The sequence below is a fragment of the Schistocerca americana genome, chromosome 2, assembly GCF_021461395.2.
Source record: "Schistocerca americana isolate TAMUIC-IGC-003095 chromosome 2, iqSchAmer2.1, whole genome shotgun sequence".
In the NCBI taxonomy this organism is placed as follows: Eukaryota; Metazoa; Arthropoda; class Insecta; order Orthoptera; family Acrididae; genus Schistocerca; species Schistocerca americana.
Genome location: NC_060120.1, coordinates 1,126,736,336 through 1,126,808,424, shown reverse-complemented (window position 1 = coordinate 1,126,808,424; position 72,089 = coordinate 1,126,736,336).

Below are 72,089 nucleotides of genomic sequence, written 5' to 3'. Positions count from 1 at the left end.
ACTGTCTATGTTTTGAACCATTGCTGTGACACTAGTTATAGATTCCGATGCTTCACTTCAGGTTTGCTGTATCACTCTGACCGTCTTATTGACGATGAAACACAGACATTGCATCGGAATTAAATACAAAAGGCACAATGCCGACTTCATTATAATAAAACTGACTCTTCTTACTGTCTATGCTTTGAACCATTCCTGTGGCACTAGTTAAAGACTCCGATGCTTCACTTCAGGTTTACTGTATCCTTCTGACCTTCTTATTGACGATGAAACACCGAAATTGCATCGGAATTAAATACAAAAGGCACAATGCCGACTTAAGTACAAGTAAACTGACTTTTCTTACTGTCTATGATTTGAACCATTTGTGTGACACTAGTTATAGATTCCGATGCTCCACTTCAGGTTTACTGTAACCCTCTGACCTTCGTATTGACGATGAAACAGAGAAATTGCATCGGAATTGAATACAAAAGGCACAATGCCGACTTAAGTACAAGAATACTGACTCTTCTTAGTGTCGATGTTTTGAACCATTCCTGTGACACTAGTTATTGATTCCGATGCTTCACTTCAGGTTCACTGTATCCCTCTGAACTTCTTATTGTGGATGAAACATAGAAATTCCATCGGCATTTTATACAAAAGGCACAATGCCGACTCAAGTACAAGAAAATTGATTCTTCTTATTGCCTATGTTTTGAACAATTCCTGTGACACTAGTTATAGATTCCGATGCCTCACTTCAGGAATACTGTATCCCTCTGACCTTCTTATTGACGATGAAACACAGAAATTGCATCGGAATTAAATACGAAAGGCACAATGCCGACTTCAGTAAAAGAAAACTGACTCTTCTTACTGTCTATGTTTTGGACCATTCCTGTGACACTAGTTATAGATTCCGATGCTCCACTTCAGGTATACTGTATCCCTCTGACCTTCTTATTGACGATGACACACAGAAATTGCATCGGAAATAAATACAAAAGGCACAATGCCAACTTAAGTACAAGAAAACTGACTCTTCTTACTGTCTATGTTTTGAAACATTCCTGTGACACTAGTTATAGATGCCGATACTTCACTTCAGGTTTACTGTATCCCTCTGACCTTCTTATTGACGATGAAACACAGAAATTGCGTCGAAATTAAATATAAAAGGCACAATGCCGACTCAAGTACAAGAAAACTGACTCTTCTTACTGTCTATACTTTGAACCATTCCTGTGACACTTGTCATAGTTTCCGATGCTTCATCTCAGGTTTACTGTATCCCTCTGACCTTATTGACGATGAAACACAGAAATTGCATCGGAATTAAATACAAAAGGCACAATGCCGACTTAAGTACAAGGAAACTGACTCTTCTTACTGTCTGTGTTTTGAACCATTCCTGTGACACTAGTTATAGATTCCGATGCTTCAATTTAGGTTTACTGTATCCCTCTGACCTTCTTATTGACGATGAAACACAGAAATTGCCTCGGAATTAAATCCAAAGGCACAATGCCGACTTAAGTACGAGAAAACTGACGCTTCTTACTGTTTGTGTTTTGAACCACTCCTGTGACACTAGTTGTAGATTCCGATGCATCACTTCAGGTTTACTGTATCCCTCTGACCTTCTTATTGACGATGAAACACAGAAATTTAATCGGCATTAAATACAAAAGGCACAATGCCGACTTAAGTACAAGAAGACTGACTCTTCTTACTGTCTATGATTTGAACTATTCCTGTGACACTAGTTATAGATTCCGATGCTTCACTTCAGGTTTACTGTATCCCTCTGACCCTCTTATTGACGATGAAACACAGAAATTTAATCGGCATTAAATACAAAAGGCACAATGCCGACTTAAGTACAAGAAATCTGACTCTTCTTACTGTCTCTGTTTTGAACATCTCCTTTGACACTAGTTATAGATTCCGATGCTTCACTACAGATTTAATGTATCCCTCTGACCTTCTTATTGACGATGAAACACAGAAATTGCATGGGAATTAAATACAAAAGGCACTATGCCGACTTAAGTAAAAGTAAACTGACTTTTCTTACTGTCTATGTTTTGAACCATTCCTGTGACACTAGATATAGATTCCGATGCTTCACTTCAGGTTTACTGTATCCCTCTGACCTTCTTATTGACGTTGAAACACAGAAATTTAATCGGCATTAAATACAAAAGGCACAATGCCGTCTAAAGTACAAGAAAACTGACTCTTCTTACTGTCTATGTTTTGAACATCTCCTTTGACACTAGTTATAGATTCCGATGCTTCACTTCAGGTTTACTGTATCCCTCTGACCTTATTGACGATGAAACACAGAAATTACATGGGAATTAAATACAAAAGGCACTATGCCGAGTTAAGTTCAAGTAAACTGACTTTTCTTACTGTCTATGGTTTTAACCATTCCTGTGACACTAGTTATAGATTCCGATGCTCCACTTCAGGTATACTGTATCCCTCTGACCTTCTTACTGACGATGACACACAGAAATTGCAGCGGAATTAAATACAAAAGGCACAATGCCAACTTAAGTACAAGAAAACTGACTCTTCTTACTGTCTATGTTTTGAATCATTCCTGTGACACTAGTTATAGATGCCGATACTTCACTTCAGGTTTACTGTATCCCTCTGACCTTCTTATTGACGATGAAACACAGAAATTGCATCGAAATTAAATATAAAAGGCACAATGCCGACTTAAGTACAAGAAAACTGACTCTTCTTACTGTCTATACTTTGAACCATTCCTGTGACGCTTGTCATAGTTTCCGATGCTTCATCTCAGGTTTACTGTATCCCTCTGACCTTATTGACGATGAAACACAGAAATTGCATTGGAATTAAATACAAAATGCACAAAGCCGACTTAAGTACAAGGAAACTGACTCTTCTTACTGTCTGTGTTTTGAACCATTTCTGTGTCACTAGTTATAGATTCCGATGCTTCATTTCAGGTTTACTGTATCCCTCTGGCCTTCTTATTGACGATGAAACACAGAAATTGCCTCGGAATTAAATACAAAAGGCACAATGCCGACTTAAGTACGAGAAAACTGACGCTTCTTACTGTTTGTGTTTTGAACCACTCCTGTGACACTAGTTAGAGATTCCGATGCTTCACTTCAGGTTTACTGTATCCCTCTGACCTTCTTATTGACGATGAAACACAGAAATTGCATCGGAATACAAGCAAAAGGCAAAATGCCGACTTAAGTAGAAGAAGACTGACTCCTCTTACTGTCTATGATTTGAACTATTCCTGTGACACTAGTTATAGATTCCGAAGTTTCACTTCAGGTTTACTGTATCCCTCTTACCTTCTTATTGACGATGAAACACCGAAATTGCATCGGAATTAAATACAAAAGGCACAATGCCGACTCAGGTACAAGAAGACTGGCTCTTCTTACTGTCTATGTTTTAACCTTTCCTGTGAGACAGGTTTTAGATTCCGATGCTTCACTTCAGGTTTACTGTATCCCTTGGCCCTCCTTATTGACGACGAAACACAGAAATTGCATCGGAATTAAATACGAAAGGCACAATGCCGACATAAGTAAAAGAAAACTGACTCTTCTTACTGTCTATGCTTTGAACCATTCCTGTGACACTAGTTATAGTTTCCGATGCTTCACTTCAGGTTTACTGTATCCCTCTGACCTTCTTATTGACGATGAAACACAGAAATTTAATCGGCATTAAATACAAAAGGCACAATGCCGTCTTAAGTACAAGAAAACTGACTCTTCTTACTGTCTATGTTTTGAACATCTCCTTTGACACTAGTTATAGATTCCGATGCTTCACTTCAGGTTTACTGTATCCCTCTGACCTTCTTATTGACGATGAAACACAGAAATTACATGGGAATTAAATACAAAAGGCACTATGCCGAGTTAAGTTCAAGTAAACTGACTTTTCTTACTGTCTATGGTTTTAACCATTCCTGTGACACTAGTTATAGATTCCGATGCTCCACTTCAGGTATACTGTATCCCTCTGACCTTCTTATTGACGATGACACACAGAAATTGCATCGGAATTAAATACAAAAGGCACAATGCCAACTTAAGTACAAGAAAACTGACTCTTCTTACTGTCTATGTTTTGAAACATTCCTGTGACACTAGTTATAGATGCCGATACTTCACTTCAGGTTTACTGTATCCCTCTGACCTTCTTATTGACGATGAAACACAGAAATTGCATCGAAATTAAATATAAAAGGCACAATGCCGACTTAAGTACAAGAAAACTGACTCTTCTTACTGTCTATACTTTGAACCATTCCTGTGACACTTGTCATAGTTTCCGATGCTTCATCTCAGGTTTACTGTATCCCTCTGACCTTATTGACGATGAAACACAGAAATTGCATCGGAATTAAATACAAAAGGCACAATGCCGACTTAAGTACAAGGAAACTGACTCTTCTTACTGTCTGTGTTTTGAACCATTCCTGTGACACTAGTTATAGATTCCGATGCTTCAATTTAGGTTTACTGTATCCCTCTGACCTTCTTATTGACGATGAAACACAGAAATTGCCTCGGAATTAAATCCAAAGGCACAATGCCGACTTAAGTACGAGAAAACTGACGCTTCTTACTGTTTGTGTTTTGAACCACTCCTGTGACACTAGTTGTAGATTCCGATGCATCACTTCAGGTTTACTGTATCCCTCTGACCTTCTTATTGACGATGAAACACAGAAATTGCATCGGAATACAAGCAAAAGGCAAAATGCCGACTTAAGTACAAGAAGACTGACTCTTCTTACTGTCTATGATTTGAACTATTCCTGTGACACTAGTTATAGATTCCGATGCTTCACTTCAGGTTTACTGTATCCCTCTGACCCTCTTATTGACGATGAAACACAGAAATTTAATCGGCATTAAATACAAAAGGCACAATGCCGACTTAAGTACAAGAAATCTGACTCGTCTTACTGTCTCTGTTTTGAACATCTCCTTTGACACTAGTTATAGATTCCGATGCTTCACTACAGATTTAATGTATCCCTCTGACCTTCTTATTGACGATGAAACACAGAAATTGCATGGGAATTAAATACAAAAGGCACTATGCCGACTTAAGTAAAAGTAAACTGACTTTTCTTACTGTCTATGTTTTGAACCATTCCTGTGACACTAGATATAGATTCCGATGCTTCACTTCAGGTTTACTGTATCCCTCTGACCTTCTTATTGACGATGAAACACAGAAATTTAATCGGCATTAAATACAAAAGGCACAATGCCGTCTAAAGTACAAGAAAACTGACTCTTCTTACTGTCTATGTTTTGAACATCTCCTTTGACACTAGTTATAGATTCCGATGCTTCACTTCAGGTTTACTGTATCCCTCTGACCTTATTGACGATGAAACACAGAAATTACATGGGAATTAAATACAAAAGGCACTATGCCGAGTTAAGTTCAAGTAAACTGACTTTTCTTACTGTCTATGGTTTTAACCATTCCTGTGACACTAGTTATAGATTCCGATGCTCCACTTCAGGTATACTGTATCCCTCTGACCTTCTTATTGACGATGACACACAGAAATTGCAGCGGAATTAAATACAAAAGGCACAATGCCAACTTAAGTACAAGAAAACTGACTCTTCTTACTGTCTATGTTTTGAATCATTCCTGTGACACTAGTTATAGATGCCGATACTTCACTTCAGGTTTACTGTATCCCTCTGACCTTCTTATTGACGATGAAACACAGAAATTGCATCGAAATTAAATATAAAAGGCACAATGCCGACTTAAGTACAAGAAAACTGACTCTTCTTACTGTCTATACTTTGAACCATTCCTGTGACGCTTGTCATAGTTTCCGATGCTTCATCTCAGGTTTACTGTATCCCTCTGACCTTATTGACGATGAAACACAGAAATTGCATTGGAATTAAATACAAAAGGCACAAAGCCGACTTAAGTACAAGGAAACTGACTCTTCTTACTGTCTGTGTTTTGAACCATTCCTGTGTCACTAGTTATAGATTCCGATGCTTCACTTCAGGTTTACTGTATCCCTCTGGCCTTCTTATTGACGATGAAACACAGAAATTGCCTCGGACTTAAATACAAAAGGCACAATGCCGACTTAAGTACGAGAAAACTGACGCTTCTTACTGTTTGTGTTTTGAACCACTCCTGTGACACTAGTTAGAGATTCCGATGCTTCACTTCAGGTTTACTGTATCCCTCTGACCTTCTTATTGACGATGAAACACAGAAATTGCATCGGAATACAAGCAAAAGGCAAAATGCCGACTTAAGTAGAAGAAGACTGACTCCTCTTACTGTCTATGATTTGAACTATTCCTGTGACACTAGTTATAGATTCCGAAGTTTCACTTCAGGTTTACTGTATCCCTCTTACCTTCTTATTGACGATGAAACACCGAAATTGCATCGGAATTAAATACAAAAGGCACTATGCCGACTTAAGTACAAGTAAACTGACTTTTCTTACTGTCTATGGTTTTAACCATTCCTGTGACACTAGTTATAGATTCCGATGCTTCACTTTACGTTTACTGTATCCCTCTGACCTTCTTATTGACGATGAAACACAGAAATTTAATCGGCATTAAATACAAAAGGCACAATGCCGACTTAAGTTCAAGAAAACTGATTCTTCTTAATGTCCATGTTTTGAACCATTCCTGCGACACTAGTTATAGATTCCGATGCTTCACTTCAAGTTTACTGTATCCCTCTGACCTTCTTATTGACGATGAAACACAGAAATTGCATCGGAATTAAATACAAAAGGCACAATGACGACTCAAGTACAAGAAGACTGGCTCTTCTTACTGTCTATATTTTGAACCTTTCCTGAGAGTCCGGTTTTAGATTCAGATGCTTCACATCAGGTTTACTGTATCCCTTGGCCCTTCTTATTGACGACGTAACACAGATATTGCATCGGAATTAAATAAGAAAGGCACAATGCCGACTTAAGTAAAAGAAAACTGACTCTTCATACTGTCTATGTTTTGAACCATTCCTGTGACACTAGTTATGGATTCCGATGCTTCACTTCACGATTACTGTATCCCTCTGACCTTCTTATTGACGATGAAACACAGAAATTTAATCGGCATTAAATACAAAAGGCACAATGCCGACTTAAGTTCAAGAAAACTGATTCTTCTTAATGTCCATGTTTTGAACCATTCCTGTGACACTAGTTATAGATTCCGATGCTTCACTTCAGGTTTACTGTATCCCTCTGACCTTATTGACGATGAAACACAGAAATTGCATCGGAATTAAATACAAAAGGCACAATGACGACTCAAGTACAAGAAGACTGGCTCTTCTTACTGTCTATATTTTGAACCTTTCCTGTGAGTCCGGTTTTAGATTCAGATGCTTCACATCAGGTTTACTGTATCCCTTGGCCCTTCTTATTGACGACGTAACACAGATATTGCATGGGAATTAAATAAGAAAGGCACAATGCCGACTTAAGTAAAAGAAAACTGACTCTTCTTACTGTCTATGTTTTGAACCATTCCTGTGACACTAGTTATAGATTCCGATGCTTCACTTCACGATTACTGTATCCCTCTGACCTTCTTATTGACGATGAAACACAGAAATTTAATCGGCATTAAATACAAAAGGCACAATGCCGACTTAAGTTCAAGAAAACTGATTCTTCTTAATGTCCATGTTTTGAACCATTCCTGTGACACTAGTTATAGATTCCGATGCTTCACTTCAGGTTTACTGTATCCCTCTGACCTTCTTATTGACGATGAAACACAGAAATTGCATCGGAATTAAATACAAAAGGCACAATGACGACTCAAGTACAAGAAGACTGGCTCTTCTTACTGTCTATATTTTGAACCTTTCCTGTGTGTCCGGTTTTAGATTCAGATGCTTCACATCAGGTTTACTGTATCCCTTGCCCCTTCTTATTGACGACGTAAGACAGATATTGCATCGGAATTATATAGAAAAGGCACAATGCCGACTTAAATACAAAAAAACTGACTCCTCTTACTGTCTATGTTTTGAACCATTGCTGTGACACTAGTTATAGATTCCGATGCTTCACTTCAGGTTTGCTGTATCACTCTGACCGTCTTATTGACGATGAAACACAGACATTGCATCGGAATTAAATACAAAAGGCACAATGCCGACTTCATTATAATAAAACTGACTCTTCTTACTGTCTATGCTTTGAACCATTCCTGTGGCACTAGTTATAGACTCCGATGCTTTACTTCAGGTTTACTGTATCCTTCTGACCTTCTTATTGACGATGAAACACCATAATTGCATCGGAATTAAATACAAAAGGCACAATGCCGACTTAAGTACAAGTAAACTGACTTTTCTTACTGTCTGTGATTTGAACCATTTGTGTGACACTAGTTATAGATTCCGATGCTTCACTTCAGGTTTACTGTAACCCTCTGACCTTCGTATTGACGATGAAACAGAGAAATTGCATCGGAATTGAATACAAAAGGCACAATGCCGACTTAAGTACAAGAATACTGACTCTTCTTAGTGTCTATGTTTTGAACCATTCCTGTGACACTAGTTATAGATTCCGATGCTTCACTTCAGGTTCACTGTATCCCTCTGAACTTCTTATTGTCGATGAAACATAGAAATCTCATTGGCATTTTATACAAAAGGCACAATGCCGACTCAAGTACAAGAAAATTGATACTTCTTTTTGCCTATGTTTTGAACAATTCCTGTGACACTAGTTATAGATTCCGATGCCTCACTTCAGGAATAGTGTATCCCTCTGACCTTCTTATTGACGATGAAACACAGAAATTGTGTCGGAATTAAATACGAAAGGCACAATGCCGACTTAAGTAAATGAAAACTGACTCTTCTTACTGTCTATGTTTTGGACCATTCCTGTGACACTAGTTATAGATTCCGATGCTTCACATCAGGTTTACTGTATCCCTCTGACCCTCTTATTGACGATGAAACACAGAAATTGCATCGAAATACAAGCAAAAGGCAAAATGCCGACTTAAGTAGAAGAAGACTGACTCCTCTTACTGTCTATGATTTGAACTATTCCTGTGACACTAGTTATAGATTCCGAAGTTTCACTTCAGGTTTACTGTATCCCTCTTACCTTCTTATTGACGATGAAACACCGAAATTGCATCGGAATTAAATACAAAAGGCACAATGCCGACTCAGGTACAAGAAGACTGGCTCTTCTTACTGTCTATGTTTTAACCTTTCCTGTGAGACAGGTTTTAGATTCCGATGCTTCACTTCAGGTTTACTGTATCCCTTGGCCCTCCTTATTGACGACGAAACACAGAAAGTGGATCGGCATTAAATACAAAAGGCACAATGCCGACTGAAGTACAAGAAATCTGACTCTTCTTACTGTCCATGTTTTGAACATCGCCTTTGACACTAATTATAGATTCCGATGCTTCACTTCAGGTTTACTGTATCCCTCTGACCTTCTCATTGACGATGAAACACAGAAATTGCATCGGAATTAAATAAGAAAGGCACAATGCCGACTTAAGTAAAAGAAAACTGACTCTTCTTACTGTCTATGTTTTGAACCATTCCTGTGACACTAGTTATAGATTCCGATGCTTCACTTCACGTTTACTGTATCCGCCTGACCTTCTTATTGACGATGAAACACAGAAATTTAATCGGCATTAAATACTTAAGGCACAATGCCGACTTAAGTACAAGAAATCTGACTCTTCTTATTGTCTCTGTTTTGAACATTTCCTTTGACACTAGTTATAGATTCCGATGCTTCACTACAGATTTAATGTATCCCTCTGACCTTCTTATTGACGATGAAACACAGAAATTGCATGGGAATTAAATACAAAAGGCACTATGCCGACTTAAGTACAAGTAAACTGACTTTTCTTACTGTCTATGGTTTTAACCATTCCTGTGACACTAGTTATAGATTCCGATGCTTCACTTTACGTTTACTGTATCCCTCTGACCTTCTTATTGACGATGAAACACAGAAATTTAATCGGCATTAAATACAAAAGGCACAATGCCGACTTAAGTTCAAGAAATCTGATTCTTCTTAATGTCCATGTTTTGAACCATTCCTGCGACACTAGTTATAGATTCCGATGCTTCACTTCAGGTTTACTGTATCCCTCTGACCTTCTTATTGACGATGAAACACAGAAATTGCATCGGAATTAAATACAAAAGGCACAATGACGACTCAAGTACAAGAAGACTAGCTCTTCTTACTGTCTATATTTTGAACCTTTCCTGTGAGTCCGGTTTTAGATTCAGATGCTTCACATCAGGTTTACTGTATCCCTTGGCCCTTCTTATTGACGACGTAACACAGATATTGCATCGGAATTAAATAAGAAAGGCACAATGCCGACTTAAGTAAAAGAAAACTGACTCTTCTTACTGTCTATGTTTTGAACCATTCCTGTGACACTAGTTATAGATTCCGATGCTTCACTTCACGATTACTGTATCCCTCTGACCTTCTTATTGACGATGAAACACAGAAATTTAATCGGCATTAAATACAAAAGGCACAATGCCGACTTAAGTTCAAGAAAACTGATTCTTCTTAATGTCCATGTTTTGAACCATTCCTGTGACACTAGTTATAGATTCCGATGCTTCACTTCAGGTTTACTGTATCCCTCTGACCTTCTTATTGACGATGAAACACAGAAATTGCATCGGAATTAAATACAAAAGGCACAATGACGACTCAAGTACAAGAAGACTGGCTCTTCTTACTGTCTATATTTTGAACCTTTCCTGTGTGTCCGGTTTTAGATTCAGATGCTTCACATCAGGTTTACTGTATCCCTTGGCCCTTCTTATTGACGACGTAAGACAGATATTGCATCGGAATTATATAGAAAAGGCACAATGCCGACTTAAATACAAAAAAACTGACTCCTCTTACTGTCTATGTTTTGAACCATTGCTGTGACACTAGTTATAGATTCCGATGCTTCACTTCAGGTTTGCTGTATCACTCTGACCGTCTTATTGACGATGAAACACAGACATTGCATCGGAATTAAATACAAAAGGCACAATGCCGACTTCATTATAATAAAACTGACTCTTCTTACTGCCTATGCTTTGAACCATTCCTGTGGCACTAGTTGTAGACTCCGATGCTTTACTTCAGGTTTACTGTATCCTTCTGACCTTCTTATTGACGATGAAACACCATAATTGCATCGGAATTAAATACAAAAGGCACAATGCCGACTTAAGTACAAGTAAACTGACTTTTCTTACTGTCTGTGATTTGAACCATTTGTGTGACACTAGTTATAGATTCGGATGCTTCACTTCAGGTTTACTGTAACCCTCTGACCTTCGTATTGACGATGAAACAGAGAAATTGCATCGGAATTGAATACAAAAGGCACAATGCCGACTTAAGTACAAGAATACTGACTCTTCTTAGTGTCTATGTTTTGAACCATTCCTGTGACACTAGTTATAGATTCCGATGCTTCACTTCAGGTTCACTGTATCCCTCTGAACTTCTTATTGACGATGAAACACAGAAATTTAATCGGCATTAAATACAAAAGGCACAATGCCGACTTAAGTACAACAAATCTGACTCTTCTTACTGTCTATGTTTTGAACATCTCCTTTGACACTAGTTATAGGTTCCGATGCTTCACTTTAGGTTTACTGTATCCCTCTGACCTTCTTATTGACGATGAAACACAGAAATTGCATCGGAATTAAATACGAAAGGCACAATGCCGACTTAAGTAAAAGAAAACTGACTCTTCTTACTGTCTATGTTTTGAACCATTCCTGTGACACTAGTTATAGATTCCGATGCTTCACTTTAGGTTTACTGTATCCCTCTGACCTTCTTATTGACGATGAAACACAGAAATTTAATCGGCATTAAATACAAAAGGCACAATGCCGTCTTAAGTACAAGAAAACTGACTCTTCTTACTGTCTATGTTTTGAACATCTCCTTTGACACTAGTTATAGATTCCGATGCTTCACTTCAGGTTTACTGTATCCCTCTGACCTTCGTATTGACGATGAAACACAGAAATTACATGGGAATTAAATACAAAAGGCACTACGCCGAGTTAAGTTCAAGTAAAGTGACTTTTCTTACTGTCTATGGTTTTAACCATTCCTGGGACACTAGTTATAGATTCTGATGCTCCACTTCAGGTATACTGTATCCCTCTGTCCTTATTGACGATGAAACACAGAAATTGCACCGGAATTAAATACAAAAGGCACAATGCCGACTTATGTACAAGGAAGCTGACTCTTCTTACTGTCTGTGTTTTGAACCATTCCTGTGACACTAGTTATAGATTCCGATGCTTCACTTCAGGTTTACTGTATCCCTCTGACCTTGTTATTGACCATGAAACACAGAAATTGCCTCGGAATTAAATACAAAAGGCACAATGCCGACTTAAGTACGAGAAAACTGACGCTTCTTACTGTTTGTGTTTTGAACCACTCCTGTGACACTAGTTGTAGATTCTGATGCTTCACTTCAGGTTTACTGTATCTCTCTGACCTTCTTATTGACGATGAAACACAGAAATTGCATCGGAATACAAGCAAAAGGCAAAATGCCGACTTAAGTACAAGAAGACTGACTCTTCTTACTGTCTATGATTTGAACTATTCCTGTGACACTAGTTATAGATTCCGAAGTTTCACTTCAGGTTTAGTGTATCCCTCTTACCATCTTATTGATGATGAAACACCGAAATTGCATCGGAATTAAATACAAAAGGCACAATGCCGACTCAAGTACAAGAAGACTGGCTCTTCTTACTGTCTATGTTTTAACCTTTCCTGTGAGACAGGTTTTAGATTCCGATGCTTCACTTCAGGTTTACTGTATCCCTTGGCCCTCCTTATTGACGACGAAACACAGAAAGTGGATCGGCATTAAATACAAAAGGCACAATGCCGACTTAAGTACAAGAAATCTGACTCTTCTTACTGTCCATGTTTTGAACATCGCCTTTGACACTAGTTATAGATTCCGATGCTTCACTTCAGGTTTACTGTATCCCTCTGACCTTCTCAATGACGATGAAACACAGAAATTGCATCGGAATTAAATAAGAAAGGCACAATGCCGACTTAAGTAAAAGAAAACTGACTCTTCTTACTGTCTATGTTTTGAACCATTCCTGTGACACTAGGTACAGATTCCGATGCTTCACTTCACGTTTACTGTATCCCTCTGACCTTCTTATTGACGATGAAACACAGAAATTTAATCGTCATTAAATACAAAACGCACAATGCCGACTTAAGTACAAGAAATCTGACTCTTCTTACTGTCTCTGTTTTGAACATCTCCTTTGACACTAGTTATAGATTCCGATGCTTCACTACAGATTTAATGTATCCCTCTGACCTTCTTATTGACGATGAAACACAGAAATTGCATGGGAATTAAATACAAAAGGCACTATGCCGACTTAAGTACAAGTAAAATGACTTTTCTTACTGTCTATGGTTTTAACCATTCCTGTGATACTAGTTATAGATTCCGATGCTTCACTTCACGTTTACTGTATCCCTCTGACCTTCTTATTGACGATGAAACACAGAAATTTAATCGGCATTAAATACAAAAGGCACAATGCCGACTTAAGTTCAAGAAAACTGATTCTTCTTAATCTCCATGTTTTGAACCATTCCTGTGACACTAGTTATAGATTCCGATGCTTCACTTCAGGTTTACTGTATCCCTCTGACCTTCTTATTGACGATGAAACACAGAAATTGCATGGGAATTAAATACAAAAGGCACTATGCCGACTTAAGTACAAGTAAACTGACTTTTCTTACTGTCTATGGTTTTAACCATTCCTGTGACACTAGTTATAGATTCCGATGCTTCACTTTACGTTTACTGTATCCCTCTGACCTTCTTATTGACGATGAAACACAGAAATTTAATCGGCATTAAATACAAAAGGCACAATGCCGACTTAAGTTCAAGAAAACTGATTCTTCTTAATGTCCATGTTTTGAACCATTCCTGCGACACTAGTTATAGATTCCGATGCTTCACTTCAGGTTTACTGTATCCCTCTGACCTTCTTATTGACGATGAAACACAGAAATTGCATCGGAATTAAATACAAAAGGCACAATGACGACTCAAGTACAAGAAGACTAGCTCTTCTTACTGTCTATATTTTGAACCTTTCCTGTGAGTCCGGTTTTAGATTCAGATGCTTCACATCAGGTTTACTGTATCCCTTGGCCCTTCTTATTGACGACGTAACACAGATATTGCATCGGAATTAAATAAGAAAGGCACAATGCCGACTTAAGTAAAAGAAAACTGACTCTTCTTACTGTCTATGTTTTGAACCATTCCTGTGACACTAGTTATAGATTCCGATGCTTCACTTCACGATTACTGTATCCCTCTGACCTTCTTATTGACGATGAAACACAGAAATTTAATCGGCATTAAATACAAAAGGCACAATGCCGACTTAAGTTCAAGAAAACTGATTCTTCTTAATGTCCATGTTTTGAACCATTCCTGTGACACTAGTTATAGATTCCGATGCTTCACTTCAGGTTTACTGTATCCCTCTGACCTTCTTATTGACGATGAAACACAGAAATTGCATCGGAATTAAATACAAAAGGCACAATGACGACTCAAGTACAAGAAGACTGGCTCTTCTTACTGTCTATATTTTGAACCTTTCCTGTGTGTCCGGTTTTAGATTCAGATGCTTCACATCAGGTTTACTGTATCCCTTGGCCCTTCTTATTGACGACGTAAGACAGATATTGCATCGGAATTATATAGAAAAGGCACAATGCCGACTTAAATACAAAAAAACTGACTCCTCTTACTGTCTATGTTTTGAACCATTGCTGTGACACTAGTTATAGATTCCGATGCTTCACTTCAGGTTTGCTGTATCACTCTGACCGTCTTATTGACGATGAAACACAGACATTGCATCGGAATTAAATACAAAAGGCACAATGCCGACTTCATTATAATAAAACTGACTCTTCTTACTGCCTATGCTTTGAACCATTCCTGTGGCACTAGTTGTAGACTCCGATGCTTTACTTCAGGTTTACTGTATCCTTCTGACCTTCTTATTGACGATGAAACACCATAATTGCATCGGAATTAAATACAAAAGGCACAATGCCGACTTAAGTACAAGTAAACTGACTTTTCTTACTGTCTGTGATTTGAACCATTTGTGTGACACTAGTTATAGATTCGGATGCTTCACTTCAGGTTTACTGTAACCCTCTGACCTTCGTATTGACGATGAAACAGAGAAATTGCATCGGAATTGAATACAAAAGGCACAATGCCGACTTAAGTACAAGAATACTGACTCTTCTTAGTGTCTATGTTTTGAACCATTCCTGTGACACTAGTTATAGATTCCGATGCTTCACTTCAGGTTCACTGTATCCCTCTGAACTTCTTATTGACGATGAAACACAGAAATTTAATCGGCATTAAATACAAAAGGCACAATGCCGACTTAAGTACAACAAATCTGACTCTTCTTACTGTCTATGTTTTGAACATCTCCTTTGACACTAGTTATAGATTCCGATGCTTCACTTTAGGTTTACTGTATCCCTCTGACCTTCTTATTGACGATGAAACACAGAAATTGCATCGGAATTAAATACGAAAGGCACAATGCCGACTTAAGTAAAAGAAAACTGACTCTTCTTACTGTCTATGTTTTGAACCATTCCTGTGACACTAGTTATAGATTCCGATGCTTCACTTTAGGTTTACTGTATCCCTCTGACCTTCTTATTGACGATGAAACACAGAAATTTAATCGGCATTAAATACAAAAGGCACAATGCCGTCTTAAGTACAAGAAAACTGACTCTTCTTACTGTCTATGTTTTGAACATCTCCTTTGACACTAGTTATAGATTCCGATGCTTCACTTCAGGTTTACTGTATCCCTCTGACCTTCGTATTGACGATGAAACACAGAAATTACATGGGAATTAAATACAAAAGGCACTACGCCGAGTTAAGTTCAAGTAAAGTGACTTTTCTTACTGTCTATGGTTTTAACCATTCCTGGGACACTAGTTATAGATTCTGATGCTCCACTTCAGGTATACTGTATCCCTCTGTCCTTATTGACGATGAAACACAGAAATTGCACCGGAATTAAATACAAAAGGCACAATGCCGACTTATGTACAAGGAAGCTGACTCTTCTTACTGTCTGTGTTTTGAACCATTCCTGTGACACTAGTTATAGATTCCGATGCTTCACTTCAGGTTTACTGTATCCCTCTGACCTTGTTATTGACGATGAAACACAGAAATTGCCTCGGAATTAAATACAAAAGGCACAATGCCGACTTAAGTACGAGAAAACTGACGCTTCTTACTGTTTGTGTTTTGAACCACTCCTGTGACACTAGTTGTAGATTCTGATGCTTCACTTTAGGTTTACTGTATCTCTCTGACCTTCTTATTGACGATGAAACACAGAAATTGCATCGGAATACAAGCAAAAGGCAAAATGCCGACTTAAGTACAAGAAGACTGACTCTTCTTACTGTCTATGATTTGAACTATTCCTGTGACACTAGTTATGGATTCCGAAGTTTCACTTCAGGTTTAGTGTATCCCTCTTACCATCTTATTGATGATGAAACACCGAAATTGCATCGGAATTAAATACAAAAGGCACAATGCCGACTCAAGTACAAGAAGACTGGCTCTTCTTACTGTCTATGTTTTAACCTTTCCTGTGAGACAGGTTTTAGATTCCGATGCTTCACTTCAGGTTTACTGTATCCCTTGGCCCTCCTTATTGACGACGAAACACAGAAAGTGGATCGGCATTAAATACAAAAGGCACAATGCCGACTTAAGTACAAGAAATCTGACTCTTCTTACTGTCCATGTTTTGAACATCGCCTTTGACACTAGTTATAGATTCCGATGCTTCACTTCAGGTTTACTGTATCCCTCTGACCTTCTCAATGACGATGAAACACAGAAATTGCATCGGAATTAAATAAGAAAGGCACAATGCCGACTTAAGTAAAAGAAAACTGACTCTTCTTACTGTCTATGTTTTGAACCATTCCTGTGACACTAGGTACAGATTCCGATGCTTCACTTCACGTTTACTGTATCCCTCTGACCTTCTTATTGACGATGAAACACAGAAATTTAATCGTCATTAAATACAAAACGCACAATGCCGACTTAAGTACAAGAAATCTGACTCTTCTTACTGTCTCTGTTTTGAACATCTCCTTTGACACTAGTTATAGATTCCGATGCTTCACTACAGATTTAATGTATCCCTCTGACCTTCTTATTGACGATGAAACACAGAAATTGCATGGGAATTAAATACAAAAGGCACTATGCCGACTTAAGTACAAGTAAAATGACTTTTCTTACTGTCTATGGTTTTAACCATTCCTGTGATACTAGTTATAGATTCCGATGCTTCACTTCACGTTTACTGTATCCCTCTGACCTTCTTATTGACGATGAAACACAGAAATTTAATCGGCATTAAATACAAAAGGCACAATGCCGACTTAAGTTCAAGAAAACTGATTCTTCTTAATCTCCATGTTTTGAACCATTCCTGTGACACTAGTTATAGATTCCGATGCTTCACTTCAGGTTTACTGTATCCCTCTGACCTTCTTATTGACGATGAAACACAGAAATTGCATCGGAATTAAATACAAAAGGCACAATGACGACTCAAGTACAAGAAGACTGGCTCTTCTTACTGTCTATATTTTGAACCTTTCCTGTGCGTCCGGTTTTAGATTCCGATGCTTCACATCAGGTTTACTGTATCCCTTGGCCCTTCTTATTGACGACGTAACACAGATATTGCATCGGAATTAAATAAGAAATGCACAATGCCGACATAAGTAAAAGAAAACTGACTCTTCTTACTGTCTATGTTTTGAACCATTCCTGTGACACTAGTTATAGATTCCGATGCTTCACTTCACGTTTACTGTATCCCTCTGACCTTCCTATTGACGATGAAACACAGAAAATTAATCCGCATTAAATACAAAAGGCACAATGCCGACTTAAGTTCAAGAAAACTGATTCTTCTTAATGTCCATGCTTTGAACCATTCCTGTGACACTAGTTATAGATTCCGATGCTTCACTTCAGGTTTACTGTATCCCTCTGACCTTCTTATTGACGATGAAACACAGAAATTGCATCGGAATTAAATACAAAAGGCACAATGACGACTCAAGTACAAGAAGACTGGCTCTTCTTACTGTCTATATTTTGAACCTTTCCTGTGAGTCCGGTTTTAAATTCAGATGCTTCACATCAGGTTTACTGTATCCCATGGCCCTTCTTATTGACGACGTAACACAGATATTGCATCGGAATTATATAGAAAAGGCACAATGCCGACTTAAATACAAAAAAACTGACTCCTCTTACTGTCTATGTTTTGAACCATTGCTGTGACACTAGTTATAGATTCCGATGCTTCACTTCAGGTTTGCTGTATCACTCTGACCGTCTTATTGACGATGAAACACAGACATTGCATCGGAATTAAATACAAAAGGCACAATGCCGACTTCATTATAATAAAACTGACTCTTCTTACTGTCTATGCTTTGAACCATTCCTGTGGCACTAGTTAAAGACTCCGATGCTTCACTTCAGGTTTACTGTATCCTTCTGACCTTCTTATTGACGATGAAACACCGAAATTGCATCGGAATTAAATACAAAAGGCACAATGCCGACTTAAGTACAAGTAAACTGACTTTTCTTACTGTCTATGATTTGAACCATTTGTGTGACACTAGTTATAGATTCCGATGCTTCACTTCAGGTTTACTGTAACCCTCTGACCTTCGTATTGACGATGAAACAGAGAAATTGCATCGGAATTGAATACAAAAGGCACAATGCCGACTTAAGTACAAGAATACTGACTCTTCTTAGTGTCTATGCTTTGAACCATTCCTGTGACACTAGTTATAGATTCCGATGCTTCACTTCAGGTTCACTGTATCCCTCTGAACTTCTTATTGTCGATGAAACATAGAAATTCCATCGGCATTTTATACAAAAGGCACAATGACGACTCAAGTACAAGAAAATTGATTCTTCTTATTGCCTATGTTTTGAACAATTCCTGTGACACTAGTTATAGATTCCGATGCCTCACTTCAGGAATACTGTATCCCTCTGACCTTCTTATTGACGATGAAACACAGAAATTGCATCGGAATTAAATACGAAAGGCACATTGCCGACTTAAGTAAATGAAAACTGACTCTTCTTACTGTCTATGTTTTGGACCATTCCTGTGACACTAGTTATAGATTCCGATGCTTCACTTCAGGTTTACTGTATCCCTCTGACCCTCTTATTGACGATGAAACACAGAAATTTAATCGGCATTAAATACAAAAGGCACAATGCCGACTTAAGTACAACAAATCTGACTCTTCTTACTGTCCATGTTTTGAACATCTCCTTTGACACTAGTTATAGATTCCGATGCTTCACTTCAGGTTTACTGTATCCCTCTGACCTTCTTATTGACGATGAAACACAGAAATTACATGGGAATTAAATACAAAAGGCACTATGCCGAGTTAAGTTCAAGTAAACTGACTTTTCTTAATGTCTATGGTTTTAACCATTCCTGTGACACTAGTTATAGATTCCGATGCTCCACTTCAGGTATACTGTATCCCTCTGACCTTCTTATTGACGATGACACACAGAAATTGCATAGGAATTAAATACAAAAGGCACAATGCCAACTTAAGTACAAGAAAACTGACTCTTCTTACTGTCTATGTTTTGAAACATTCCTGTGACGCTAGTTATAGATGCCGATACTTCACTTCAGGTTTACTGTATCCCTCTGACCTTTCGTATTGACGATGAAACACAGAAATTGCATCGAAATTTAATATAAAAGGCACAATGCCGACTTAAGTACAAGAAAACTGACTCTTCTTACTGTCTATACTTTGAACCATTCCTGTGACACTTGTCATATTTTCCGATGCTTCATCTCAGGTTTACTGTACCCCTCTGACCTTATTGACGATGAAACACAGAAATTGCATCGGAATTAAATACAAAAGGCACAATGCCGACTTAAGTACAAGGAAACTGACTCTTCTTACTGTCTGTGTTTTGAACCATTCCTGTGACACTAGTTATAGATTCCGATGCTTCAATTCAGGTTTACTGTATCCCTCTGACCTTCTTATTGACGATGAAACACAGAAATTGCCTCGGAATTAAATACAAAAGGCACAATGCCGACTTAAGTACAAGAAATCTGACTCTTCATACTGTCCATGTTTTGAACATCGCCTTTGACACTAGTTATAGATTCCGATGCTTCACTTCAGGTTTACTGTATCCCTCTGACCTTCTCATTGACGATGAAACACAGAAATTGCATCGGAATTAAATAAGAAAGGCACAATGCCGACTTAAGTAAAAGAAAACTGACTCTTCTTACTGTCTATGTTTTGAACCATTCCTGTGACACTAGTTATAGGTTCCGATACTTCACTTCACGTTTACTGTATCCCTCTGACCTTCTTATTGACGATGAAACACAGAAATTTAATCGGCATTAAATACAAAAGGCACAATGCCGACTTAAGTACAAGAAATCTGACTCTTCTTACTGTCTCTGTTTTGAACATCTCCTTTGACACTAGTTATAGATTCCGATGCTTCACTACAGATTTAATGTATCCCTCTGACCTTCTTGTTGACGATGAAACACAGAAATTGCATGGGAATTAAATACAAAAGGCACTATGCCGACTTAAGTACAAGTAAACTGACTTTTCTTACTGTCTATGTTTTGAACCATTCCTGTGACACTAGTTTTAGATTCCGATGCTTCACTTCAGGTTTACTGTATCCCTCTGACCTTCTTATTGACGATGAAACACAGAAATTTAATCGGCATTAAATACAAAAGACACAATGCCGTCTTAAGTACAAGAAAACTGACTCTTCTTACTGTCTATGTTTTGAACATCTCCTTTGACACTAGTTATAGATTCCGATGCTTCACTTCAGGTTTACTGTATCCCTCTGACCTTATTGACGATGAAACACAGAAATTACATGGGAATTAAATACAAAAGGCACTATGCCGAGTTAAGTTCAAGTAAACTGACTTTTCTTACTGTCTATGGTTTTAACCATTCCTGTTACACTAGTTATAGATTCCGATGCTCCACTTCAGGTATACTGTATCCCTCTGACCTTCTTATTGACGATGACACACAGAAATTGCATCGGAATTAAATACAAAAGGCACAATGCCAACTTAAGTACAAGAAAACTGACTCTTCTTACTGTCTATGTTTTGAAACATTCCTGTGACACTAGTTATAGATGCCGATACTTCACTTCAGGTTTACTGTATCGCTCTGACCTTCTTATTGACGATGAAACACAGAAATTGCATCGAAATTAAATATAAAAGGCACAATGCCGACTTAAGTACAAGAAAACTGACTCTTCTTACTGTCTATACTTTGAACCATTCCTGTGACACTAGTTATAGATTCCGAAGTTTCACTTAAGGTTTACTCTATCCCTCTTACCTTCTTATTGACGATGAAACACCGAAATTGCATCGGAATTAAATACAAAAGGCACAATGCCGACTCAGGTACAAGAAGACTGGCTCTTCTTACTGTCTATGTTTTACCCTTTCCTGTGAGACAGGTATTAGATTCCGATGCTTCACTTCAGGTTTACTGTATCCCTTGGCCCTCCTTATTGACGACGAAACACAGAAAGTGGATCGGCATTAAATACAAAAGGCACAATGCCGACTTAAGTACAAGAAATCTGACTCTTCATACTGTCCATGTTTTGAACATCGCCTTTGACACTAGTTATAGATTCCGATGCTTCACTTCAGGTTTACTGTATCCCTCTGACCTTCTCATTGACGATGAAACACAGAAATTGCATCGGAATTAAATACGAAAGGCACAATGCCGACTTAAGTAAAAGAAACCTGACTCTTCTTACTGTCTATGTTTTGAACCATTCCTGTGACACTAGTTATAGATTCCGATGCTTCACTTCACGTTTACTGTATCCCTCTGACCTTCTTATTGACGATGAATCACAGAAATTTAATCGGCATTAAATACAAAAGGCACAATGCCTACTTAAGTACAAGAAATCTGACTCTTCTTACTGTCTCTGTTTTGAACATCTCCTTTGACACTAGTTATAGATTCCGATGCTTCACTACAGATTTAATGTATCCCTCTGACCTTCTTATTGACGATGAAACACAGAAATTGCATGGGAATTAAATACAAAAGGCACTATGCCGACTTAAGTACAAGTAAACTGACTTTTCTTACTGTCTATGGTTTTAACCATTCCTGTGACACTAGTTCCAGAATCCGGTGCTCCACTTCAAGTATACTGTATCCCTCTGACCTTATTGACGATGAAACACAGAAATTGCATCGGAATTAAATACAAAAGGCACAATGCCGACTTAAGTACAAGGAAACTGACTCTTCTTACTGTCTGTGTTTTGAACCATTCCTGTGACACTAGTTATAGGTTCCGATGCTTCACTTCAGGTTTACTGTATCCCTCTGACCTTCTTATTGACGATCAAACACAGAAATTGAATCGGAACTAAATACAAAAGGCACAATGCCGACTTAAGTACAAGAAAACTGACGCTTCTTACTGTTTGTGTTTTGAATCACTCCTGTGACACTAGTTATAGATTCCGATGCTTCACTTCAGGTTTACTGTATCCCTCTGACCTTCTTATTGACGATGAAACACAGAAATTGCATCGGAATACAAACAAAAGGCACAATGCCGACTTAAGTACAAGAAGACTGCCACTTCTTACTGTCTATGTTTTGAACTATTCCTGTGACACTAGTTATAGATTTCGAAGCTTCACTTCAGGTTTACTGTATCCCTCTGACCTTCTTATTGACGATGAAACACAGAAATTGCATCGGAATTAAATACAAAAGGCCCAATGCCGACTTCATTATAATAAAACTGACTCTTCTTACTGTCTATGTTTGAACCATTCCTGTGGCACTAGTTATAGACTCCGATGCTTCACTTCAGGTTTACTGTATCCCTCAGACCTTCTTATTGACGATGAAACACCAAAATTGCATCGGAATTAAATACAAAAGGCACAATGCCGACTTAAGTACAAGTAAACTGACTCTTCTTACTGTCTATGATTTGAACCATTTGTGTGACACTAGTTATAGATTCGGATGCTTCACTTCAGGTTTACTGTAACCCTCTGACCTTCGTATTGACGATGAAACAGAGAAATTGCATCGGAATTGAATACAAAAGGCACAATGCCGACTTAAGTACAAGAAGACTGACTCTTCATACTGTCTATGTTTTGAACCATTCCTGTGACACTAGTTATAGATTCCGATGCTTCACTTCAGGTTCACTGTATCCCTCTGACCTTCTAATTGTCGATGAAACATAGAAATTGCATCGGAATTATATACAAAAGGCACAATGCCGACTTAAGTACAAGAAAATTATTTCTTCTTATTGCCTATGTTTTGAACCATTCCTGTGACACTAGGTATAGATTCCGATGACTCACTTCAGGAATACTGTATCCCTCTGACCTTCTTGTTGACGATGAAACACAGATATTGCATCGGAATTAAATACGAAAGGCACAATGCCGACTTAAGTAAAAGAAAACTGACTCTTCTTACTGACTATGTTTTGGAACATTCCTGTGACACTAGTTATAGATTCCGATTCTTCACATCAGGTTTACTGTATCCCTCTGACCTTCTTATTGACGATGAAACACAGAAATTTAATCGGCATTAAATACAAAAGGCACAATGCCGACTTAAGTACAAGAAGACTGTCTCTTCTTACTGTCTATGTTTTGAACCATTCCTGTGACACTAGTTATAGATTCCGATGCTTCACTTCACGTTTACTGTATCCCTCTGACGTTCTTATTGACGATGAAACACAGAAATTTAATCGGCATTAAATACAAAAGGCACAATGCCGACTTAAGTACAAGAAATCTGACCCTTCTTACTGTCTCTGTTTTGAACATCTCCTTTCACACTAGTTATAGATTACGATGCTTCACTACAGATTTAATGTATCCCTCTGACCTTCTTATTGACGATGAAACACAGAAATTGCATGGGAATTAAATACAAAAGGCACTATGCCGACTTAAGTACAAGAAAACTGACGCTTCTTACTGTTTGTGTTTTGAATCACTCCTGTGACACTAGTTATAGATTCCGATGCTTCACTTCAGGTTTACTGTATCCCTCTGACCTTCTTATTGACGATGAAACACAGAAATTACATCGGAATACATATAAAAGGCACAATGCCGACTTAAGTACAAGAAGACTGCCTCTTCTTACTGTCTATGTTTTGAACTATTCCTGTGACACTAGTTATAGATTCCGAAGCTTCACTTCAGGTTTGCTGTATCCCTCTGACCTTCTTATTGACGATGAGACACAGAAATTGCATCGAAATTAAATATAAAAGGCACAATGCCGACATAAGTACAAGAAAACTGACTCTTCTTACTGTCTATACTTTGAACCATTCCTGTGACACTTGTTATAGATTCCGATGCTTCATCTCAGGTTTACTGTATCCCTCTGACCTTATTGACGATGAAACACAGAAATTACATCGGAATTAAATACAAAAGGCACAATGCCGACTTAAGTACAAGGAAACTGACTCTTCTTACTGTCTGTGTTTTGAACCATTCCTGTGACACTAGTTATAGGTTCCGATGCTTCACTTCAGGTTTACTGTATCCCTCTGACCTTCTTATTGACGATGAAACACAGAAATTGAATCGGAATAAAATAGAAAAGGCACAATGCCGACTTAAGGACACGAAAACTGACGCTTCTTACTGTTTGTGTTTTGAATCACTCCTGTGACACTAGTTATAGATTCCGATGCTTCACTTCAGGTTTACTGTATCCCTCTGACCTTCTTATTGACGATGAAACACCGAAATTGCATCGGAATACAAACAAAAGGCACAATGCCGACTTAAGTACAAGAAGACTGCCTCTTCTTTTTGTCTATGTTTTGAACTATTCCTGTGACACTAGTTATAGATTCCGAAGCTTCACTTCAGGTTTACTGTATCCCTCTGACCTTTATATTGACGATGAAACACAGAAATTGCATCAGAATTAAATACAAAAGGCACAATGCCGACTTCATTATAATAAAACTGACTCTTCTTACTGTCTATGCTTTGAACCATTCCTGTGGCACTAGTTATAGACTCCGATGCTTCACTTCAGGTTTACTGTATCCCTCTGACCTTCTTATTGACGATGAAACACCGAAATTGCATCGGAATTAAATACAAAAGGCACAATGCCGACTTAAGTACAAGTAATCTGACTCTTCTTACTGTCTATGATTTGAACCATTTGTGTGACACTAGTTATAGATTCCGATGCTTCACTTCAGGTTTACTGTAACCCTCTGACCTTCGTATTGACGATGAAACAGAGAAATTGCATCGGAATTGAATACAAAAGGCACAATGCCGACTTAAGTACAAGAAGACTGACTCTTCATACAGTCTATGTTTTGAACCATTCCTGTGACACTAGTTATAGATTCCGATGCTTCACTTCAGGTTCACTGTATCCCTTTGACCTTCTAATTGTCGATGAAACATAGAAATTGCATCGCAATTATATACAAAAGGCACTGTGCCGACTTAAGTACAAGAAAATTAATTCTTCTTATTGCCTATGTTTTGAACCATTCCTGTGACACTAGTTATAGACTTCAATGACTCACTTCAGGAATACTGTATCCCTCTGACCTTCTTGTTGACGATGAAACACAGAAAATGCATCGGAATTAAATACGAAAGGCACAATGCCGACTTAAGTAAAAGAAAACTGACTCTTCTTACTGACTATGTTTTGGACCATTCCTGTGACACTAGTTATAGATTCCGATGCTTCACATCAGGTTTAATGTATCCCTCTGACCTTCTTATTGACGATGAAACACAGAAATTTAATCGGCATTAAATACAAAAGGCACAATGCCGACTTAAGTACAACAAATCTTACTCTTCTTACTGTCCATGTTTTGAACATCGCCTTTGACACTAGTTATAGATTCCGATGCTTCACTTTAGGTTTACTGTATCCCTCTGACCTTCTTATTGACGATGAAACACAGAAATTGCATCGGAATTAAATACGAAAGGCACAATGCCGACTTAAGTAAAAGAAAACTGACTCTTCTTACTGTCTATGTTTTGAACCATTCCTGTGGCACTAGTTATAGACTCCGATGCTTCACTTCAGGTTTACTGTATCCTTCCGACCTTCTTATTGACGATGAAGCACCGAAATTGCATCGGAATTAAATACAAAAGGCACAATGCCGACTTAAGTACAAGTAAACCGACTCTTCTTACTGTCTATGATTTGAACCATTTGTGTGACACTAGTTATAGATTCCGATGCTTCACTTCAGGTTTACTGTAACCCTCTGACCCTCTTATTGACGATGAAACACAGAAATTTAATCGGCATTAAATACAAAAGGCACAATGCCGACTTAAGTACAACAAAACTGACTCTTCTTACAGTCTATGTTTTGAAACATCTCCTTTGACACTAGTTATAGATGGCGATACTTCCCTTCAGGTATACTGTATCCCTCTGACCTTCTTATTGACGATGAGACACAGAAATTGCATCGAAATTAAATATTAAAGGCACAATGCCGACTTAAGTACAAGAAAACTGACTTTTCTTACTGTCTATACTTTGAACCATTCCTGTGACACTTGTTATAGATTCCGATGCTTCATCTCGGGTTTACTGTATCCCTCTGACCTTATTGACGATGAAACACAGAAATTGCATCGGAATTAAATACAAAAGGCACAATGCCGACTTAAGTACAAGGAAACTGACTCTTCTTACTGTCTGTGTTTTGAACCATTCCTGTGACACTAGTTATAGGTTCCGATGCTTCACTTCAGGTTTACTGTATCCCTCTGACCTTCTTATTGACGATCAAACACAGAAATTGAATCGGAACTAAATACAAAAGGCCAATGCCGACTTAAGTACAAGAAAACTGACGCTTCTTACTGTTTGTGTTTTGAATCACTCCTGTGACACTAGTTATAGATTCCGATGCTTCACTTCAGGTTTACTGTATCCCTCTGACCTTCTTATAGACGATGAAACACAGAAATTGCATCGGAATACAAACAAAAGGCACAATGCCGACTTAAGTACAAGAAGACTGCCACTTCTTACTGTCTATGTTTTGAACTATTCCTGTGACACTAGTTATAGATTTCGAAGCTTCACTTCAGGTTTACTGTATCCCTCTGACCTTCTTATTGACGATGAAACACAGAAATTGCATCGGAATTAAATACAAAAGGCCCAATGCCGACTTCATTATAATAAAACTGACTCTTCTTACTGTCTATGTTTGAACCATTCCTGTGGCACTAGTTATAGACTCCGATGCTTCACTTCAGGTTTACTGTATCCCTCAGACCTTCTTATTGACGATGAAACACCGAAATTGCATCGGAATTAAATACAAAAGGCACAATGCCGACTTAAGTACAAGTAAACTGACTCTTCTTACTGTCTATGATTTGAACCATTTGTGTGACACTAGTTATAGATTCGGATGCTTCACTTCAGGTTTACTGTAACCCTCTGACCTTCGTATTGACGATGAAACAGAGAAATTGCATCGGAATTGAATACAAAAGGCACAATGCCGACTTAAGTACAAGAAGACTGACTCTTCATACTGTCTATGTTTTGAACCATTCCTGTGACACTAGTTATAGATTCCGATGCTTCACTTCAGGTTCACTGTATCCCTCTGACCTTCTAATTGTCGATGAAACATAGAAATTGCATCGGAATTATATACAAAAGGCACAATGCCGACTTAAGTACAAGAAAATTATTTCTTCTTATTGCCTATGTTTTGAACCATTCCTGTGACACTAGGTATAGATTCCGATGACTCACTTCAGGAATACTGTATCCCTCTGACCTTCTTGTTGACGATGAAACACAGAAATTGCATCGGAATTAAATACGAAAGGCACAATGCCGACTTAAGTAAAAGAAAACTGACTCTTCTTACTGACTATGTTTTGGAACATTCCTGTGACACTAGTTATAGATTCCGATGCTTCACATCAGGTTTACTGTATCCCTCTGACCTTCTTATTGACGATGAAACACAGAAATTTAATCGGCATTAAATACAAAAGGCACAATGCCGACTTAAGTACAAGAAGACTGTCTCTTCTTACTGTCTATGTTTTGAACCATTCCTGTGACACTAGTTATAGATTCCGATGCTTCACTTCACGTTTACTGTATCCCTCTGACGTTCTTATTGACGATGAAACACAGAAATTTAATCGGCATTAAATACAAAAGGCACAATGCCGACTTAAGTACAAGAAATCTGACCCTTCTTACTGTCTCTGCTTTGAACATCTCCTTTCACACTAGTTATAGATTACGATGCTTCACTACAGATTTAATGTATCCCTCTGACCTTCTTATTGACGATGAAACACAGAAATTGCATGGGAATTAAATACAAAAGGCACTATGCCGACTTAAGTACAAGAAAACTGACGCTTCTTACTGTTTGTGTTTTGAATCACTCCTGTGACACTAGTTATAGATTCCGATGCTTCACTTCAGGTTTACTGTATCCCTCTGACCTTCTTATTGACGATGAAACACAGAAATTACATCGGAATACATATAAAAGGCACAATGCCGACTTAAGTACAAGAAGACTGCCTCTTCTTACTGTCTATGATTTGAACTATTCCTGTGACACTAGTTATAGATTCCGAAGCTTCACTTCAGGTTTGCTGTATCCCTCTGACCTTCTTATTGACGATGAGACACAGAAATTGCATCGAAATTAAATATAAAAGGCACAATGCCGACATAAGTACAAGAAAACTGACTCTTCTTACTGTCTATACTTTGAACCATTCCTGTGACACTTGTTATAGATTCCGATGCTTCATCTCAGGTTTACTGTATCCCTCTGACCTTATTGACGATGAAACACAGAAATTACATCGGAATTAAATACAAAAGGCACAATGCCGACTTAAGTACAAGGAAACTGACTCTTCTTACTGTCTGTGCTTTGAACCATTCCTGTGACACTAGTTATAGGTTCCGATGCTTCACTTCAGGTTTACTGTATCCCTCTGACCTTCTTATTGACGATGAAACACAGAAATTGAATCGGAATAAAATAGAAAAGGCACAATGCCGACTTAAGGACACGAAAACTGACGCTTCTTACTGTTTGTGTTTTGAATCACTCCTGTGACACTAGTTATAGATTCCGATGCTTCACTTCAGGTTTACTGTATCCCTCTGACCTTCTTATTGACGATGAAACACAGAAATTGCATCGGAATACAAACAAAAGGCACAATGCCGACTTAAGTACAAGAAGACTGCCTCTTCTTTCTGTCTATGTTTTGAACTATTCCTGTGACACTAGTTATAGATTCCGAAGCTTCACTTCAGGTTTACTGTATCACTCTGACCTTTATATTGACGATGAAACACAGAAATTGCATCAGAATTAAATACAAAAGGCACAATGCCGACTTCATTATAATAAAACTGACTCTTCTTACTGTCTATGCTTTGAACCATTCCTGTGGCACTAGTTATAGACTCCGATGCTTCACTTCAGGTTTACTGTATCCCTCTGACCTTCTTATTGACGATGAAACACCGAAATTGCATCGGAATTAAATACAAAAGGCACAATGCCGACTTAAGTACAAGTAATCTGACTCTTCTTACTGTCTATGATTTGAACCATTTGTGTGACACTAGTTATAGATTCCGATGCTTCACTTCAGGTTTACTGTAACCCTCTGACCTTCGTATTGACGATGAAACAGAGAAATTGCATCGGAATTGAATACAAAAGGCACAATGCCGACTTAAGTACAAGAAGACTGACTCTTCATACAGTCTATGTTTTGAACCATTCCTGTGACACTAGTTATAGATTCCGATGCTTCACTTCAGGTTCACTGTATCCCTTTGACCTTCTAATTGTCGATGAAACATAGAAATTGCATCGCAATTATATACAAAAGGCACTGTGCCGACTTAAGTACAAGAAAATTAATTCTTCTTATTGCCTATGTTTTGAACCATTCCTGTGACACTAGTTATAGATTTCGATGACTCACTTCAGGAATACTGTATCCCTCTGACCTTCTTGTTGACGATGAAACACAGAAATTGCATCGGAATTAAATACGAAAGGCACAATGCCGACTTAAGTAAAAGAAAACTGACTCTTCTTACTGACTATGTTTTGGACCATTCCTGTGACACTAGTTATAGATTCCGATGCTTCACATCAGGTTTAATGTATCCCTCTGACCTTCTTATTGACGATGAAACACAGAAATTTAATCGGCATTAAATACAAAAGGCACAATGCCGACTTAAGTACAACAAATCTTACTCTTCTTACTGTCCATGTTTTGAACATCGCCTTTGACACTAGTTATAGATTCCGATGCTTCACTTTAGGTTTACTGTATCCCTCTGACCTTCTTATTGACGATGAAACACAGAAATTGCATCGGAATTAAATACGAAAGGCACAATGCCGACTTAAGTAAAAGAAAACTGACTCTTCTTACTGTCTATGTTTTGAACCATTCCTGTGGCACTAGTTATAGACTCCGATGCTTCACTTCAGGTTTACTGTATCCTTCCGACCTTCTTATTGACGATGAAGCACCGAAATTGCTTCGGAATTAAATACAAAAGGCACAATGCCGACTTAAGTACAAGTAAACCGACTCTTCTTACTGTCTATGATTTGAACCATTTGTGTGACACTAGTTATAGATTCCGATGCTTCACTTCAGGTTTACTGTAACCCTCTGACCCTCTTATTGACGATGAAACACAGAAATTTAATCGGCATTAAATACAAAAGGCACAATGCCGACTTAAGTACAACAAATCTGACTCTTCTTACTGTCCATGTTTTGAACATCTCCTTTGACACTAGTTATAGATTCCGATGCTTCACTTCAGGTTTACTGTATCCCTCTGACCTTCTTATTGACGATGAAACACAGAAATTACATGGGAATTAAATACAAAAGGCACTATGCCGAGTTAAGTTCAAGTAAACTGACTTTTCTTACTGTCTATGGTCTTAACCATTCCTTTGACACTAGTTATAGATTCCGATGCTCCACTTCAGGTATACTGTATCCCTCTGACCTTCTTATTGACGATGACACACAGAAATTGCATCGGAATTAAATACAAAAGGCACAATGCCAACTTAAGTACAAGAAAACTGACTCTTCTTACTGTCTATGTTTTGAAACATTCCTGTGACACTAGTTATAGATGCCGATACTTCACTTCAGGTTAACTGTATCCCTCTGACCTTTCGTATTGACGATGAAACACAGAAATTGCATCGAAATTTAATATAAAAGGCACAATGCCGACTTAAGTACAAGAAAACTGACTCTTCTTACTGTCTATACTTTGAACCATTCCTGTGACACTTGCCATAGTTTCCGATGCTTCATCTCAGGTTTACTGTACCCCTCTGACCTTATTGACGATGAAACACAGAAATTGCATCGGAATTAAATACAAAAGGCACAATGCCGACTTAAGTACAAGGAAACTGACTCTTCTTACTGTCTGTGTTTTGAACCATTCCTGTGACACTAGTTATAGATTCCGATGCTTCAATTCAGGTTTACTGTATCCCTCTGACCTTCTTATTGACGATGAAACACAGAAATTGCCTCGGAATTAAATACAAAAGGCACAATGCCGACTTAAGTACAAGAAATCTGACTCTTCATACTGTCCATGTTTTGAACATCGCCTTTGACACTAGTTATAGATTCCGATGCTTCACTTCAGGTTTACTGTATCCCTCTGACCTTCTCATTGACGATGAAACACAGAAATTGCATCGGAATTAAATAAGAAAGGCACAATGCCGACTTAAGTAAAAGAAAACTGACTCTTCTTACTGTCTATGTTTTGAACCATTCCTGTGACACTAGTTATAGGTTCCGATACTTCACTTCACGTTTACTGTATCCCTCTGACCTTCTTATTGACGATGAAACACAGAAATTTAATCGGCATTAAATACAAAAGGCACAATGCCGACTTAAGTACAAGAAATCTGACTCTTCTTACTGTCTCTGTTTTGAACATCTCCTTTGACACTAGTTATAGATTCCGATGCTTCACTACAGATTTAATGTATCCCTCTGACCTTCTTGTTGACGATGAAACACAGAAATTGCATGGGAATTAAATACAAAAGGCACTATGCCGACTTAAGTACAAGTAAACTGACTTTTCTTACTGTCTATGTTTTGAACCATTCCTGTGACACTAGTTATAGATTCCGATGCTTCACTTCAGGTTTACTGTATCCCTCTGACCTTCTTATTGACGATGAAACACAGAAATTTAATCGGCATTAAATACAAAAGACACAATGCCGTCTTAAGTACAAGAAAACTGACTCTTCTTACTGTCTATGTTTTGAACATCTCCTTTGACACTAGTTATAGATTCCGATGCTTCACTTCAGGTTTACTGTATCCCTCTGACCTTATTGACGATGAAACACAGAAATTACATGGGAATTAAATACAAAAGGCACTATGCCGAGTTAAGTTCAAGTAAACTGACTTTTCTTACTGTCTATGGTTTTAACCATTCCTGTGACACTAGTTATAGATTCCGATGCTCCACTTCAGGTATACTGTATCCCTCTGACCTTCTTATTGACGATGACACACAGAAATTGCATCGGAATTAAATACAAAAGGCACAATGCCAACTTAAGTACAAGAAAACTGACTCTTCTTACTGTCTATGTTTTGAAACATTCCTGTGACACTAGTTATAGATGCCGATACTTCACTTCAGGTTTACTGTATCGCTCTGACCTTCTTATTGACGATGAAACACAGAAATTGCATCGAAATTAAATATAAAAGGCACAATGCCGACTTAAGTACAAGAAAACTGACTCTTCTTACTGTCTATACTTTGAACCATTCCTGTGACACTTGTCATAGTTTCCGATGCTTCATCTCAGGTTTACTGTTTCCCTCTGACCTTATTGACGATGAAACACAGAAATTGCATTGGAATTAAATACAAAAGGCACAAAGCCGACTTAAGTACAAGGAAACTGACTCTTCTTACTGTCTGTGTTCTGGACCATTCCTGTGTCACTAGTTATAGATTCCGATGCTTCACTTCAGGTTTACTGTATCCCTCTGGCCTTCTTATTGACGATGAAACACAGAAATTGCCTCGGAATTAAATACAAAAGGCACAATGCCGACTTAAGTACGAGAAAACTGACGCTTCTTACTGTTTGTGTTTTGAACCACTCCTGTGACACTAGTTGTAGATTCCGATGCTTCACTTCAGGTTTACTGTATCCCTCTGACCTTCTTATTGACGATGAAACACAGAAATTGCATCGGAATACAAGCAAAAGGCAAAATGCCGACTTAAGTACAAGAAGACTGACTCTTCTTACTGTCTATGATTTGAACTATTCCTGTGACACTAGTTATAGATTCCGAAGTTTCACTTAAGGTTTACTCTATCGCTCTTACCTTCTTATTGACGATGAAACACCGAAATTGCATCGGAATTAAATACAAAAGGCACAATGCCGACTCAGGTACAAGAAGACTGGCTCTTCTTACTGTCTATGTTTTACCCTTTCCTGTGAGACAGGTATTAGATTCCGATGCTTCACTTCAGGTTTACTGTACCCCTTGGCCCTCCTTATTGACGACGAAACACAGAAAGTGGATCGGCATTAAATACAAAAGGCACAATGCCGACTTAAGTACAAGAAATCTGACTCTTCATACTGTACATGTTTTGAACATCGCCTTTGACACTAGTTATAGATTCCGATGCTTCACTTCAGGTTTACTGTATCCCTCTGACCTTCTCATTGACGATGAAACACAGAAATTGCATCGGAATTAAATACGAAAGGCACAATGCCGACTTAAGTAAAAGAAACCTGACTCTTCTTACTGTCTATGTTTTGAACCATTCCTGTGACACTAGTTATAGATTCCGATGCTTCACTTCACGTTTACTGTATCCCTCTGACCTTCTTATTGACGATGAATCACAGAAATTTAATCGGTGCTCCACTTCACTATAACTAGTGTCACAGGAGTGATTCAAAACACAAACAGTAAGAAGCGTCAGTTTTCTTGTCCTTAAGTCGGCATTGTGCCTTTTCTATTTAATTCCGATTCAATTTCTGTGTTTCATCGTCAATAAGAAGGTCAGAGGGATACAGTAAACCTGAAGTGAAGCATCGGAACCTATAACTAGTGTCACAGGAATGGTTCAAAGCACAGACAGTAAGAAGAGTCAGTTTCCTTGTACTTAAGTCGGCATTGTGCCTTTTGTATTTAATTCCGATGTAATTTCTGTGTTTCATCGTCAATAAGGTCAGAGGGATACAGTAAACCTGAGATGAAGCATCGGAATCTATAACAAGTGTCACAGGAATGGTTCAAAGTATAGACAGTAAGAAGAGTCAGTTTTCTTGTACTTATGTCGGCATTGTGCCTTTTATATTTAATTTCGATGCAATTTCTGTGTCTCATCGTCAATAAGAAGGTCAGAGGGATACAGCAAACCTGAAGTGAAGCTTCGGAATCTATAACTAGTGTCACAGGAATAGTTCAAAACATAGACAGTAAGAAGAGGCAGTCTTCTTGTACTTAAGTCGGCATTGTGCCTTTTATATGTATTCCGATGTAATTTCTGTGTTTCATCGTCAATAAGAAGGTCAGAGGGATACAGTAAACCTGAAGTGAAGCATCGGAATCTATAACTAGTGTCACAGGAGTGATTCAAAACACAAACAGTAAGAAGCGTCAGATTTCTTGTACTTAAGTCGGCATAGTGCCTTTTGTATTTAATTCCCATGCAATTTCTGTGTTTCATCGTCAATAAGAAGGTCAGAGGGATACATTAAATCTGTAGTGAAGCATCGTAATCTATAACTAGTGTGAAAGGAGATGTTCAAAACAGAGACAGTAAGAAGAGTCAGATTTCTTGTACTTAAGTCGGCATTGTGCCTTTTGTATTTAATGCCGATTAAATTTCTGTGTTTCATCGTCAATAAGAACGTCAGAGGGATACAGTAAACGTGAAGTGAAGCATCGGAATCTATAACTAGTGTCACAGGAATGGTTTAAAACATAGACAGTAAGAAGAGACAGTCTTCTTGTACTTAAGTCGGCATTGTGCCTTTTGTATTTAATGCCGATTAAATTTCTGTGTTTCATCGTCAATAAGAAGGTCAGAGGGATACAGTAAACCTGATGTGAAGCATCGGAATCTATAACTAGTGTCACAGGAATGTTCCAAAACATAGTCAGTAAGAAGAGTCAGTTTTCTTTTACTTAAGACGGCATTGCGCCTTTCGTATTTAATTCCGATGCAATTTCTGTGTTTCATCGTCAACAAGAAGGTCTGAGGGATACAGTATTCCTGAAGTGAGTCATCGGAATCTATACCTAGTGTCACAGGAATGGTTCAAAACATAGGCAATAAGAAGAAATAATTTTCTTGTACTTAAGTCGGCATTGTGCCTTTTGTATATAATTCCGATGCTATTTCTATGTTTCATCGACAATTAGAAGGTCAGAGGGATACAGTGAACCTGAAGTGAAGCATCGGAATCTATAACTAGTGTCACAGGAATGGTTCAAAACATAGACAGTATGAAGAGTCAGTCTTCTTGTACTTAAGTCGGCATTGTGCCTTTTGTATTCAATTCCGATGCAATTTCTCTGTTTCATCGTCAATACGAAGGTCAGAGGGTTACAGTAAACCTGAAGTGAAGCATCCGAATCTATAACTAGTGTCACACAAATGGTTCAAATCATAGACAGTAAGAAGAGTCAGTTTACTTGTACTTAAGTCGGCATTGTGCCTTTAGTATTTAATTCCGATGCAATTTCGGTGTTTCATCGTCAATAAGAAGGTCTGAGGGATACAGTAAACCTGAAGTGAAGCATCGGAGTCTATAACTAGTGCCACAGGAAAGGTTCAAACATAGACAGTAAGAAGAGTCAGTTTTATTATAATGAAGTCGGCATTGGGCCTTTTGTATTTAATTCCGATGCAATTTCTGTGTTTCATCGTCAATAAGAAGGTCAGAGGGATACAGTAAACCTGAAGTGAAGCTTCGAAATCTATAACTAGTGTCACAGGAATAGTTCAAAACATAGACAGTAAGAAGTGGCAGTCTTCTTGTACTTAAGTCGGCATTGTGCCTTTTGTTTGTATTCCGATGCAATTTCTGTGTTTCATCGTCAATAAGAAGGTCAGAGGGATACAGTAAACCTGAAGTGAAGCATCGGAATCTATAACTAGTGTCACAGGAGTGATTCAAAACACAAACAGTAAGAAGCGTCAGTTTTCTTGTACTTAAGTCGGCATTGTGCCTTTTGTATTTAGTTCCGATTCAATTTCTGTGTTTGATCGTCAATAAGAAGGTCAGAGGGATACAGTAAACCTGAAGTGAAGCATCGGAACCTATAACTAGTGTCACAGGAATGGTTCAAAACACAGACAGTAGGAAGAGTCAGTTTCCTTGTACTTAAGTCGGCATTGTGCCTTTTGTACTTAATTCCGATGCAATTTCTGTGTTTCATCGTCAATAAGGTCAGAGGGATACAGTAAGCATGAGATGAAGCATCGGAATCTATAACAAGTGTCACAGGAATGGTTCAAAGTATAGACAGTAAGAAGAGTCAGTTTTCTTGTACTTAAGTCGGCATTGTGCCTTTAATATTTAATTTCGATGCAATTTCTGTGTCTCATCGTCAATAAGAAGGTCAGAGGGATACAGTATACCTGAAGGGAAGTATCGCCATCTATAACTAGTGTCACAGGAATGTTTCAAAACATAGACTGTAAGAAGAGTCAGTTTTCTTGTACTGAAGTCGGCATTATGCCTTTTGTATTTAATTCCGATACAATTTCTGTGTGTCATCGTCAATAACAGGTCAGAGGGATACAGTATACTTGAAGTGGAGCACTTCAGGTTTACTGTATCCCTCTGACCTTCTTATTGACGATGAAACACAGAAATTGCATCGGAATAGAAACAAAAGGCACAATGCCGACTTAAGTACAAGAAGACTGCCCCTTCTTTCTGTCTATGTTTTGAACTATTCCTGTGACACTGGTTATAGATTCCGAAGCTTCACTTCAGGTTTACTGTATCCCTCTGACCTTTATATTGACGATGAAACACAGAAATTGCATCAGATTTAAATACAAAAGGCACAATGCCGACTTCATTATAATAAAACTGACTCTTCTTACTGTCTATGCTTTGAACCATTCCTGTGGCACTAGTTATAGACTCCGATGCTTCACTTCAGGTTTACTGTATCCCTCTGACCTTCTTATTGACGATGAAACACCGAAATTGCATCGGAATTAAATACGAAAGGCACAATGCCGACTTAAGTAAAAGAAAACTGACTCTTCTTACTGACTATGTTTTGGACCATTCCTGTGACACTAGTTATAGATTCCGATGCTTCACATCAGGTTTAATGTATCAATCTGACCTTCTTATTGACGATGAAACACAGAAATTTATTCGGCATTAAATACAAAAGGCACAATGCCGACTTAAGTACAACAAATCTTACTCTTCTTACTGTCCATGTTTTGAACATCGCCTTTGACACTAGTTATAGATTCCGATGCTTCACTTTAGGTTTACTGTATCCCTCTGACCTTCTTATTGACGATGAAACACAGAAATTGCATCGGAATTAAATACGAAAGGCACAATGCCGACTTAAGTAAAAGAAAACTGACTCTTCTTACTGTCTATGTTTTGAACCATTCCTGTGGCACTAGTTATAGACTCCGATGCTTCACTTCAGGTTTACTGTATCCTTCTGACCTTCTTATTGACGATGAAGCACCGAAATTGCATCGGAATTAAATACAAAAGGCACAATGCCGACTTAAGTACAAGTAAACCGACTCTTCTTACTGTCTATGATTTGAACCATTTGTGTGACACTAGTTATAGATTCCGATGCTTCACTTCAGGTTTACTGTAACCCTCTGACCCTCGTATTGACGATGAAACAGAGAAATTGCATCGGAATTGAATACAAAATTCACAATGCCGACTTAAGTACAAGAAGACTGACTCTTCATACTGTCTATGTTTTGAAACATTCCTGTGTCACTAGTTATAGATTCCGATGCTTCACTTCAGGTTCACTGTATCCCTCTGACCTTCTTATTGTCGATGAAACATAGAAATTGCATCGGAATTATATACAAAAGGCACAATGCCGACTTAAGTACAAGAAAATTAATTCTTCTTATTGCCTATGTTTTGAACCATTCCTGTGACACTAGTTATAGATTCCGATGACTCACTTCAGGAATACTGTATCCCTCTGACCTTCTTGTTGACGATGAAATACAGAAATTGCATCGGAATTAAATACGAAAGGCACAATGCCGACTTAAGTAAAAGAAAACTGACTCTTATTACTGACTATGTTTTGGACCATTCCTGTGACACTAGTTATAGATTCCGATGCTTCACTTCAGGTTTACTGTATCCCTCTGACCTTCTTATTGACGATGACACACAGAAATTGCATCGGAATTAAATACAAAAGGCACAATGCCGACTTAAGTACAACAAATCTTACTCTTCTTAGTGTCCATGTTTTGAACATCTCCTTTGACACTAGTTATAGATTCCGATGCTTCACTTTAGGTTAACTGTATCCCTCTGATCTTCGTATTGACGATGAAACACAGAAATTGCATCGGAATTAAATACGAAAGGCACAATGCCGACTTAAGTAAAAGAAAACTGACTCTTCTTACTGTCTATGATTTGAACCATTCCTGTGACACTAGTTATAGATTCCGATGCTTCACTTCAGGTTTACTGTATCCCTCTGACCTTCTTATTGACGATGACACACAGAAATTGCATCGCAATTACATACAAAAGGCACAATGCCGACTTAAGTACAAGAAAACTGACTCTTCCTATTCGCTATGTTTTTAACCATTCCTGTGACACTAGTTATAGATTCCGATGCTTCACTTCAGGTTTACTGTATCCCTCTGACCATCTTATTGTCGATGAAACACAGAAATTGCATTGGAATTAAAAACAAAAGTCACAATGCCGACTTCATTATAACAAAACTGACTCTTCTTATTGTCTATGCTTTGAACCATTCCTGTGGCACTAGTTATAGACTCCGATGCTTCACTTCAGGTTTACTGTATCCTTCTGACCTTCTTATTGACGATGAAACACCGAAATTGCATCGGAATTAAATACAAAAGGCACAATGCCGACTTAAGTACAAGTAAACTGACTCTTCTAACTGTCTATGATTTGAACCATTTGTGTGACACTAGTTATAGATTACGATGCTTCACTTCAGGTTTACTGTAACCCTCTGACCGTCGTATTGACGATGAAACAGAGAAATTGCATCGGAATTGAATACAAAAGGCACAATGCCGACTTAAGTACAAGAAGACTGACTCTTCTTACTGTCTATGTTTTGAACCTTTCCTGTGAGACCGGTTCTAGATACCGATGCTTCACTTCAGGTTTACTATATCCCTTGGACCTTCTTATTGACGACGAAACACAGAAATTTAATCGGCATTAAATACAAAAGGCACAATGCCGACTTAAGTAAAAGAAAACTGACTCTTCTTACTGTCTATGTTTTGAACCATTCCTGTGACACTAGTTATAGATTCCGATGCTTCGCTTCACGTTTACTGTATCCCTCTGACCTTCTTATTGACGATGAAACACAGAAATGTAATCGGCATTAAATACAAAAGGCACAATGCCGACTTAAGTACAAGAAATCTTACTCTTCTTACTGTCTCTGTTTTGAACATCTCCTTTGACACTAGTTATAGATTCCGATGCTTCACTACAGATTTAATGTATCCCTCTGACCTTCTTATTGACGATGAAACACAGAAATTGCATGGGAATTAAATACAAAAGGCACTATGCCGACTTAAGTACAAGTAAACTGACATTTCTTACTGTCTATGGTTTTAACCATTCCTGTGACACTAGTTACAGATTCCGGTGCTCCACTTCAAGTATACTATATCCCTCTGACCTTGTTATTGACGATGACACACAGAAATTGTATCGCAATTAAATACAAAAGGCATAATACCGACATAAGTACAAGAAAACTGGCTCTTCCTACTCTCTATGCTTTTAACCATTCCTGTGACACTAGTTATAGGTTCCGATGCTTCACTTCATTTTTACTGTATCCCTCTGACCTTCTTATTGACGATGAAACACAGAAATTGCATCGGAATTAAATACAAAAGGCACAATGCCAACTTAAGTACAAGAAAACTGACTCTTCTTACTGTCTATGTTTTGAAACATTCCTGTGACACTAGTTATAGATGCCGATACTTCCCTTCAGGTATACTGTATCCCTCTGACCTTCTTATTGACGATGAGACACAGAAATTGCATCGAAATTAAATATAAAAGGCACAATGCCAAGTTAAGTACAAGAAAACTGACTCTTCTTACTGTCTATACTTTGAACCATTCCTGTGACACTTGTTATAGATTCCGATGCTTCATCTCAGGTTTACTGTATCCCTCTGACCTTATTGACGATGAAACACAGAAATTGCATCGGAATTAAATACAAAAGGCACAATGCCGACTTAAGTACAAGGAAACTGACTCTTCTTACTGTCTGTGTTTTGAACCATTCCTGTGACACTAGTTATAGGTTCCGATGCTTCACTTCAGGTTTATTGTTTCCCTCTGACCTTCTTATTGACGATGAAACACAGAAATTGAATCGGAATTAAATACAAAAGGCACAATGCCGACTTAAGTACAAGAAAACTGACTCTTCTTACTGTCTATACTTTGAACCATTCCTGTGACACTTGTTATAGATTCCGATGCTTCATTTCAGGTTTGCTGTATCCCTCTGACCTTATTGACGATGAAACACAGAAATTGCATCGGAATTAAATACAAAAGGCACAATGCCGACTTAAGAACAAGGAAACTGACTCTTCTTACTGTCTATGATTGAACCTTTCTTGTGAGACCAGTTTTAGATTCCGATGCTTGACTTCAGGTTTACTGTATCCCTTGGACCTTCATATTGACGACGAATCACAGAAATTGCATCGGAATTAAATAGAAAAGGCACAATGCCGACTAAAGTTCAAGAAAACTGATTCTTCTTAATGTAAATGTTTTGAACCATTCCTGTGACACTAGTTATAGATTCCGATGGTTCACTTCAGGTTTACTGTATCCCTCTGACCTTCTTATTGACGATGAATTACAGAAATTGCATCGGAATTAAATACAAAAGGCACAATGACGACTCAAGTACAAGAAGACTGGCTCTTCTTACTGTCTATATTTTGAACCTTTCCTGTGAGTCCGGTTTTAGATTCAGATGCTTTACTTCAGGTTTACTGTATCCCTTGGCCCTTCTTATTGACGGCGTAACACAGATATTGCATCGGAATTATATAGAAAAGGCACAATGCCGACTTAAATACAAATAAACTGACTCCTCTTACTGTCTATGATTTGAACCATTGCTGTGACACTAGTTATAGATTCCGATGCTTCACTTCAAGTTTGCTGTATCACTCTGACCGTCTTATTGACGATGAAACACAGACATTGCATCGGAATTAAATACAAAAGGCACAATGCCGACTTCATTATAATAAAACTGACTCTTCTTACTGTCTATGCTTTGAACCATTCCTGTGGCACTAGTTATAGACTCCGATGCTTCACTTCAGGTTTACTGTATCCCTCTGACCTTCTTATTGACGATGAAACACCGAAATTGCATCGGAATTAAATACGAAAGGCACAATGCCGACTTAAGTAAAAGAAAACTGACTCTTCTTACTGACTATGTTTTGGACCATTCCTGTGACACTAGTTATAGATTCCGATGCTTCACATCAGGTTTAATGTATCAATCTGACCTTCTTATTGACGATGAAACACAGAAATTTATTCGGCATTAAATACAAAAGGCACAATGCCGACTTAAGTACAACAAATCTTACTCTTCTTACTGTCCATGTTTTGAACATCGCCTTTGACACTAGTTATAGATTCCGATGCTTCACTTTAGGTTTACTGTATCCCTCTGACCTTCTTATTGACGATGAAACACAGAAATTGCATCGGAATTAAATACGAAAGGCACAATGCCGACTTAAGTAAAAGAAAACTGACTCTTCTTACTGTCTATGTTTTGAACCATTCCTGTGGCACTAGTTATAGACTCCGATGCTTCACTTCAGGTTTACTGTATCCTTCTGACCTTCTTATTGACGATGAAGCACCGAAATTGCATCGGAATTAAATACAAAAGGCACAATGCCGACTTAAGTACAAGTAAACCGACTCTTCTTACTGTCTATGATTTGAACCATTTGTGTGACACTAGTTATAGATTCCGATGCTTCACTTCAGGTTTACTGTAACCCTCTGACCCTCGTATTGACGATGAAACAGAGAAATTGCATCGGAATTGAATACAAAATTCACAATGCCGACTTAAGTACAAGAAGACTGACTCTTCATACTGTCTATGTTTTGAAACATTCCTGTGTCACTAGTTATAGATTCCGATGCTTCACTTCAGGTTCACTGTATCCCTCTGACCTTCTTATTGTCGATGAAACATAGAAATTGCATCGGAATTATATACAAAAGGCACAATGCCGACTTAAGTACAAGAAAATTAATTCTTCTTATTGCCTATGTTTTGAACCATTCCTGTGACACTAGTTATAGATTCCGATGACTCACTTCAGGAATACTGTATCCCTCTGACCTTCTTGTTGACGATGAAATACAGAAATTGCATCGGAATTAAATACGAAAGGCACAATGCCGACTTAAGTAAAAGAAAACTGACTCTTATTACTGACTATGTTTTGGACCATTCCTGTGACACTAGTTATAGATTCCGATGCTTCACTTCAGGTTTACTGTATCCCTCTGACCTTCTTATTGACGATGACACACAGAAATTGCATCGGAATTAAATACAAAAGGCACAATGCCGACTTAAGTACAACAAATCTTACTCTTCTTAGTGTCCATGTTTTGAACATCTCCTTTGACACTAGTTATAGATTCCGATGCTTCACTTTAGGTTAACTGTATCCCTCTGATCTTCGTATTGACGATGAAACACAGAAATTGCATCGGAATTAAATACGAAAGGCACAATGCCGACTTAAGTAAAAGAAAACTGACTCTTCTTACTGTCTATGATTTGAACCATTCCTGTGACACTAGTTATAGATTCCGATGCTTCACTTCAGGTTTACTGTATCCCTCTGACCTTCTTATTGACGATGACACACAGAAATTGCATCGCAATTACATACAAAAGGCACAATGCCGACTTAAGTACAAGAAAACTGACTCTTCCTATTCTCTATGTTTTTAACCATTCCTGTGACACTAGTTATAGATTCCGATGCTTCACTTCAGGTTTACTGTATCCCTCTGACCATCTTATTGTCGATGAAACACAGAAATTGCATTGGAATTAAAAACAAAAGTCACAATGCCGACTTCATTATAACAAAACTGACTCTTCTTATTGTCTATGCTTTGAACCATTCCTGTGGCACTAGTTATAGACTCCGATGCTTCACTTCAGGTTTACTGTATCCTTCTGACCTTCTTATTGACGATGAAACACCGAAATTGCATCGGAATTAAATACAAAAGGCACAATGCCGACTTAAGTACAAGTAAACTGACTCTTCTAACTGTCTATGATTTGAACCATTTGTGTGACACTAGTTATAGATTACGATGCTTCACTTCAGGTTTACTGTAACCCTCTGACCGTCGTATTGACGATGAAACAGAGAAATTGCATCGGAATTGAATACAAAAGGCACAATGCCGACTTAAGTACAAGAAGACTGACTCTTCTTACTGTCTATGTTTTGAACCTTTCCTGTGAGACCGGTTCTAGATACCAATGCTTCACTTCAGGTTTACTATATCCCTTGGACCTTCTTATTGACGACGAAACACAGAAATTTAATCGGCATTAAATACAAAAGGCACAATGCCGACTTAAGTAAAAGAAAACTGACTCTTCTTACTGTCTATGTTTTGAACCATTCCTGTGACACTAGTTATAGATTCCGATGCTTCGCTTCACGTTTACTGTATCCCTCTGACCTTCTTATTGACGATGAAACACAGAAATGTAATCGGCATTAAATACAAAAGGCACAATGCCGACTTAAGTACAAGAAATCTTACTCTTCTTACTGTCTCTGTTTTGAACATCTCCTTTGACACTAGTTATAGATTCCGATGCTTCACTACAGATTTAATGTATCCCTCTGACCTTCTTATTGACGATGAAACACAGAAATTGCATGGGAATTAAATACAAAAGGCACTATGCCGACTTAAGTACAAGTAAACTGACATTTCTTACTGTCTATGGTTTTAACCATTCCTGTGACACTAGTTACAGATTCCGGTGCTCCACTTCAAGTATACTATATCCCTCTGACCTTGTTATTGACGATGACACACAGAAATTGTATCGCAATTAAATACAAAAGGCATAATACCGACATAAGTACAAGAAAACTGGCTCTTCCTACTCTCTATGCTTTTAACCATTCCTGTGACACTAGTTATAGGTTCCGATGCTTCACTTCATTTTTACTGTATCCCTCTGACCTTCTTATTGACGATGAAACACAGAAATTGCATCGGAATTAAATACAAAAGGCACAATGCCAACTTAAGTACAAGAAAACTGACTCTTCTTACTGTCTATGTTTTGAAACATTCCTGTGACACTAGTTATAGATGCCGATACTTCCCTTCAGGTATACTGTATCCCTCTGACCTTCTTATTGACGATGAGACACAGAAATTGCATCGAAATTAAATATAAAAGGCACAATGCCAAGTTAAGTACAAGAAAACTGACTCTTCTTACTGTCTATACTTTGAACCATTCCTGTGACACTTGTTATAGATTCCGATGCTTCATCTCAGGTTTACTGTATCCCTCTGACCTTATTGACGATGAAACACAGAAATTGCATCGGAATTAAATACAAAAGGCACAATGCCGACTTAAGTACAAGGAAACTGACTCTTCTTACTGTCTGTGTTTTGAACCATTCCTGTGACACTAGTTATAGGTTCCGATGCTTCACTTCAGGTTTATTGTTTCCCTCTGACCTTCTTATTGACGATGAAACACAGAAATTGAATCGGAATTAAATACAAAAGGCACAATGCCGACTTAAGTACAAGAAAACTGACTCTTCTTACTGTCTATACTTTGAACCATTCCTGTGACACTTGTTATAGATTCCGATGCTTCATTTCAGGTTTGCTGTATCCCTCTGACCTTATTGACGATGAAACACAGAAATTGCATCGGAATTAAATACAAAAGGCACAATGCCGACTTAAGAACAAGGAAACTGACTCTTCTTACTGTCTATGATTGAACCTTTCTTGTGAGACCAGTTTTAGATTCCGATGCTTGACTTCAGGTTTACTGTATCCCTTGGACCTTCATATTGACGACGAATCACAGAAATTGCATCGGAATTAAATAGAAAAGGCACAATGCCGACTAAAGTTCAAGAAAACTGATTCTTCTTAATGTAAATGTTTTGAACCATTCCTGTGACACTAGTTATAGATTCCGATGATTCACTTCAGGTTTACTGTATCCCTCTGACCTTCTTATTGACGATGAATTACAGAAATTGCATCGGAATTAAATACAAAAGGCACAATGACGACTCAAGTACAAGAAGACTGGCTCTTCTTACTGTCTATATTTTGAACCTTTCCTGTGAGTCCGGTTTTAGATTCAGATGCTTTACTTCAGGTTTACTGTATCCCTTGGCCCTTCTTATTGACGGCGTAACACAGATATTGCATCGGAATTATATAGAAAAGGCACAATGCCGACTTAAATACAAATAAACTGACTCCTCTTACTGTCTATGATTTGAACCATTGCTGTGACACTAGTTATAGATTCCGATGCTTCACTTCAAGTTTGCTGTATCACTCTGACCGTCTTATTGACGATGAAACACAGACATTGCATCGGAATTAAATACAAAAGGCACAATGCCGACTTCATTGTAATAAAACTGACTCTTCTTACTGTCTATGCTTTGAACCATTCCTGTGGCACTAGTTATAGACTCCGATGCTTCACTTCAGGTTTACTGTATCCTTCTGACCTTCTTATTGACGATGTAACACCGAAATTGCATCGGAATTAAATACAAAAGGCACAATGCCGACTTAAGTACAAGTAAACTGACTTTTCTTACTGTCTATGATTTGAACCATTTGTGTGACACTAGTTATAGATTCCGATGCTTCACTTCAGGTTTACTGTAACCCTCTGACCTTCGTATTGACGATGAAACAGAGAAATTGCATCGGAATTGAATACAAAAGGCACAATGCCGACTTAAGTACAAGAAGACTGACTCTTCATACAGTCTATGTTTTGAACCATTCCTGTGACACTAGTTATAGATTCCGATGCTTCACTTCAGGTTCACTGTATCCCTTTGACCTTCTAATTGTCGATGAAACATAGAAATTGCATCGGAATTATATACAAAAGGCACTGTGCCGACTTAAGTACAAGAAAATTAATTCTTCTTATTGCCTATGTTTTGAACCATTCCTGTGACACTAGTTATAGATTTCGATGACTCACTTCAGGAATACTGTATCCCTCTGACCTTCTTGTTGACGATGAAACACAGAAATTGCATCGGAATTAAATACGAAAGGCACAATGCCGACTTAAGTAAAAGAAAACTGACTCTTCTTACTGACTATGTTTTGGACCATTTATGTGACACTAGTTATAGATTCCGATGCTTCACATCAGGTTTAATGTATCCCTCTGACCTTCTTATTGACGATGAAACACAGAAATTTAATCGGCATTAAATACAAAAGGCACAATGCCGACTTAAGTACAACAAATCTTACTCTTCTTACTGTCCATGTTTTGAACATCGCCTTTGACACTAGTTATAGATTCCGATGCTTCACTTTAGGTTTACTGTATCCCTCTGACCTTCTTATTGACGATGAAACACAGAAATTGCATCGGAATTAAATACGAAAGGCACAATGCCGACTTAAGTAAAAGAAAACTGACTCTTCTTACTGTCTATGTTTTGAACCATTCCTGTGGCACTAGTTATAGACTCCGACGCTTCACTTCAGGTTTACTGTATCCTTCTGACCTTCTTATGGACGATGAAGCACCGAAATTGCATCGGAATTAAATACAAAAGGCACAATGCCGACTTAAGTACAAGTAAACCGACTCTTCTTACTGTCTATGATTTGAACCATTTGTGTGACACTATTTATAGATTCCGATGCTTCACTTCAGGTTTACTGTAACCCTCTGACCTTCGTATTGACGATGAAACAGAGAAATTGCATCGGAATTGAATACAAAAGGCACAATGCCGACTTAAGTACAAGAAGACTGACTCTTCTTACTGTCTATGTTTTGAACCTTTCCTGTGAGACCGGTTCTAGATACCAATGCTTCACTTCAGGTTTACTATATCCCTTGGACCTTCTTATTGACGACGAAACACAGAAATTTAATCGGCATTAAATACAAAAGGCACAATGCCGACTTAAGTAAAAGAAAACTGACTCTTCTTACTGTCTATGTTTTGAACCATTCCTGTGATACTAGTTATAGATTCCGATGCTTCGCTTCACGTTTACTGTATCCCTCTGACCTTCTTATTGACGATGAAACACAGAAATGTAATCGGCATTAAATACAAAAGGCACAATGCCGACTTAAGTACAAGAAATCTGACTCTTCTTACTGTCTCTGTTTTGAACATCTCCTTTGACACTAGTTATAGATTCCGATGCTTCACTACAGATTTAATGTATCTTTCTGACCTTCTTATTGACGATGAAACACAGAAATTGCGTGGGAATTAAATACAAAGGGCACTATGCCGACTTAAGTACAAGTAAACTGACATTTCTTACTGTCTATGGTTTTAACCATTCCTGTGACACTAGTTACAGATTCCGGTGCTCCACTTCAAGTATACTATATCCCTCTGACCTTGTTATCGACGATGACACACAGAAATTGTATCGCAATTAAATACAAAAGGCATAATACCGACTTAAGTACAAGAAAACTGGCTCTTCCTACTCTCTATGCTTTTAACCATTCCTGTGACACTAGTTATAGGTTCCGATGCTTCACTTCATTTTTACTGTATCCCTCTGACCTTCTTATTGACGATGAAACATAGAAATTGCATCGGAATTATATACAAAAGGCACAATGCCGACTTAAGTACAAGAAAATTAATTCTTCTTATTGCCTATGTTTTGAACCATTCCTGTGACACTAGTTATAGATTCCGATGACTCACTTCAGGAATACTGTATCCCTCTGACCTTCTTGTTGACGATGAAATACAGAAATTGCATCGGAATTAAATACGAAAGGCACAATGCCGACTTAAGTAAAAGAAAACTGACTCTTATTACTGACTATGTTTTGGACCATTCCTGTGACACTAGTTATAGATTCCGATGCTTCACTTCAGGTTTACTGTATCCCTCTGACCTTCTTATTGACGATGACACACAGAAATTGCATCGGAATTAAATACAAAAGGCACAATGCCGACTTAAGTACAACAAATCTTACTCTTCTTAGTGTCCATGTTTTGAACATCTCCTTTGACACTAGTTATAGATTCCGATGCTTCACTTTAGGTTAACTGTATCCCTCTGATCTTCGTATTGACGATGAAACACAGAAATTGCATCGGAATTAAATACGAAAGGCACAATGCCGACTTAAGTAAAAGAAAACTGACTCTTCTTACTGTCTATGATTTGAACCATTCCTGTGACACTAGTTATAGATTCCGATGCTTCACTTCAGGTTTACTGTATCCCTCTGACCTTCTTATTGACGATGACACACAGAAATTGCATCGCAATTACATACAAAAGGCACAATGCCGACTTAAGTACAAGAAAACTGACTCTTCCTATTCTCTATGTTTTTAACCATTCCTGTGACACTAGTTATAGATTCCGATGCTTCACTTCAGGTTTACTGTATCCCTCTGACCATCTTATTGTCGATGAAACACAGAAATTGCATTGGAATTAAAAACAAAAGTCACAATGCCGACTTCATTATAACAAAACTGACTCTTCTTATTGTCTATGCTTTGAACCATTCCTGTGGCACTAGTTATAGACTCCGATGCTTCACTTCAGGTTTACTGTATCCTTCTGACCTTCTTATTGACGATGAAACACCGAAATTGCATCGGAATTAAATACAAAAGGCACAATGCCGACTTAAGTACAAGTAAACTGACTCTTCTAACTGTCTATGATTTGAACCATTTGTGTGACACTAGTTATAGATTACGATGCTTCACTTCAGGTTTACTGTAACCCTCTGACCGTCGTATTGACGATGAAACAGAGAAATTGCATCGGAATTGAATACAAAAGGCACAATGCCGACTTAAGTACAAGAAGACTGACTCTTCTTACTGTCTATGTTTTGAACCTTTCCTGTGAGACCGGTTCTAGATACCAATGCTTCACTTCAGGTTTACTATATCCCTTGGACCTTCTTATTGACGACGAAACACAGAAATTTAATCGGCATTAAATACAAAAGGCACAATGCCGACTTAAGTAAAAGAAAACTGACTCTTCTTACTGTCTATGTTTTGAACCATTCCTGTGACACTAGTTATAGATTCCGATGCTTCGCTTCACGTTTACTGTATCCCTCTGACCTTCTTATTGACGATGAAACACAGAAATGTAATCGGCATTAAATACAAAAGGCACAATGCCGACTTAAGTACAAGAAATCTTACTCTTCTTACTGTCTCTGTTTTGAACATCTCCTTTGACACTAGTTATAGATTCCGATGCTTCACTACAGATTTAATGTATCCCTCTGACCTTCTTATTGACGATGAAACACAGAAATTGCATGGGAATTAAATACAAAAGGCACTATGCCGACTTAAGTACAAGTAAACTGACATTTCTTACTGTCTATGGTTTTAACCATTCCTGTGACACTAGTTACAGATTCCGGTGCTCCACTTCAAGTATACTATATCCCTCTGACCTTGTTATTGACGATGACACACAGAAATTGTATCGCAATTAAATACAAAAGGCATAATACCGACATAAGTACAAGAAAACTGGCTCTTCCTACTCTCTATGCTTTTAACCATTCCTGTGACACTAGTTATAGGTTCCGATGCTTCACTTCATTTTTACTGTATCCCTCTGACCTTCTTATTGACGATGAAACACAGAAATTGCATCGGAATTAAATACAAAAGGCACAATGCCAACTTAAGTACAAGAAAACTGACTCTTCTTACTGTCTATGTTTTGAAACATTCCTGTGACACTAGTTATAGATGCCGATACTTCCCTTCAGGTATACTGTATCCCTCTGACCTTCTTATTGACGATGAGACACAGAAATTGCATCGAAATTAAATATAAAAGGCACAATGCCAAGTTAAGTACAAGAAAACTGACTCTTCTTACTGTCTATACTTTGAACCATTCCTGTGACACTTGTTATAGATTCCGATGCTTCATCTCAGGTTTACTGTATCCCTCTGACCTTATTGACGATGAAACACAGAAATTGCATCGGAATTAAATACAAAAGGCACAATGCCGACTTAAGTACAAGGAAACTGACTCTTCTTACTGTCTGTGTTTTGAACCATTCCTGTGACACTAGTTATAGGTTCCGATGCTTCACTTCAGGTTTATTGTTTCCCTCTGACCTTCTTATTGACGATGAAACACAGAAATTGAATCGGAATTAAATACAAAAGGCACAATGCCGACTTAAGTACAAGAAAACTGACTCTTCTTACTGTCTATACTTTGAACCATTCCTGTGACACTTGTTATAGATTCCGATGCTTCATTTCAGGTTTGCTGTATCCCTCTGACCTTATTGACGATGAAACACAGAAATTGCATCGGAATTAAATACAAAAGGCACAATGCCGACTTAAGAACAAGGAAACTGACTCTTCTTACTGTCTATGATTGAACCTTTCTTGTGAGACCAGTTTTAGATTCCGATGCTTGACTTCAGGTTTACTGTATCCCTTGGACCTTCATATTGACGACGAATCACAGAAATTGCATCGGAATTAAATAGAAAAGGCACAATGCCGACTAAAGTTCAAGAAAACTGATTCTTCTTAATGTAAATGTTTTGAACCATTCCTGTGACACTAGTTATAGATTCCGATGATTCACTTCAGGTTTACTGTATCCCTCTGACCTTCTTATTGACGATGAATTACAGAAATTGCATCGGAATTAAATACAAAAGGCACAATGACGACTCAAGTACAAGAAGACTGGCTCTTCTTACTGTCTATATTTTGAACCTTTCCTGTGAGTCCGGTTTTAGATTCAGATGCTTTACTTCAGGTTTACTGTATCCCTTGGCCCTTCTTATTGACGGCGTAACACAGATATTGCATCGGAATTATATAGAAAAGGCACAATGCCGACTTAAATACAAATAAACTGACTCCTCTTACTGTCTATGATTTGAACCATTGCTGTGACACTAGTTATAGATTCCGATGCTTCACTTCAAGTTTGCTGTATCACTCTGACCGTCTTATTGACGATGAAACACAGACATTGCATCGGAATTAAATACAAAAGGCACAATGCCGACTTCATTGTAATAAAACTGACTCTTCTTACTGTCTATGCTTTGAACCATTCCTGTGGCACTAGTTATAGACTCCGATGCTTCACTTCAGGTTTACTGTATCCTTCTGACCTTCTTATTGACGATGAAACACCGAAATTGCATCGGAATTAAATACAAAAGGCACAATGCCGACTTAAGTACAAGTAAACTGACTTTTCTTACTGTCTATGATTTGAACCATTTGTGTGACACTAGTTATAGATTCCGATGCTTCACTTCAGGTTTACTGTAACCCTCTGACCTTCGTATTGACGATGAAACAGAGAAATTGCATCGGAATTGAATACAAAAGGCACAATGCCGACTTAAGTACAAGAAGACTGACTCTTCATACAGTCTATGTTTTGAACCATTCCTGTGACACTAGTTATAGATTCCGATGCTTCACTTCAGGTTCACTGTATCCCTTTGACCTTCTAATTGTCGATGAAACATAGAAATTGCATCGGAATTATATACAAAAGGCACTGTGCCGACTTAAGTACAAGAAAATTAATTCTTCTTATTGCCTATGTTTTGAACCATTCCTGTGACACTAGTTATAGATTTCGATGACTCACTTCAGGAATACTGTATCCCTCTGACCTTCTTGTTGACGATGAAACACAGAAATTGCATCGGAATTAAATACGAAAGGCACAATGCCGACTTAAGTAAAAGAAAACTGACTCTTCTTACTGACTATGTTTTGGACCATTTATGTGACACTAGTTATAGATTCCGATGCTTCACATCAGGTTTAATGTATCCCTCTGACCTTCTTATTGACGATGAAACACAGAAATTTAATCGGCATTAAATACAAAAGGCACAATGCCGACTTAAGTACAACAAATCTTACTCTTCTTACTGTCCATGTTTTGAACATCGCCTTTGACACTAGTTATAGATTCCGATGCTTCACTTTAGGTTTACTGTATCCCTCTGACCTTCTTATTGACGATGAAACACAGAAATTGCATCGGAATTAAATACGAAAGGCACAACGCCGACTTAAGTAAAAGAAAACTGACTCTTCTTACTGTCTATGTTTTGAACCATTCCTGTGGCACTAGTTATAGACTCCGACGCTTCACTTCAGGTTTACTGTATCCTTCTGACCTTCTTATGGACGATGAAGCACCGAAATTGCATCGGAATTAAATACAAAAGGCACAATGCCGACTTAAGTACAAGTAAACCGACTCTTCTTACTGTCTATGATTTGAACCATTTGTGTGACACTATTTATAGATTCCGATGCTTCACTTCAGGTTTACTGTAACCCTCTGACCTTCGTATTGACGATGAAACAGAGAAATTGCATCGGAATTGAATACAAAAGGCACAATGCCGACTTAAGTACAAGAAGACTGACTCTTCTTACTGTCTATGTTTTGAACCTTTCCTGTGAGACCGGTTCTAGATACCAATGCTTCACTTCAGGTTTACTATATCCCTTGGACCTTCTTATTGACGACGAAACACAGAAATTTAATCGGCATTAAATACAAAAGGCACAATGCCGACTTAAGTAAAAGAAAACTGACTCTTCTTACTGTCTATGTTTTGAACCATTCCTGTGATACTAGTTATAGGTTCCGATGCTTCACTTCATTTTTACTGTATCCCTCTGACCTTCTTATTGACGATGAAACACAGAAACTGCATCGGAATTAAATACAAAAGGCACAATGCCAACTTAAGTACAAGAAAACTGACTCTTCTTACAGTCTATGTTTTGAAACATTCCTGTGACACTAGTTATAGATGCCGATACTTCCCTTCAGGTATACTGTATCCCTCTGACCTTCTTATTGACGATGAGACACAGAAATTGCATCGAAATTAAATATAAAAGGCACAATGCCAAGTTAAGTACAAGAAAACTGACTCTTCTTACTGTCTATACTTTGAACCATTCCTGTGACACTTGTTATAGATTCCGATGCTTCATCTCAGGTTTACTGTATCCCTCTGACCTTATTGACGATGAAACACAGAAATTGCATCGGAATTAAATACAAAAGGCACAATGCCGACTTAAGTACAAGGAAACTGACTCTTCTTACTGTCTGTGTTTTGAACCATTCCTGTGACACTAGTTATAGGTTCCGATGCTTCACTTCAGGTTTATTGTTTCCCTCTGACCTTCTTATTGACGATGAAAAACAGAAATTGCCTCGGAATTAAATACAAAAGGCACAATGCCGACTTAAGTACAAGAAAACTGACTCTTCTTACTGTCTTTACTTTGAACCATTCCTGTGACACTTGTTATAGATTCCGATGCTTCATTTCAGGTTTGCTGTATCCCTCTGACCTTATTGACGATGAAACACAGAAATTGCATCGGAATTAAATACAAAAGGCACAATGCCGACTTAAGAACAAGGAAACTGACTTTTCTTACTGTCTATGATTGAACCTTTCTTGTGAGACCAGTTTTAGATTCCGATGCTTGACTTCAGGTTTACTGTATCCCTTGGACCTTCATATTGACGACGAATCACAGAAATTGCATCGGAATTAAATAGAAAAGGCACAATGCCGACTAAAGTTCAAGAAAACTGATTCTTCTTAATGTAAATGTTTTGAACCATTCCTGTGACACTAGTTATAGATTCCGATGGTTCACTTCAGGTTTACTGTATCCCTCTGACCTTCTTATTGACGATGAATTACAGAAATTGCATCGGAATTAAATACAAAAGGCACAATGACGACTCAAGTACAAGAAGACTGGCTCTTCTTACTGTCTATATTTTGAACCTTTCCTGTGAGTCCGGTTTTAGATTCAGATGCTTTACTTCAGGTTTACTGTATCCCTTGGCCCTTCTTATTGACGGCGTAACACAGATATTGCATCGGAATTATATAGAAAAGGCACAATGCCGACTTAAATACAAAAAAACTGACTCCTCTTACTGTCTATGATTTGAACCATTGCTGTGACACTAGTTATAGATTCCGATGCTTCACTTCAAGTTTGCTGTATCACTCTGACCGTCTTATTGACGATGAAACACAGACATTGCATCGGAATTAAATACAAAAGGCACAATGCCGACTTCATTATAATAAAACTGACTCTTCTTACTGTCTATGCTTTGAACCATTCCTGTGGCACTAGTTATAGACTCCGATGCTTCACTTCAGGTTTACTGTATCCTTCTGACCTTCTTATTGACGATGAAACACCGAAATTGCATCGGAATTAAATACAAAAGGCACAATTCCGACTTAAGTACAAGTAAACTGACTTTTCTTACTGTCTATGATTTGAACCATTTGTGTGACACTAGTTATAGATTCCGATGCTTCACTTCAGGTTTACTGTAACCCTCTGACCTTCGTATTGACGATGAAACAGAGAAATTGCATCGGAATTGAATACAAAAGGCACAATGCCGACTTAAGTACAAGAATACTGACTCTTCTTACTGTCCATGTTTTGAACGTCTCCTTTGACACTAATTATAGATTCCGATGCTTTACTTTAGGTTTACTGTATCCCTCTGACCTTCTTATTGGCGATGAAACACAGAAATTGCATCGGAATTGAATACAAAAGGCACAATGCCAACTTAAGTACAAGAAAACTGACTCTTCTTACTGTCTATGTTTTGAAACATTCCTGTGACACTAGTTATAGATGCCGATACTTCCCTTCAAGTATACTGTATCCCTCTGACCTTCTTATTGACGATGAGACACAGAAATTGCATCGAAATTAAATATAAAAGGCACAATGCCGAGTAAAGTACAAGAAAACTGACTCTTCTTACTGTCTATACTTTGAACCATTCCTGTGACACTTGTTATAGATTCCGATGCTTCATCTCAGGTTTACTGTATCCCTCTGACCTTATTGACGATGAAACACAGAAATTGCATCGGAATTAAATACAAAAGGCACAATGCCGACTTAAGTACAAGGAAACTGACTCTTCTTACTGTCTGTGTTTTGAACCATTCCTGTGACACTAGTTATAGGTTCCGATGCTTCACTTCAGGTTTATTGTATCGCTCTGACCTTCTTATTGACGATGAAACACAGAAATTGAATCGGAATTAAATACAAAAGGCACAATGCCGACTTAAGTACAACAAAACTGACTCTTCTTACTGTCTATATTTTGACCCATTCCTGTGGCACTTGTTATAGATTCCGATGCTTCATTTCAGGTTTGCTGTATCCCTCTGACCTTATTGACGATGAAACACAGAAATTGCATCGGAATTAAATACAAAAGGCACAATGCCGACTTAAGAACAAGGAAACTGACTCTTCTTACTGTCTATGATTGAACCTTTCTTGTGAGACCAGTTTTAGATTCCGATGCTTGACTTCAGGTTTACTGTATCCCTTGGACCTTCATATTGACGACGAATCACAGAAATTGCATCGGAATTAAATAGAAAACGCACAATGCCGACTAAAGTTCAAGAAAACTGATTCTTCTTAATGTAAATGTTTTGAACCATTCCTGTGACACTAGTTATAGATTCCGATGGTTCACTTCAGGTTTACTGTATCCCTCTGACCTTCTTACTGACGATGAATTACAGAAATTGCATCGGAATTAAATACAAAAGGCACAATGACGACTCAAGTACAAGAAGACTGGCTCTTCTTACTGTCTATATTTTGAACCTTTCCTGTGAGTCCGGTTTTAGATTCAGATGCTTTACTTCAGGTTTACTGTATCCCTTGGCCCTTCTTATTGACGACGTAACACAGATATTGCATCGGAATTATATAGAAAAGGCACAATGCCGACTTAAATACAAAAAAACTGACTCCTCTTACTGTCTATGTTTTGAACCATTGCTGTGTCACTAGTTATAGATTCCGATGCTTCACTTCAAGTTTGCTGTATAACTCTGACCGTCTTATTGACGATGAAACACAGACATTGCATCGGAATTAACTACAAAAGGCACAATGCCGACTTAGGTACAAGTAAACTGACTTTTCTTACTGTCTATGATTTGAACCATTTGTGTGACACTAGTTATAGATTCCGATGCTTCACTTCAGGTTTACTGTAACCCTCTGACCTTCGTATTGACGATGAAACAGAGAAATTGCATCGGAATTGAATACAAAAGGCACAATGCCGACTTAAGTACAAGAATACTGACTCTTCTTACTGTCCATGTTTTGAACATCTCCTTTGACACTAGTTATAGATTCCGATGCTTCACTTTAGGTTTACTGTATCCCTCTGACCTTCTTATTGACGATGAAACACAGAAATTGCATCGGAATTAAATACGATAGGCTCAATGCCGACTTAAGTAAAAGAAAACTGACTCTTCTTACTGTCTATGTTTTGAACCATTCCTGTGACACTAGTTATAGATTCCGATGCTCCACTTCAGGTATACTGTATCCCTCTGACCTTCTTATTGACGATGACACACAGAAATTGCATCGGAATTAAATACAAAAGGCACAATGCCGACTCAAGTACAAGAAGACTGGCTCTTCTTACTGTCTATGTTTTAACCTTTCCTGTGAGACATGTTTTAGATTCCGATGCTTCACTTCGGGTTTACTGTATCCCTCGGCCCTCCTTATTGACGACGAAACACAGAAAGTGGATCGGCATTAAATACAAAAGGCACAATGCCGACTTAAGTACAAGAAATCTGACTCTTCTTACTGTCCATGTTTTGAACATCGCCTTTGACACTAGTTATAGATTCCGATGCTTCACTTCAGGTTTACTGTATCCCTCTGACCTTCTCATTGACGATGAAACACAGAAATTGCATCGGAATTAAATAAGAAAGGCACAATGCCGACTTAAGTTAAAGAAAACTGACTCTTCTTACTGTCTATGTTTTGAACCATTCCTGTGACACTAGTTATAGATTCCGATGCTTCACTTCATGTTTACTGTATCCCTCTGACCTTCTTATTGACGATGAAACACAGAAATTTAATCGGCATTAAATACAAAAGGCACAATGCCGACTTAAGTACAAGAAATCTGACTCTTCTTACTCTCTCTGTTTTGAACATCTCCTTTGACACTAGTTATAGATTCCGATGCTTCACTACAGATTTAATGTATCCCTCTGACCTTCTTATTGACCATGAAACGCAGAAATTGCATGGGAATTAAATACAAAAGGCACTATGCCGACTTAAGTACAAGTAAACTGACTTTTCTTACTGTCTATGGTTTTAACCATTCCTGTGACACTAGTTACAGATTCCGGTGCTCCACTTCAAGTATACTGTATCCCTCTGACCTTGTTATTGACGATGACACACAGAAATTGCATCGGAATTAAATACAAAAGGCACAATGCCAACTTAAGTACAAGAAAACTGACTCTTCTTACTGTCTATGTTTTGAAACATTCCTGTGACACTAGTTATAGATGCCGATACTTCCCTTCAGGTATACTGTATCCCTCTGACCTTCTTATTGACGATGAGACACAGAAATTGCATCGAAATTAAATATAAAAGGCACAATGCCGACTTAAGTACAAGAAAACTGACTCTTCTTACTGTCTATACTTTGAACCATTCCTGTGACACTTGTTATAGATTCCGATGCTTTATCTCAGGTTTACTGTATTCCTCTGACCTTATTGACGATGAAACACAGAAATTGCATCGGAATTAAATACAAAAGGCACAATGCCGACTTAAGTACAAGGAAACTGACTCTTCTTACTGTCTGTGTTTTGAACCATTCCTGTGACACTAGTTATAGGTTCCGATGCTTCACTTCAGGTTTACTGTATCCCTCTGACCTTCTTATTGACGATGAAACACAGAAATTGAATCGGAATTAAATACAAAAGGCACAATGCCGACTTAAGTACAAGAAAACTGACGCTTCTTACTGTTTGTGTTTTGAATCACTCCTGTGACACTAGTTATAGATTCCGATGCTTCACTTCAGGTTTACTGTATCCCTCTGACCTTCTTATTGACGATGAAACACAGAAATTGCATCGGAATACAAACAAAAGGCACAATGCCGACTTAAGTACAAGAAGACTGCCTCTTCTTACTGTCTATGTTTTGAACTATTCCTGTGACACTAGTTATAGATTCCGAAGATTCACTTCAGGTTTACTGTATCCCTCTGACCTTCTTATTGACGATGAAACACAGAAATTGCATCGGAATTAAATACAGAAGGCACAATGCCGACTTTATTATAATAAAACTGACTCTTCTTACTGTCAATGCTTTGAACCATTCCTGTGGCACTAGTTATAGACTCCGATGCTTCACTTCAGGTTTACTGTATCCCTCTGACCTTCTTATTGACGATGAAACAACGAAATTGCATCGGAATTAAATACAAAACGCACAATGCCGACTTAAGTACAAGTAAACTGACTCTTCTTACTGTCTATGATTTGAACCATTTGTGTGACACTAGTTATAGATTCCGATGCTTCACTTCAGGTATACTGTAACCCTCTGACCTTCGTATTGACGATGAAACAGAGAAATTGCATGGGAATTGAATACAAAAGGCACAATGCCGACTTAAGTACAAGAAGACTGACTCTTCATACTGTCTATGTTTTCAACCATTCCTGTGCCACTAGTTATAGATTCCGATGCTTCACTTCAGGTTCACTGTATCCCTCTGACCTTCTAATTGTTGATGAAACATAGAAATTGCATCGGAATTATATACAAAAGGCACAATGCCGACTTAAGTGCAAGAAAATTAATTCTTATTATTGCCTATGTTTTGAACCATTTCTGTGACACTAGTTATAGATTCCGATGACTCACTTCAGGAATACTGTATCCCTCTGACCTTCTTGTTGACGATGAAACACAGAAATTGCATCGGAATTAAATACGAAAGGCACAATGCCGACTTAAGTAAAAGAAAACTGACTCTACTTACTGACTATGTTTTGGACCATTCCTGTGACACTAGTTATAGATTCCGATGCTTCACATCAGGTTTACTGTATCCCTCTGACCTTCTTATTGACGATGAAACACAGAAATTTAATCGGCATTAAATACAAAAGGCACAATGCCGTCTTAAGTACAAGAAGACTGACTCTTCTTACTGTCTATGTTTTGAACCATTCCTGTGACACTAGTTATAGATTCCGATGCTTCACTTCACGTTTACTGTATCCCTCTGACCTTCTTATTGACGATGAAACACTGAAATTTAATCGGCATTAAATACAAAAGGCACAATGCCGACTTAAGTACAAGAAATCTGACTCTTCTTACTGTCTCTGTTTTGAACATCTCCTTTGACACTAGTCATAGATTCCGATGCTTCACTACAGATTTAATGTATCCGTCTGACCTTCTTATTGACGATGAAACGCAGAAATTGCATGGGAATTAAATACAAAAGGCACTATGCCGACTTAAGTACAAGAAAACTGACGCTTCTTACTGTTTGTGTTTTGAATCACTCCTGTGACACTAGTTATAGATTCCGATGCTTCACTTCAGGTTTACTGTATCCCTCTGATCTTCTTATTGACGATGAAACACAGAAATTGCATCGGAATACAAACAAAAGGCACAATGCCGACTTAAGTACAAGAAGACTGCCTCTTCTTACTGTCTATGTTTTGAACTATTCCTGTGACAGTAGTTATAGATTCCGAAGCTTCACTTCAGGTTTACTGTATCCCTCTGACCTTCTTATTGACGATGAGACACAGAAATTGCATCGAAATTAAATATAAAAGGCACAATGCCGACTTAGGTACAAGAAAACTCACTCTTCTTACTGTCTATACTTTGAACCATTCCTGTGACACTTGTTATAGATTCCGATGCTTCATCTCAGGTTTACTGTATCCCTCTGACCTTATTGACGATGAAACACAGAAATTGCATCGGAATTAAATACAAAAGGCACAATGCCGACTTAAGTACAAGGAAACTGACTCTTCTTACTGTCTGTGCTATGAACCATTCCTGTGACACTAGTTATAGGTTCCGATGCTTCACTTCAGGTTTACTATATCCCTCTGACCTTCTTATTGACGATGAAACACAGAAATTGAATCGGAATTAAATACAAAAGGCACAATGCCGACTTAAGTACAAGAAAACTGACGCTTCTTACTGTTTGTGTTTTGAATCACTCCTGTGACACTAGTTATAGATTCCGATGCTTCACTTCAGGTTTACTGTATCCCACTGACCTTCTTATTGACGATGAAACACAGAAATTGCATCGGAATTAAATACAAAAGGCACAATGCCGACTTCATTATAATAAAACTGACTCTTCTTACTGTCTATGCTTTGAACCATTCCTGTGGAACTAGTTATAGACTCCGATGCTTCACTTCAGGTTTACTATATCCCTCTGACCTTCTTATTGACGATGAAACACCGAAATTGCATCGGAATTAAATACAAAAGGCACAATGCCGACTTAAGCACAAGTAAACTGACTCTTCTTACTGTCTATGATTTGAACCATTTGTGTGACACTAGTTATAGATTCCGATGCTTCACTTCAGGTTAACTGTAACCCTCTGACCTTCGTATTGACGATGAAACAGAGAAATTGCATCGGAATTGAATACAAAAGGCACAATGCCGACTTAAGTACAAGAAGACTGACTCTTCATACTGTCTATGTTTTGAACCATTCCTGTGACACTAGTTATAGATTCCGATGCTTCATTTCAGGTTCACTGTATCCCTCTGACCTTCTAATTGTCGATGAAACATAGAAATTGCATCGGAATTATATACAAAAGGCACAATGCCGACTTAAGTACAAGAAAATTAATTCTTCTTATTGCCTATGTTTTGAACCATTACTGTGACACTAGTTATAGATTCCGATGACTCACTTCAGGAATACTGTATCCCTCTGACCTTCTTGTTGACGATGAAACACAGAAATTGCATCGGAATTAAATACGAAAGGCACAATGCCGACTTAAGTAAAAGAAAACTGACTCTTCTTACTGACTATGATTTGGACCATTCCTGTGACACTAGTTATAGATTCCGATGCTTCACATCAGGTTTAATGTATCCCTCTGACCTTCTTATTGACGATGAAACACAGAAATTTAATCGGCATTAAATACAAAAGGCACAATGCCGACTTAAGTACAACAAATCCTACTCTTCTTACTGTCCATGTTTTGAACATCGCCTTTGACACTAGTTAGAGATTCCGATGCTTCACTTTAGGTTTACTGTATCCCTCTGACTTTCTTATTGACGATGAAACTCAGAAATTGCATCGGAATTAAATACGAAAGGCACAATGCCGACTTAAGTAAAAGAAAACTGACTCTTCTTACTGTCTATGCTTTGAACCCTACCTGTGGCACTAGTTATAGACTCCGATGCTTCACTTTAGGTTAACTGTATCCCTCTGACCTTCTTATTGACGATGAAACACAGAAATTGCATCGGAATTAAATACGAAAGGCACAATGCCGACTTAAGTAAAAGAAAACTGACTCTTCTTACTGTCTATGATTTGAACCATTCCTGTGACACTAGTTATAGATTCCGATGCTTCACTTCAGGTTTACTGTATCACTCTGACCTTCTTATTGACGATGAAACACAGAAATTTAATCGGCATTAAATACAAAAGGCACAATGCCGACTTAAGTACAAGAAATCTGACTCTTCTTACTGTCTATGTTTTGCACATCCCCTTTGACACTAGTTATAGATTCCGATGCTTCACTTCAGGTTTACTGTATCCCTCTGACCTTCTTATTGACGATGAAACACAGAAATTACATGGGAATTAACTACAAAAGGCACTATGCCGACTTAAGTACAAGTAAACTGACTTTTCTTACTGCCTATGGTTTTAACCATTCCTGTGACACTAGTTATAGATTCCGATGCTCCACTTCAGGTATACTGTATCCCTCTGACCTTCTTATTGACGATGACACACAGAAATTGCATCGCAATTACATACAAAAGGCACAATGCCGACTTAAGTACAAGAAAACTGACTCTTCCTATTCTCTATGTTTTTAACCATTCCTGTGACACTAGTTATAGATTCCGATGCTTCACTTCAGGTTTACTGTATCCCTCTGACCTTCTTATTGACGATGAAACACAGAAATTGCATTGGAATTAAAAACAAAAGTCACAATGCCGACTTCATTATAATAAAACTGACTCTTCTTATTGTCTATGCTTTGAACCATTACTGTGGCACTAGTTATAGACTCCGATACTTCACTTCAGGTTTACTGTATCCTTCTGACCTTCTTATTGACGATGAAACACCGAAATTGCATCGGAATTAAATACAAAAGGCACAATGCCGACTTAAGTACATGAAGACTGACTCTTCTTACTGTGTATGTTTTGAACCTTTCCTGTGAGACCGGTTCTAGATACCAATGCTTCACTTCAGGTTTACTATATCCCTTGGACCTTCTTATTGACGACGAAACACAGAACTTTAATCGGCATTAAATACAAAAGGCACAATGCCGACTTAAGTAAAAGAAAACTGACTCTTCTTACTGTCTATGTTTTGAACCATTCCTGTGACACTAGTTATAGATTCCGATGCTTCACTTCACGTTTTCTGTATCCCTCTGACCTTCTTATTGACGATGAAACACAGATATTTAATCGGCATTAAATACAAAAGGCACAATGCCGACTTAAGTACAAGAAATCTGACTCTTCTTACTGTCTCTGTTTTGAACATCTCCTTTGACACTAGTTATAGATTCCGATGCTTCACTACAGATTTAATGTATCCCTCTGACCTTCTTATTGACGATGAAACACAGAAATTGCATGGGAATTGAATACAAAAGGCACTATGCCGACTTAAGTAAACTGACTTTTCTTACTGTCTATGGTTTTAACCATTCCTGTGACAGTAGTTACAGATTCCGGTGCTCCACTTCAAGTATACTGTATCCCTCTGACCTTGTTATTGACGATGACACACAGAAATTGTGTCGCAATTAAATACAAAAGGCATAATGCCGACTTAAGTACAAGAAAACTGGCTCTTCCTACTCTCTATGCTTTTAACCATTCCTGTGACACTAGTTATAGGTTCCGATGCTTCACTTCATTTTTACTGTATCCCTCTGACCTTCTTATTGACGATGAAACACAGAAATTGCATCGGAATTAAATACAAAAGGCACAATGCCAACTTAAGTACAAGAAAACTGACTCTTCTTACTGTCTATGTTTTGAAACATTCCTGTGACACTAGTTATAGATGCCGATACTTCCCTTCAGGTATACTGTATCCCTCTGACCTTCGTTTTGACGATGAGACACAGAAATTGCATCGAAATTAAATATAAAAGGCACAATGCCGACTTAAGTACAAGAAAACTGACTCTTCTTACTGTCTATACTTTGAACCTTTCCTGTGACACTTGTTATAGATTCCGATGCTTCATCTCAGGTTTACTGTATCCCTCTGACCTTATTGACGATGAAACACAGAAATTGCATCGGAATTAAATACAAAAGGCACAATGCCGACTTAAGTACATGGAAACTGACTCTTCTTACTGTCTGTGTTTTGAACCATTCCTGTGACACTAGTTATAGGTTCCGATGCTTCACTTCAGGTTTACTGTATCCCTCTGACCTTCTTATTGACGATGAAACACAGATATTGAATCGGAATTAAATACAAAAGGCACAATGCCGACTTAAGTACAAGAAAACTGACGCTTCTTACTGTTTGTGTTTTGAATCACTCCTGTGACACTAGTTATAGATTCCGATGCTTCACTTCAGGTTTACTGTATCCCTCTGACCTTCTTATTGACGATGAAACACAGAAATTTCATCGGAATACAAACAAAAGGCACAATGCCGACTTAAGTACAAGAAGACTGCCTCTTCTTACTGTCTACGTTTTGAACTATTCCTGTGACACTAGTTTTAGATTCCGAAGCTTCACTTCAGGTTTACTGTATCCCTCTGACCTTCTTATTGACGATGAGACACAGAAATTGCATCGGAATTAAATACAAAAAGCACAATGCCGACTTCATTATAATAAAACTGACTCTTCTTACTGTCTATGCTTTGAACCATTCCTGTGGCACTAGTTATAGACTCCGATGCTTCACTACAGGTTTACTGTATCCCTCTGACCTTCTTATTGACGATGAAACACCGAAATTGCATCGGAATTAAATACAAAAGGCACAATGCCGACTTAAGTACAAGTAAACTGACTCTTCTTACTGTCTATGATTTGAACCATTTGTGTGACACTAGTTATAGATTCCGATGCTTCACTTCAGGTTTACTGTAGCCCTCTGACCTTCGTATTGACGATGAAACAGAGAAATTGCATCGGAATTGAATACAAAAGGCACAATGCCGACTTAAGTACAAGAAGACTGACTCTTCATACTGTCTATGTTTTGAACCATTCCTGTGACACTAGTAATAGATTCCGATGCTTCACTTCAGATTCACTGTATCCCTGTGACCTTCTAATTGTCGATGAAACATAGAAATTGCATCGGAATTTTATACAAAAGGCACAATGCCGCCTTAAGTACAAGAAAATTAATTCTTCTTATTGCCTATGTTTTGAACCATTCCTGTGATACTAGTTATAGATTCCGATGACTCACTTCAGGAATACTGTATCCCTCTGACCTTCTTGTTGACGATGAAACACAGAAATTGCATCGGAATTAAATACGAAAGGCACAATGCCGACTTAAGTTAAAGAAAACTGACTCTTCTTACTGACTATGATTTGGACCATTCCTGTGACACTAGTTATAGATTCCGATGCTTCACATCAGGTTTACTGGATCCCTCTGACCTTCTTATTGACGATGAAACACAGAAATTTAATCGGCATTAAATACAAAAGGCACAATGCCGACTTAAGTACAACAAATCTTACTCTTCTTACTGTCCACGTTTTGAACATCGCCTTTGACACTAGTTATAGATTCCGATGCTTCACTTTAGGTTTACTGTATCCCTCTGACCCTCTTATTGACGATGAAACACAGAAATTGCATCGGAATTAAATACGAAAGGCACAATGCCGACTTAAGTAAAAGAAAACTGACTCTTCTTACTGTCTATGTTTTGAACCATTCCTGTGGCACTAGTAATAGACTCCGATGCTTCACTTCAGGTTTACTGTATCCTTCTGACCTTCTTATTGACGATGAAACACCGAAATTGCATCGGAATTAAATACAAAAGGCACAATGCCGACTTAAGTACAAGTAAACTGACTCTTCTTACTGTCTATGATTTGAACCATTTGTGTGACACTAGTTATAGATTCCGATGCTTCACTTCAGGTTTACTGTAACCCTCTGACCTTCGTATTGACGATGAAAGAGAGAAATTGCATCGGAATTGAATACAAAAGGCACAATGCCGACTTAAGTACAAGAAGACTGACTCTTCATACTGTCTATGTTTTGAACCATTCCTGTGACACTAGTTATAGATTCCGATGCTTCACTTCAGGTTCACTGTATCCCTCTGACCTTCTTATAGTCGATGAAACATAGAAGTTGCATCGGAATTATATACAAAAGGCACAATGCCGACTTAAGTACAAGAAAATTCTTTCTTCTTATTGCCTATGTTGTAAACCATTCCTGTGACACTAGTTATAGATTCCGATGACTCACTTTAGGAATACTGTATCCCTCTGACCTTCTTGTTGACGATGAAACACAGAAATTGCATTGGAATTAAATACGAAAGGCACAATGCCGACTTAAGTAAAAGAAAACTGACTCTTATTACTGACTATGTTTTGGACCATTCCTGTGTCACTAGTTATAGATTCCGATGCTTCACATCAGGTTTACTGTATCCCTCTGACCTTCTTATTGACGATGAAACACAGAAATTTAATCGGCATTAAATACAAAAGACACAATGCCGAGTTAAGTACGACAAATCTTACTCTTCTTACTGTCCATGTTTTGAACATCTCCTTTGACACTAGTTATAGATTCCGATGCTTCACTTTAGGTTAACTGTATCCCTCTGACATTCTTATTGACGACAAAATACAGAAATTGCATCGGAATTAAATACGAAAGGCACAATGCCGACTTAAGTAAAAGAAAACTGACTCTTCTTACTGTCTATGATTTGAACCATTCCTGTGACACTAGTTATAGATTCCGATGCTTCACTTCAGGTTTACTGTATCCCTCTGACCTTCTTATTGACGATGAAACACAGAAATTACATGGGAATTAATACAAAAGGCACTATGCCGACTTAAGTACAAGTAAACTGACTTTTCTTACTGTCTATGGTTTTAACCATTCCTGTGACACTAGTTATAGATTCCGATGCTCCACTTCAGGTATACTGTATCCCTCTGACCTTCTTATTGACGATGACACACAGAAATTGCATCGCAATTACATACAAAAGGCACAATGCCGACTTAAGTACAAGAAAACTGACTCTTCCTATTCTCTATGTTTTTAACCATTCCTGTGACACTAGTTATAGATTCCGATGCTTCACTTCAGGTTTACTGTATCCCTCTGACCTTTTTATTGACGATGAAACACAGAAATTGCATCGGAATTAAAAACAAAAGGCACAATGCCGAATTCATTATAATAAAACTGACTCTTCTTACTGTCTATGCTATGAACCATTCCTGTGGCACTAGTTATAGACTCCGATGCTTCACTTCAGGTTTACTGTATCCTCTGACCTTCTTATTGACGATGAAACACCGAAATTGCATCGGAAATAAATACATAAGGCACAATGCCGACTTAAGTACAAGTAAACTGACTCTTCTTACTGTCTATGATTTGAACCATTTGTGTGACACTAGTTATAGATTCCGATGCTTCACTTCAGGTTTACTGTAACCCTCTGACCTTCGTATTGACGATGAAATAGAGAAATTGCATCGGAATTATATAGAAAAGGCACAATGCCGACTTAAGTACATGAAAATTGACTCTTCTTACTGTTTATGTCTTGAACCATTCCTGTGAGACCAGTTATAGATTCCGACGCATCACTTCAGGTTCCCTGCATCGTTCTGTCCTTCTTATTGACGACGAAACACAGAAATTGCTGCGGAAATAAATAGAAAAGCACAATGCCGACTCAAGTACAAGTAGACTGGCTCTTCTTACTGTCTATGTTTTGAACCTTTCCTGTGAGACCAGTTTTAGATTCCGGTGCTTGACTTCAGGTTTACTGTATCCCTTGGACATTCTTATTGACGACGAAACACAGATATTGCATCGGAATTAAATAGAAAAGGCACAATGCCGACTTAAGGTCAAGAAAACTGATTCTTCTTAATGTCCATGTTTTGAACCATTCCAGTGACACTAGTTATAGATTCCGATGCTTCACTTCAGGTTTACTGTATCCCTCTGACCTTCTTATTGACGATGAAACACAGAAATTGCATCGGAATTAAATACAAAAGGCACAATGACGACTCAAGTACAAGAAGACTGGCTCTTCTTACTGTCTATATTTTGAACCTTTCCTGTGAGTCCGGTTTTAGATTCAGATGCTTCGCTTCAGGTTCACTGAATCCCTTGGCCCTTCTTATTGACGACGTAACACAGATATTGCATCGGAATTATATAGAAAAGGCACAATGCCGACTTAAATACAAGAAAACTGACTCCTCTTACTGTCTATGTTTTGAACCATTCCTGTGACACTAGTTATAGAATCCGATGCTTCACTTCAGGTTTGCTGTATCCCTCCGACCGTCTTATTGACGATGAATCACAGAAATTGCATCGGAATTATAAACAAAAGGCACAACGCCGACCCAAGTACAAGAAGACTGGCTCTTCTTACTGTCTATGCTTTGAACCATTCCTGTGGCACTAGTTATAGACTCCAATGCTTCACTTCAGGTTTACTGTATCCTTCTGACCATCTTATTGACGATGAAACACCGTAATTGCATCGGAATTAAATACAAAAGGCACAATGCCGACTTAAGTACAAGTAAACTGACTCTTCTTACTGTCTATGATTTGAACCATTTGTGTGACACTAGTCATAGATTCCGATGCCTCACTTCAGGTTTAGTGTAACCCTCTGACCTTCGTATTGACGATGAAAGAGAGAAATTGCATCGGAATTGAATACAAAAGGCACAATGCCGACTTAAGTACAAGAAGACTGACTCTTCTTACTGTCTATGTTTGAACCATTCCTGTGACACTAGTTATAGATTCCGGTGCTTCACTTCAGGTTCACTGTATCCCTCTGACCTTCTTATTGTCGATGAAACATAGAAATTGCATCGGAATTATATACAAAAGGCACAATGCCGACTTAAGTACAAGAAAACTGATTCTTCTTATTGCCTATGTTTTGAACCATTCCTGTGACACTAGTTATAGATTCCGATGCCTCACTTCAGGAATACTGTATCCCTCTGACCTTCTTATTGACGATGAAACACAGAAATTGCACTGGAATTAAATACGACAGGCACAATGCCGACTTAAGTAAAAGAAAACTGACTCTTCTTACTGTCTGTCCTTTGAACCATTCCTGTGACACTTGTTATAGATTGCGATGCTTCATCTCAGGTTTACTGTATCCCTCTGACCTTATTGACGATGAAACACAGATATTGCATCGGAATCAAATACAAAAGACACAATGCCGACTTAAGTGGAAGGAAACTGACTCTTCTTACTGTCTGTGTTTTGAACCATTCCTGTGACACTAGTTATAGATTCCGATGCTTCACTTTAGGTTTACTGTATCCCTCTGACCTTCTTATTGACGATGAAACACAGAAATTGTATCGGAATTAAATACGAAAGGCACAATGCCGACTTAAGTACAAGAAAACTGACTCTTCCTACTCTCTATGTTTTTATCCATTCCTGTGACACTAGTTATAGATTCCGAAGCTCCACTTCAGGTATACTGTATCCCTCTGACCTTCTTATTGACGATGACACACAGAAATTGCTTCGGAATTAAATACAAAAGGCACAATGCCGACTTAAGTAAAGGAAAACTGACGCTTCTTACTGTTTGTGTTTTAAACCACTCCTGTGACACTAGTTGTCAATTCCGATGCTTCACTTCAGGTTTACTGTATCCCTCTGACCTTCTTATTGACGATGAAACAGAGAAATTGCATCGGAATTAAATACAAAAAAGCACAATCCCAACTTAAGTACAAGAAAACTGACTCTTCTTACTGTCTATGTTTTGAAACATTCCTGTGACACTAGTTATAGATGCCGATACTTCACTTCAGGTTTACTGTATCCCTCTGACCTTATTGACGATGAAACACAGAAATTGCATCGATATTCAATATAAAAGGCACAATGCCGACTTAAGTACAAGAAAACTGACTCTTCTTACTGTCTATACTTTGAACCATTCCTGTGACACTTGTTATAGGTTCCGATGCTTCATCTCAGGTTTACTGTATCCCTCTGACCTTTTTGACGATGAAACACAGAAATTGCATCGGAATTAAATACAAGAGGCACAATGCCGACTTAAGTACAAGAAAACTGACTCTTCTTACGGTCTATGTTTTAACCATTCCTGTGAAAGTAGTTATAGATTCCGATGCTTCACTTCGGGTTTGTTGTATCCCTCTGACCGTCTTATTGACGATGTAATACGGAAATTGCATCGGAATTAAAAGAAAACTCACAATGCCGACTCAAGTACAAGAAGACTGGCTCTTCTTACTGTCTATGTTTTGAACCTTTCCTGTGAGACCGGTTTTAGATTCCGATGCTTCACTTCAGGTTTACTGTATCCCTTGAACCTTCTTATTGACGACGAAACACAGAAATTGCATCAGAAGTTAATAGAAAAAGCACAATGCCGACTTCACTACAAGAAAACTGTCTCTTCTTGCAGTCTATGTCTTGAACCATTCCTGTGACACTAGTTATAGATTCCGTGGCATCACTTCAGGGTTTAAAGTATCCCTCTGACCTTCTTATTGACGATGAAACACATAAATTGCATGGGAATTAATTACAAAAGGCACAATGCCGACTTAATTATAAGAAAACTGGCTCATCTTACTGTCTATGTTTTGAAGCATTCCTGTGACACTAGTTATAGATTCCGATGCATCACTTCAGGTTTACTGTATCCCTCTGACCTTCTTATTGACGATGAAACACAGAATTTGCATTGGAATAAAATACAAAGAGAACAATGTCGACTTAAGTATAAGTAAACTGACTCTTCTTACTGTTTATGTTTTGAACCATTCCTGTGACACTAGTTATAGATTCCGATGCTTCACTTCAGGTTTAGTGTATCCCTCTGATCTACGTATTTTCGATGACACACAGAAATTTTATCGGATTTAAATACGAAAGGCACAATGCCGACTTAAGTACAAGAAAACTGACTCTTCTTACTGTCTAAGTTTTAACCATTCCTGTGACACTAGTTATAGATTCCTATGCATCACTTCAGGTTTACTGTATCCCTCTGACCTTCATATTGACGATCAAACACAGAAATTGCGTCGGAACACAAACAAAAGGCACAATGCCGACTTAAGTACAAGAAGACTGACTCTTCTTACTGTCTATGTTTTTAACCATTCCTGTGACACTAGTTATAGATTCCGATGCTTCACTTCAGGTTTACTGTATCCCTCTGACCTTCTTATTGACGATGAAACACAGAAACTGCATCGGAATTAAATAGAAAAGGCACAAGGCCGACTAAAGTTCAAGAAAACTGACTCTTCTTACTGTCTATGTTTTTAACCATTCCTGTGATACTTGTTATACATTCCGATGCTTCACTTCAGGTTTGCTGTATCCCTCTGACCGTCTTATTGACGATGTAACACAGAAAT